Here is a 72089-nt window from a genome sequence, read left to right as displayed (position 1 = left end):
TCATTATTCAACCCATGTAACATATGGCTTAGAAGTATGGGGGAATACATTTTCATCGTATCTAAATCCAATTCATATCGCTCAGAAAATGTGTATGCGCAGTATAATATTCTCTGAATTTAGAGAGCAATCTTCACCTTTGTTCTAAAATCTACGTATTCAGGATGTTCATAAGCTCTGCAAGTTGCTAAAACTGTACTTTATGTTTGATTTGCTCCATCAAAATGTTCCTTACTACTTATCATATTATTTTCATATTATCAAGAGTGACCGCGTTTACACGCACAAAAAATGCGTATTCACGCATTGGAATTGACTCTCTCTCTCTACGCATTTCTTTCATTGTTATGCGTTTTCTATTCGCATAGGAAAACAGTAAAATGTTTCCGAAAGCACTCCCCGTGACTGAGCTCTTGTGAGAACCAGAGGATATTAGTGCCCGCTTGTCATTAAATTTGTCGCAACGTTTCTGTCAATCACTCATTTGTGTGGAAAGTTTCCGAGTCGGATTCTCTGGGCATTGTCTGAAACATTGGCATCGTAGTTAAAAGGCACGTTATCATATCAACTGTGTCTATGAACTACGTATACGTTGATAATTTTCAGGCGAGCGATAGTTTCTGAAACTTATGACGCAAAGTGAGTGACTGACAGAAATGTTGCAACAAATTAAATGCCAACCGTTCATGATGATCGCATCTAGCTGTCCCCAAATTTGATCAAAGAGTCCGTGAAAAAATGATTCAGAGGATCAATCGAAAGACACTTCTGGGCAACCCAACATGGAGAACACGGAGAAGAGCAGTGAAATTGAACCCATGTCGGAATCCACGACATATTGTCCTGTTGTCGCCGATACAACAACAGGGGATCAGCGCCAAAGTGAAGCCGTGAGCCGTGATGATAATGCACCGGTTACCAAAAAAATTCCATCCACAACCACACCCAGGCTACCAAGAGCAGTGCAAGACTGAATATCCATAGCAGGGCTCGAAATTAGCGGTAGTCCCGCGTCCATATACTACCAACTTTTCCCTGGGCTACCAAAGTCCATGAAATGGTAGTCCACACGGACTACCAAAGCCTGGGAGATGAAATACTTGACGTGCGATGTCCGTCACTTTGGGACGAGCTAAATGCAAATGTTTCATACAAACTAATGAAACTGCATGTTGATCCACGGTCCCGTCACAATTTTGTGGAGGGACCGTGAATCAACATGCAGTTTCATTTGTTTGAAGCAATTATCCTTTCATCTGTGAAGAGTTTTTTCTGGTGACTATTACAATTTTCACTGCTATGTTGTTGTTTTCACAAGATGCAGAGCGTTTGATACTAGACTATTGAGTTGATTTTCCGTGTGCAGTCTTTGCTTGCCACTTCACACTATGCTGTTTATAGGCAGCATACAAGACGTACTTGTGTCAAGTTTTGGGTTTTGATGCTGAAATTTCACAAAACTGTCACTTCTGTATCCAGAGATTGTGTAATCAGTTTAATTTGAAACAGCGATATAAAACACATGTGTCAGTTAAGCTTGGAAATCGTGGCTGAGTTTCGCTGTCTTTTATCTATGGTTGTCGATCAGTATCAATGTATTACGTTCTGTATAGAGATACTCAGTTGTAACAAGGCATGCCAGTTCATAAAGATCATGAGAATATTTTTTTTCTGTTTTCCTTTACTCAAGTTACAATTTCTTTGGATGTGTGAGCCGATTTTGAAAGTGATAGAAAGTGTTCAAAATGTACATAAATTAGCATAAATTAAGCGTTCGTGACACATAACATGGGGTTTCTCGAGTGGAAGACCCTAGTTATATTGCTATTTTGTGTTGCTGAATTATTATTATTATTATTATTAAAAATTGTTTAAAATGCACTACACATACGTCTCAGCACATTGTACATAGCTGTATAAAATAATTTAAAAATACAACCACATTAAAAAATTAAAACAGAAAATTACACATAAAACTGAGTAAAAAGGTAGGTTTTCAAACTGCGCTTAAAACTATCTACACTTCTGGCGGTCTTAATTTCAAATGGCAAATCATTCCATAGTAAGGGTGCACATACTGAAAACGCTCTCTGTCCATATGTCTTGTTAAAGTTGCCACGGGGCTGGGTTAAACATAATTTGTCACTCGATCGCAGGTCTCTGGCAGGTACATATAAATCTAATAAATCTCTCAGATAAATAGTGCATTTCCATGGATAATTTTGAATGTAAGCAACAGAATTTTAAATCTGATGCGGGGCTCTACAGGTAACCAATGTAAATCTTTGAGAACGGGTGTGACATGATCGAATTTTGCGCGTATGAGAAACTAACCTCGCCGCAGCATTCTGTAAAGACTGTAGTCGAGCAAGTTGTCCTTTAGGGGTACCAAACAAAAGACTGTTACAGTAGTCTAAGTGAGACGTCACAAATGCTGGACTAGTTTTTCAGTTGTAGATCTGTCAAGAAGTTCACGAATCTTACTTATTCTATGCAAAGAGAAGAAACCATTTCTGCACAACATATTGATATGGTCAGACATGCTCCCGTCCTTACTTAAAGTAATGCCAGGATTTCTGACTAAAACTGAAGGGATTATGTCCCATTGACCAATTCTCAGACTGTCTAGCTTTGTCACATCAGATTTTAAACTAGATGAGAAGTGAATAACTTCAGTTTTGTTGTCGTTCAATACAAGCATATTAGATTTCATCCAGTTGCGGACGTCGTCGACACAGAGTTCAATGTTATTACGAATATCGTCAGGTCTATTGCAGATGACATAAATTTGCGTATCGTCCGCGTATATCATGCAATCAATCAATCCGTGGCACAATTCGGCCAACCAATAAACCAATTTGCATTTTCAAAAAAGAAAATCGAAATGGAGCTAATTTTCAATTTTCAAATGGTTTTGTCATCTTGATTATTAACTTTTAGGCCTGTTTCTAAATTTAAAATCTTGGGCTGAGATTGAAATATAGGAAACAGGTGTATACTCCTGTGAGGATGGCACTTTACGGCCATTCAAATTTCCCTCTGACAAACTCTATTTCCCACAATTCGTATTTCCGTTTTTTCAATTTCCAATATACCAAATGTCCGATTTTCCCCTTTCATTTGGGGCGTGGCCCACTATCTGTTATACTATGGCGGAAATAATTGTATCGAATTGGAATTAAGGTGTAACATTTATCTCAGTGTGACCATATGTACTGGGCGGGGCTTGGTTACGATAATTGTCACAAGATAGCGGGAATGAGGGAGTGGTCTGCAGTTTCTTCGGCCTTAGGGGCCGATGGATTCATGGGGGTCACCCTGTTTTTCACTTTGGTGATGGGGTCACCTATTTTAAAATGCCCAATTAGGGGGTCAGTGTGTTTTTAAATTTCGACACGGGCTCATACTTGCCCAAAGTGCATCGTGCTAGCCAAAAGTGCGAAATGTTCATGTCTGCCTGAGGGTACAATGTTGCATTTTGCTATAGCTACTAAAGACGCATTCCCATGCCCCATTACAATTAAAGTAATCGATCAGATTTGACTACTAACAGGGCATTTTACCGCATAAAAGTTTCATTTTATTTTACTTTCCCTTTTTGCATCTGTTCTTTGTCTCTGCGAACACGCAATTTGTACTTGGTAGGGGCGGTAAATAAGCGAGAAACTTTGACAAGGGGGACCAGGCATGTTCAATCATATTAAAACGACTATGACCAGGTGCATAACATGTGAGAATAAAGACATCAAGTGGTTAGAGCATACGCTTATAAATAGCACATTTAAAAAAATGATACTTTTGTCTTTGTTGAATTTGATGAGTGAAAGGTTTAGGATACAATGTTACTATTGGTAAATTGTGTTTGGGGCACAAACGAGATGGAAACGGTTACAAATTTGTTGGCACAAGTGTGCAGTTTTTCTTTAATTTAAAATAAACACACGAAAACTTGTGATCACAAAATAAAAGTGCGAAAGTGAAGTTCACTAATTGAATGGAGGTCAAACCCCCCCCCTAAACGAATGAATTTCGCTTTTTGAACTTCTGCGACAATCTGAGACGGTGCCTTAGGCAGCAAAGCACATGTATAGTTAGGCTGTATTGAATAATTGCAACGCACATGTATCTGTGTATAGTTAGGCTGTGTTGAAATTTGCAGCGCATACTTTGTTCTTTTCTGCAAATAGTATCAACAACGACAACAACAATAACAACAACAATAACAACAAATTTACTGAGTCCAAATATATGTTTATTTATCTTCATTTTTAAATATTTAATCATCATCATCGTCATCATCGGAGATTGAATCCCCTGTGATATGAGGTTATTACTAAGGATGCACGAGGACATTGGCGCAGCGTATCGCTCGACGCGAAGCGGCGGGTGATGCACGGCGCCGATGTCATAATGCATCCTTTGCGGTATTTTCGTGATAATCTTATTATTATACATCTTACATTCTTCACTGGGACATCAAATTGTCTAGCTGTGCAGCTATCTGTTGGCGGGGTAGGGTGCGTGGCTATGCAGGTCATCAAAAGGTCAACCCTGCCTTTTGATGACCCGCATAGCGGCGCACGCTACCCCGCCAACAATAGCTGCGTTTCCACAGCTACAAATTGTCAGAGTAGTGACCGCTTTAGTGCAATGTCAACATTTTTTCTTCCGATTTATAGTGCAAATGTAGAACGCTATCTCAGACGGCTTCTGCAAACTCTGGAGTGTGTGTACTAGTACTACACACGTACGTACAGAGCGCGCGAGGCTGAACAACATCCCTAACATCGTCTCACATACTGGAAGACAAGAAAAAGCTTGTTTTGTTTCATCTCCGGGCTTTATATACCAACACACACACAACATTATTACAGTGTGTGGCTACGCTGCCAGCCAGGTCAACTTTATTCACAGTCATTTTTTTGTGTGGCTACGCTGCCAGCCAGGTCAACTTTATTCACAGTCATAGACTTACAGTACAATAGAAACTAGTTTAGGAAAAAATGAGTACTTGAACCTCTTGTGCAGGAACCTCGCACTAAAAACCAGAGGTTAAAAACCTTTCACTCATAGAAAGGAAAAAGTGCTCTGGAAAAGCGTTAGATTACCTGCTTCCAAAAATGTCTGTTATACTAAAATTATGTTGCAGTAAACTTACTAACAGTATACAAAATGGCTGAAAAATATCTACATGGCAGAATGATACATTAAATAAATATAAAGTGTAAAAAACTTCAGGTGCGTGTCTGACCCTGGCAGAGCGTAGACTGAACATAACCACACTTTTCCTATCAATCCAACACACGTGATATACCATCACAGCGCCCTCACAATACACCAAAACAACAATTTCTCCCTATACGATGTAACTTGAGAAATTACATGTTTTGTTTCATCTCCGGGCTTTATATACCAACACACACACAACATTATTACAGTGTGTGGCTACGCTGCCAGCCAGGTCAACTTTATTCACAGTCATAGACAGACAAACAGAAGGGGAAGTAAGAGTGAATGTAATCTAAGATTATACTCCTAAACACTTGCTTACAGATAAACACTCAGAAATGGTATCATGTATGTAGCCATCTTTGGCTGTAGCTGAACGCCACCTACCATGCTGCATCAGCTGCCGAGATGAAATTCCTGCCTGAGCAGCTGTAGTAGCACCCCCACTACGAAAGGAGTGAGTTCAAAAAGCTGAAACATCATCAACTACTAAACCCAATTTTTGTTTAACTATTTCTCTAACTCTAGTGTAGCTAAGATGCTTATTCATATGAATTAAAGAAAATGTGTGTTTTGAAACAAACAGTGGTCTAAAGATAAATTGATGTGAATCATTTGGAATGCCGGCCACTGCTAAATAACGCTCAAGGTAAGCTACAGGACATGTGACCTTGCTTGATCTAGAAATGTGTACCACATTCCCGTTACTATACTGGTCAGTTTTACTTTTCTGTATGAAAATGGTGACATGAGTGTCATAAAATGTAATATGAGATCTCTTAATATTAACAACATCACTAAATCTGAGAAAACCAGCATATGCTACTAACATCAAACAAATGTCTCTTACGTCCTTGAGTGAACCAGAGTCCTTAAAATATTCAACAAGTTCAGAAATAACTTCTGTGGTAACTGGCTGTTTTTTGATTACTGGTTTACCAAGTAAACGTTTGGCAGACTCCATCAAATTCTTAACAAAAGGATGTTCGGTAGGCGAAGGTAAACCTGCAATTTGATGAGCCCACTGAATGCTATAAAAAGCTGATTCGACTGTATGTTTGGTATATCCTGCTGTAAGAGACCTCTGAATCAGATGTGTCAGATAAAGAGAAATATGGGAGGGCTCTGCTGGGATACTGCCAAGTTATGATCTGAAGCAAACTGCGACCATTTCCTAAATGCATTTGAATAAGCCAGAGTTGTTGAGTCTGCTCGTGAGGCCATGGAAAAACTTGGTAGATACTTGGTTAACTGTAGCAGTGTTGGATCTTCAAACTTGTCAAACTCAGCCCAAATACCAGTGTGGAAAATATCAGTGCCTGTGAAAGAGAATTAATGCAAAAGACAAATTGCACTGGAATATCATTACAAGTAGTCATTACCAACTGGTTGTAAAAATTTTCTCAATTGGTTTTAGTTATAAACCAGTTTTCAATCGAACTGTCCTATGCCATAATTGGCTATGTTAATAGCTACTATGGACAACAACATAAACTTGTTGTCACTAGAGCCCGTATTAAGAAATGCACCTAGGGCACTCCCTAGCCTGTGATATACAAAATCCATTTCTTTCTGCTCTGGGTGCAGACCCAAAATCCAGCCACAAGGCTAACATCCTGAAATTTAGGATTCTACCTCCAAAAACAGAGTTTCTTGCCTTTCCTGGCAACAAGAGCATAGGGTCATCACATGGTAAGTCTACCCAGTCATGCACAAATTCTGCCAGATGTACCCCATCAGGGCAGATTAGTGGCCAAAAATAGGCAGATCTCCAAACAGGCAGTATTAGAGCACCTTTACCTGAACAGAGTTGTAGATGTCTAATTGTTCTCCCTATAAGATATGTCGGGGGTAATAACCAGTTCACATCAGAACCCCAATTCTGGGTGAATGCATCCATTGCTGAAGAATTAGGGCACCAAAAACGGGAGTTGAAAACTGTACATTTGGCATTGTAAGATGACGCAAATCTATCCACCGAAAATGGCCCCCAGTGTAAATTCAGGTAATTAAAATACACCATATTAAGTGACCAATCATCAGTGTCTACTATCTTACTGATATAGTCTGCTTTCTCGTTAGCTGACCTTGGAATCCATTCAGGATCTACCGATATTCCTGACTGCATGCAGATAGCAAATATGCTCAATGCAATGTCTTGCAATTTGGGTTTCCTACTACCCCGGTTAATTATGCTCACCACGTTTTGATTATCTGTAAACCACTTTACCGATTGGCCCTTTATAATTTCTGCAATACTATACAGTACTCTGTGTACTGCCTCTAATTCACGCCATGTGGAACTCTGGTTTGATTCATAGTGGTCCCAGTTACCATGTACAATATCGTTATCATGTTGAACGATGTATCCACCAAAAGCCTTACCTGAGGCATCAGAGTACACTACTTTATTGGCCTTTGAGCTATTCCATATTGGTCTGCCATTCAGCTTACCAATATTGTCTTTCCAAAAAACCAATTCGTTCAATGCCTGTTGTGTTAGCACAATGTGGCTATTCCAAGAAATTCTAGTATTTATAGCATTATATAAGTGTCGAGTCATAAGCATGGACACATTACCTATTCCTGATCTCATCGAGATGATCTGACCGACTATATGTGCTATTCTGCGTACAGAGACTGGCTTGGACTGTGTGTCAGTAGGTGATTTGCCCTTTTTATTACAGTCCAGCAAGTTCTGGATAGAAGCTAGTAAGCGAACCACTCTGTCAGTAGTGACTGATATCTCACCTTTGTTCATATCAATATCATTGCCGAGCCACGTTAGTCTAGGTACTGGCTCCCATTGACATTTTTCCTCACTGGTAACAAATCCAAACTTGGACAGATCAGATTTGACCTCTCTGGAAATTTGAGAGGCCTTGTCCAGTGATCCGCTGGCTCCTATGCCATCGTCAATATAGATTACTATCGGCTTACCTTCCCCTCGCCATTTCGCAACAACTGGTCGGAGCAATTTGGTGAAGATATATGGCCCTGTTGATAGCCCAAATGGTAACACACAAAAAATAAAATATCTCCTACCTTCAGGAAATTCCCATGAAAAACCTAGAAATTTCCTATGCAGTGGGAAGATCTCCACATGATGATATCCTGATTTCAAGTCGAAACTAAAAGAAACCTCCAGGTTTGATTAATTCTTTTGCCACCTTCAGATCTTCACACTTGAATTTATTTTTATACAAGTGTAAATTTACTTGCCGCAAGTCGAGTATTAGTCTGCACTTACCTTTTTTATTGATGGAGACAGACAGTGGGTTACAGACATATGGCTTGTCTTTCACTTCTTCAATTGCCCCCGTTTCCAATAAATCTTGTATAGCACCGCTTACAAAAACTTGATTTGTTAGTGCTGAAGTATTATTATTCATGAACATTGGAGGCGGCAATGAAATCAGCGGTAGCTTGTAGCCAAATTCGATCAACTCCACTATGGGTTTTGGCGCGTATTCTCTCCAGTAGTCGATACAACGTAACAAATTTCCCCTAACTCGAACTGGGTTTGAATTTACAGAAATAACGGGATTTGGCGCCATAAATGGAATTGAATCAATAACTAAAAAATCTGAATTCAAATCAGAAAAATTTTCTTCCCCTTCGGACGAAAATTCAACGTCCTCATTAGAAATTTCGAAAGCATGGGAAGGTAGTATACTTAACTTTTGTAGTCATGCGTTCCCGCCAACAGTTGGGTTAGCACCCAGACTAGCATTCGCTGTAAATCTGCACTCAGAGCGGTAGTGGCCAGCTTTTCCGCATGAAAAACAAACTCCCGGTCTTGGGCCGCCACCTGTGCGTTGTCCTCCAGTATTTTTGGATACACTATCTAGTCCGTGGGCTAGAGGGGGTCTACGTGCACCCCCCCCCCCACAGGATAACAAACCTGTATTTTTCAGAACCCTTGGGATCCCTAGAATACGAAATGGAATTTTAACAGAAAAAATATAGGGACGCAATAGCTGTTATGGTCATGTTTTGAAGGGTACCACAAAATCACGATTTTCCAAGCCAATGCATTTTCGTCAAATCTGTCTTCTTGTAAGTCATGTGCTGAGCTCATTTTTTAACATAACCTCACTTGTTTGGTATCATTAGAAAGGGAATTTATTCCTCTTTAAGATGACATATTGCATTATGCATATCTGCTACAGTTTTTGTTAAATATAACCAAAACTTACCCCTTACCCCAAAATTTAACATTACAAATTACAGAAAATCTCAAATTCTACCAATTTTTTAGCTAGGCATGATAAAAATGCAATGCTTTTTCTGAAATCTGTTTTATTTGATACAGGGACATATCAGAAATATGAAATAGACTTTTAACAGAAAAAATATTGGGAATCTACAGCTGTAACAGTCATATTTTGAAGGGTACCGCAAAATAATAGTGTTGCAGATTTGCATGCATTTTTGTTAAATTTGTCTTCCTATAAGTTATCTGCTGAGCTTGTTGTTGAATATAACCTGGCTTGTTAGGTATCATTAGAAAGATAATTTACTAATCTTTAGAATGACATATTGTAACATGCAATATCTTCTATAGTTTTCATGATATGTAACCCAAACTTACCCCTTACCCTAAAGTTTACATTGAAAATTTCAGTCATAGCTGAAACTAAATTCTACCATTTTTTACCTAGACATATAAAATCTGGCCGTTTTTGCTTTTAAATCTATTTTATTTGGTACAGAGACATGTCAGAATTATGAAATAGACTTTTAACAGAAAAAATATTAGGAATCTACAGCTGTAACAGTCATATTTTGAAGGGTACCGCAAAATCATAGTGTAGCAGATTTGCATGCATTTTTGTTAAATTTGTCTTCTTATAAGTTATCTGCTGAGCTTGTTATTGAATATAACCTGGCTTGTTAGGTATCATTAGAAAGATAATTCACTAATCTTTAGAATGACATATTGTAACATGCAATATCTTCTATAGTTTTCATGATATGTAACCCAAACTTACCCCATACCCCAAAGTTTACATTGAAAATTTCAGTCATAGCTAAAACTAAATTCTACCATTTTTTTACCTAGACATATAAAATCTGGCCGTTTTTGCTTTTAAATCTATTTTATTTGGTACAGGGACATGTCAGAATTATGAAATAGACTTTTAACAGAAAAAATATTAGGAATCTACAGCTGTAACAGTAATATTTTGAAGGGTACCGCAAAATCATAGTGTAGCAGATTTGCATGCATTTTTGTTAAATTTGTCTTCTTATAAGTTATCTACTGAGCTTGTTGTTGAATATAACCTGGCTTGTTAGGTATCATTAGAAAGATAATTTACTAATCTTTAGAATGACATATTGTAACATGCAATATCTTCTATAGTTTTCATGATATCTAACCAAAACTTACCCCATACCCCAAAGTTTACATTGAAAATTTCAGTCATAGCTAAAACCAAATTCTACCATTTTTTAGCTTGACACAAAAATCTGGCCGTTTTTGCTATGAAATCAGTTTTATTTGGTACAGAGACATGTCAAAATTATGAAATAGACTTTTAACAGAAAAATATTGGGACTCTACAGCTGTAACAGTCATATTTTGAAGGGTCTCGCAAAATCACAGTATTGCCAACTCGCTTGTTTTTTAGCTACTATAGACTATAGTCTATAGAAGCTATTGGGATGGGTATCCGTCCGGCGTCCGTCGTCAGTCTGTATGTATGTATGTATGTATGTATGTATGTATGTATGTATGTATGTATGTCCGTTTGTGAGGCGTCCGTCCACTCAAATATCTTGAGAACCGCAGTACTTACTGATTTGATATTTGTTGTGCAGATGAAAAATATGATTTTGAGAAACTGTTTTTTTTAATTTTTTGATATTGTTGAAAATAGGCAAATTAATGCCAAAAAAGGTGTTTTTGGTAAAAAATCTTCTTCTTCATAACCGCTGGTCAGACAGCTTTGTTATTTGGTATACAGGTCCCTAGGGATAAACCAACTTAGATTTGTTCAAATTGTGATGAAATATGCAAATGTGTATTTTTAAGGAATTTTTTTGTCATTTTTGGTCAAAATTTGACTTATATTGTATGTAATTCTTGTACTGTATAAACCCTATCAATTCACTCAGAAAAAAATAATTAATATGATTTTAAATAATTGAATTAATTAGGAAATCATCAAAGCCAAAATAATTTTAGTGTGGAATTATCAGAAAGTTCAACTTTTTTTGACAGTTCATAGTGAAATGTTTACCATCTTGGAGGATTAAAACATGTAAAGGCAACTTTCCTGAATCCCAACTTTGATATATTCTGAACCACCATTTATGTTATCTAAAAGAAATTGCTCATAATAGTTTGTCATGATAGGGTGGTCAAATAAAGAGATAGAGAAAGTTCTAATTTCCATTTATGGTTGACTTGGTAAGGATAAAATAAGATTACTTTTTGAGGAAAAAAATAGAGTGGTCAATTAAAAGAGTGGTCAAAGTGATAGGGTTTTTATGGTAAAGCTGGGCTGTAAGACCCCTCATGTGCTATTTATAGCAATTATGCAATCTGTGTAAACAGTACAATGAGAGTGTAACATGATTCCTTATAATGCTTTTGATGACCTTGAACTTCTTAAATTACAAACATTTGTCTCTTCAGTGTGCTTTCTCTGAGTACTACAGTCTCAACTTATTCAACAGAACTTACCTACAATGTTAATTTGAAAGTTAAAATGTGCTTGGTTAATAGGATGAAATACTGATATTAAAAGATAACCAGCTCAAGATTCTTTATAACCTGACAGATATGCTGTTTTATTATGACGTAAATCTTGATTTAAGCAAGTCTTGTTTACTTTAATTAGAATGTAATTAACTCTCGTTTAATATAGTCTGATGAAATATGCAAATCTGTATTTTTACGGAATTTTTTTCCATTTTTGGTCAGGCCATCCTGAAATGAGCTATCAAAGATATCCACCTTCTTCATCAATACATGTGTCACAAAAGGTTATTCTCTACATAACACAGCAGAGCTCTGTCAACTGTTGAGTCGCTTGCTTTTTCAAAACCGCTGGTCAGACAGCTTTAATATTTGGTTTACATGTCCCTAGGATGACCTTAGTGAGATAATTTCATACAGTCAGGAAATACTTAATTTTGTATCCATGTCTATAGTAGCTTCAGGGACTTTGGCCCTATGTTTTGTAAATCTTTCTTCTTAAAAGTCATCTGCTGAGCTTTATTTTTGACATAACCTGGCTTGTTAGGTATCAATAGAAAGGTAATTTACTAGTTTTTTAAAATGACATATTGTAATATGCAATGTCTTGTTTAGGTTTTCATGAAATAAGACAAAGCTTACCCCATACCCAAGGTTTACACAGCAAATTACTGCAATCTGAAACTCTACCATTTTTTACTATTAACTTATATACCAAAGGCAATGCTTGTATGCAATCTATGAAATATGTGTTTTTGTTAAAAAAGTATGTTACAAATATGAAATTAACTTTTAACAGGAACATAATATGATTTTGTAGCCTTTTGGATCATATTTGGAAGGGTACCCAGGTATCAGGGCAAATTTGCCGAAACACATACATTTGCAATTTATGGGTTCCCCCTCCAAAATGATCCAAATGGCTACTAAATTGTATCATCTTAAAAGTTAAAAGTTAATTTTATACTTGTGACATACTTTTGTAACAAATAAATCAGATTTTAAACAAGAATTGCCTTTTGTATTATGTGCAACAAAAATGGTAGAATTTAAGATACGCTGTAATTTGCGATTTGAACTTTTTGGGTATGGGGTAAAGTTTGACCATATTCCAGGAAAACTATGAATGACATTGTATATTACAATATGTCATCTTAAAGAAGAATAAATTTCCTACTAATGATACCTCTAAAGCCAGGTTGTGTCACAAAATAAGTTCAGCAGATGACTTACAAGAAGAAGAATTTAACAAAAAAGGTGCCAATTTGCGGTACTGCGATTTTGCATTTCCCTTCACAATATGGCTGTTACAACTATACAGTCCAAATATTTTTTCTGTTAAAAGTCTATTTCACATTTCTGACATGACCCAGTACCATATACAACAGATTTAATACCGAAACAGAGCTATTTTATCATGTCTAGCTAAAATTCACGGAATTTGATCACGTTATCTATGACAGTACTTTCAATATAACCTTGGGGTATGGGGTTCGTATTGGTCATATTCCATGAAAACTATACAAGATATTACCTGTTACAATATGTCATTGTAAAGACTATTTAATTACCTTTTTCAATGATACTAAACAAAGTCGGTTATAATCAATAACAAGCTCATTAGACGACTTATAAGGTGACAGATTTAACAAAAACGCATGCGAATCAGGAATACTGAGATTTTGCTGTACCCTTCAAAATACAGCTGTAGCTATAGAATCTTTTTTCTGTTAAAAGTTCATTTCATATTTCTGATATGGCAAAGTACAAAATAAAACAGATTTCATACAAAAAATTGCCTAATTTTTTATGTCTGCGTAAAAAATTGCTTGAATTTGACATTAGCTATGACAGTAGTTTTCGATGTAAATTTTGGGGTATAGGGTAAGTTTTGGTCATATTTCATAAAAATCTGTACAAGATATTGCATGTTACAATATGTCATTTTAAAGACTAGTAAATAATCTTACTAATGATACCTAACAACTTACATTATATTCTATAAGAAGCTCAGCAGATGACTTATAAGAAGATAGATTCAACAAAAATGCACGCAAGTCAGGAACACTGAGATTTTGCTGTACCCTTCAAAATCTGACTGTTACAACTACAGAATTCCAATCTTTTTTTCTGTTAAAAGTCTATTTTATATTTCTGACATGACCCATTACCGAATGAAATAGATTTCATACAAATAAATGCCGGAATTTACATGTCTAGGAAAAGAAAATGGTAGAATTTGATTTTAGCTATGACTGCAATTCTCAATGTAAATTTTGGGGTATGGGGTAAGTTTTGGTCATATTTCATGAAAACTATAGAAAATATGGCATGTTACGATATGTCATTCTAAAGATTAGTGAATTATCTTTCTAATGATACCTAACAAGCCAGGTTATATTTAAAAACTAAGCTCAGCAGATAACTTATAAGAAGACAATTTTGACAAAAATGCATGCAAATCTGCTACACTATGATTTTGCGGTACCCTTCAAAATATGACTGTTACAGATGTACATTCCTAATATTTTTTCTGTTAAAAGTCTATTTCATATTTCTCAAATGTCCCTGTACCAAATAAACAGATTTAATAGCAAAAACGGCCAGATTTTTTGTGTCAAGCTAAAAAAATGGTAGAATTTGGTTTTAGCTATGACTGAAATTTTCAATGTAAACTTTGGGTAAGGGGTAAGTTTGGGTTACATATCATGAGAACTATAGAAGATATTGCATGTTACAATATGTCATTCTAAAGATTAGTAAATTATCTTTCTAATGATACCTAACAAGCCAGATTATATTCAACAACAAGCTCAGCAGATAACTTATAAGAAGACAGTTTTGACAAAAATGCATGCAAATCTGCTACACTATGATTTTGCGGTACCCTTCAAAATATGACTGTTACAGATGTACATTCCTAATATTTTTTCTGTTAAAAGTCTATTTCATATTTCTCAAATGTCCCTGTACCAAATAAAACAGATTTAATAGCAAAAACGGCCAGATTTTTTGTGTCAAGCTAAAAAATGGTAGAATTTGGTTTTAGCTATGACTGAAATTTTCAATGTAAACTTTGGGGTATGGGGTAAGTTTGGGTTACATATCATGAAAACTATAGAAGATATTGCATGTTACAATATGTCATTCTAAAGATTAGTGAATTATCTTTCTAATGATACCTAACAAGCCAGATTATATTCAACAACAAGCTCAGCAGATAACTTATAAGAAGACAAATTTAACAAAAATGCATACAAATCTGCTACACTATGATTTTGCGGTACCCTTCAAAATATGACTGTTACAGATGTAGATTCACAATATTTTTTCTGTTAAAAGTCTATTTCATAATTCTGACATGTCCATGTACCAAATAAAATAGATTTAATAGCAAAAACGGCCAGATTTTTTGTGTCAAGCTAAAAAAATGGTAGACTTTGGTTTTAGCTATGACTGAAATTTTCAATGTAAACTTTGGGGTATGGGGTAAGTTTGGGTTACATATCATGAAAACTATAGAAGATATTGCATGTTACAATATGTCATTCTAAAGATTAGTAAATTATCTTTCTAATGATACCTAACAAGCCAGGTTATATTCAAAAACAAGCTCAGCAGATAACTTATAGGAAGACAAATTTAACAAAAATGCATGCAAATCTGCAACACTATTATTTTGCGGTACCCTTCAAAATATGACTGTTACAGCTGTAGATTCCCAATATTTTTTCTGTTAAAAGTCTATTTCATATTTCTGATATGTCCCTGTACCAAATAAAACAGATTTTAGACAAAGCATTGCATTTTTATTATGCCTAGCTAAAAAATTGGTAGAATTTAAGATTTTCTGTAATTTGTAATGTTAAATTTTGGGGTAAGGGTAAGTTTTGGTTATATTTGACAAAAACTGTAGCAGATATTGCATAATGCAATATGTCATCTTAAAGAGGAATAAATTCCCTTTCTAATGATACCAAACAAGTGAGGTTATGTTAAAAAATGAGCTCAGCACATGACTTACAAGAAGACAGATTTGACAAAAATTCATGTGGCTCGTAAAATCGTGATTTTGCGGTACCTTCAAAACATGACCGTAACAGCTATTGCGTCCCTATATTTTTCTGTTAAAATTCTATTTCGTATTCTAGGGATCCCAAGGGTTCTGAAAAATACAGGTTTGTTATCCTGTGGGGGGGTGCACGTAGACCCCCTCTAGCCCACGGACTAATCCTGCTGGGTATTTCCGGCTATGGGCTTTGGGGCTGCCCGAAATTGTATTTTCTTCTTCTTTTCTTTCTGTTTTCTACTGGCTCTCATCTCCGCCTTCCAAAGACGTTTCTCGTCGTCGCTATCGTCGGCAAGCTCATGGCCTGGTATTCTAAAGCCGTGCCCCATCCAATTCAGAACCATCCGCCAGAAGAATTAGTTTTTGACGTTGATCAATGGTTTCAATACCTTCGTCTAGCTTCCGTTTGGCGTCATCGTGTTTCTTCAAATCGATATTGGATTTGGCATCTTCTAGACAGTCTCTTACTTTCATGTTGTGCTTATTAAATTGGTCTTCGTTAGCTTTTCTTTTAAACCTTGGCGCTTCTGAGTATTTAACTCTCTTGATTTCGGTCATCTGTTCCCTGTTCGCGGCCTCCTGAGATTCTTGTATTTCCCGCTTCATCAACTGCATCTTGTCCGTCACTAGTTGATTGATGGAGGTCAGCAAATGGTTGTTGTTTGCCTGGATTATTTGATGGAAATCCAGTGAAGAGTTGTTAGTAGCATCAGCAGGCGGTCTGGTTTCCGATTCAGTCATGTTTAAGTCACAAATAGGGGAATGAGCCAGCGAAGGTGAAAGTTATGTCGTACAAAAAACTTCAGGTGCGTGTCTGACCCTGGCAGAGCGTAGACTGAACATAACCACACTTTTCCTATCAATCCAACACACGTGATATACCATCACAGCGCCCTCACAATACACCAAAACAACAATTTCTCCCTATACGATGTAACTTGAGAAATTACATTTCTTTGGTTGGTAGAGTGCGGGTGCGCGCTCAGCCGCAGGAAATTCAAGAAATGGGTGACATGGAAGTCACCGCGAAATAGGTGTTCATCTCCAAAATGTTTTGCCCAGGGCAAGTGGTATCTCTGAACGAACTGTTAGACGATGGTGTCTCAAACATGATATCAAACGCCTTTAAGGTCAAGATTTGGATCGGTTGGAACGGGTGCAATTTATAAAGTGAGCCGGCATGCGGATTAAAACTATGATATGAGGAGACATCATTGCGTACAAAGATTGACAGCTGAATAAATTGATCAGATAAAATTAAATGTGGATGCCGCGCTCTGATTGGGCTGATGACTGTCACAATTTTACACAATGTTCCAGTTTGCGACGTTGACGGGAAGCGCGCAAAACTTCAGCAGGTCAAGTCAAACTGATTATATCGGACTTTCCTTTCCGGCGGCCGCAACACTATTGTTCCTTGTATGTTCGTTACTCGATCCATTGAACGAGTTACCCGCGCAAATAATGTCACAATTTGATGCATTCCTAGGCCAAAGATAGATACTATCAGCTGCCACGCCCCAAATGAAATGGGAAAATCGGACATTTGGTATATTGGAAATTGAAAAAACGGAAATACGAATTGTGGGAAATAGAGTTTGTCAGAGGGAAATTTGAATGACCGTAAAGTGCCATCCTCACAGGAATATACACCTGTTTTCCTATATTTCAATCTCAGCCCAAAGATTTTAAATTTAGAAATAGGCCTAAAAGTTAATAATCAAGATGACAAAACCATTTGAAAATTGAAAATTAGCTCCATTTCGATTTTCTTTTTTGAAAATGCAAATTGGTGTATTGGTTGGCCGAATTGTGCCACGGATTTCAATCCCATGGTGTACGAAGATGTCTTCAAGAGGTGCAGCGTAGAGTGTAAATAAGAGAGGGCCGAGAACAGAAATCCGTGGCACAATTCGGCCAACCAATAAACCAATTTGCATTTTCAAAAAAGAAAATCGAAATGGAACTAATTTTCAATTTTCAAATGGTTTTATCATCTTGATTATTAACTTTTAGGCCTATTTCTAAATTTAATATCTTTGGGCTGAGATTGAAATATAGGAAACAGGTGTATACTGCTGTGAGGATGGCACTTTACGGCCATTCAAATTTCCCTCTGACAAACTCTATTTCCCACAATTCGTATTTCCGTTTTTTCAATTTTCAATATACCAAATGTCCGATTTTCCCATTTCATTTGGGGCGTGGCCCAGTATCTTTTCATTCTATGGCGGAAATAACTGTATCGAATTGGAATTAAGGTGTAACATTTATCTCAGTGTGACCAAATGTTCAAGGGCGGGGCTTGGTTACGATGATTGGCACAAGATACTTTTAAAAATTAGCGGGAATGAGGGACTGGTCAGTTTCTTCGGCCTTGGAGGCCGGTGGATTCATGGGGGTCACCCTGTTTTTCACTTTGGTGATGGGGTCACCTATTTTGAAATGCCCAATTGGGGGGCAGTGTGTTTTTAAATTTCGACACGGGCTCATACTTGCCTAGTATGCATCGTGCTAGCCATGAATTTCATCATTCAGTTTCATTTTTCGGCGCGCCTTTCGGGCGCGTAACTTTACTAATATGAGGTTATTACGAAAATACCGCAAAGGATTCACAAGGACATTGGCGCGCGCAGTGTATCGCTCCACGCGAAGCGGAGGGTGATGCACGGCGCCGATGTCATAGTGCATCCTTTGCGGTATTTTCGTGATAATCTTATTATTATACATCTTACATTCTTCACTGGGACATCAAATTGTCTAGCTGTGCAGCTATATCTGTTGGCGGGGATAGGGTGCGTGGCTATGCAGGTCACCAAAAGGTCATCAAATGTCAACCCCGCCTTTTGATGACCAACATAGCGGCGCACGCTATCCCCGCCAACAATAGCTGCGTTTCCACAGCTACAAATTGTCAGAGTAGTGACCGCTTTAGTCCAACGTCAACATTTTTTCTTCCGATTTATAGTGCAAATGTAGAACGCTATCTCAGACGGCTTTTGCAAACTCTGGAGTGTGTGTACTAGTATTACACACGTATACATACAGAGCGCGCGAGGCTGAACAAACTAGCCAATCCCTAACATCGTCTCACATACTGGAAGACATGAAAAAAATCTGTTCTTTGGTTGGTAGAGTGCGGGTGCGAGTTCAGCCGCAGAAATTCAAGAAATGGGTGATAAAGGAAGAAGTCACCGCGAAATAGGTGTTCATCTCCAAAATGTTTTGCCCAGGGCAAGTGGTATCTCTTAACGAACTGCCATGATGTCTCAAGATTTGGATCAGGGTGGAACGGGTGCAATTTATACAGTGAGGCATACGGATTAAAACTATGATATGAGGAGAACATCATTGCATACAAAGATTGACAGCTGAATAAATTGATCAGATAAAATTAAATGTGTATGCCGCGGTCTGATTGGGCTGATGACTGTCACAATTTTACACAATGTTCCAGTTTGCGACGTTGACGGGAAGCGCGCAAAACTTCAGGGCAAACTGATTATATCGGACTTTCCTTTCCAGCGGCCGCAACACTATTCCTTAATTGTATGTTCGTTACTCGATCCATTGAACGAGTTACCCGCGCAAATAACTGTCACAATTTGATGCATTCCTAGGCCAAAGATAGATACTATCAGCTGCCACGCCCCAAATTAAATGGGAAAATCGGACATTTGGTATATTGAAATTGAAAAAACGGAAATACGAATTGTGGGAAATAGAGTTTGTCAGAGGGAAATTTGAATGGCCGTAAAGTGCCATCCTCACAGCAGTATACACCTGTTTCCTATATTTCAATCTCAGCCAAAGATTTTAAATTTAGAAATAGGCCTAAAAGTTAATAATCAAGATGGGAAAACCATTTGAAAATGAAAATTAGCTCCATTTCGATTTTCTTTTTTGAAAATGCAAATTGGTTTATTGGTTGGCCGAATTGTGCCACGGAACACCGTATTTCATGCGAGAAAAATGGGGATGATGCAGATCCAACCTTGACGCATTGCTGGCGATCAACGAGGTACGGACGAAACCAAGATAGACATTTGCCCGTTATACCGAAACGAAATTGTAGTCTCTGAAGCATAATTTCCTGATCAATTGTGTCGAACGCCGCTGATAGATCTAACATGATGAGAATCACATCATGTTTATTATTCAAGGCAAGCATTATGTCATTGTGAACACGGAGGAGAGCAGTTTCTGTGCTATGGTTAGCACGGTAAGCGCTTTGAAACTTTGTGAAAAGACTAAATCAAGTGAGGTGCTGGTTCAATTGCTGAACAACAGCCCGCTCGAGGACTTTCGATAAGAAAGGGAGGTTTGAAACCGGCCTGTACTTCTTCAGAATGTTCTGATCAAGATCCACTTTCTTTAACAATGGACGAATTATCGCTGACGTAAAATGACTCTGAACGATGCCAGTTGTGAACGAATTGTTGAATAGATCCGCAAGGAAAGGTGCCAAGATGTGTACACATTTATTCAACACTCCATGCGGCAGAATGTCGAGTTCACAAGATTTGGGCCGACTCGCAGCGATTTCGAAGCTGTTATCCAATTGGTTGGCAGAATCGTACCGTTATAATGAAATAATACAAATAAACTCCCTAAGTTGCTGTGAATAGTGACAATCGACCAATCAGATATAACCTTGCAAACACGCTGCGAGTCAGCCGCAAGATTTCGGTGATGACTGTTTCACTAACGCAATTATATCCCCAGGTGACACCGGGTCAAATTTAGCTAAAGTATGGGTCGGTATTACATTGTGTACATCAATCTCACAGCTGTGCGGTTGTAGACCAATCCTGTCACGAAGTTGCGACACCTTGTTTTCAAAATAATTCATGAATGCTGATGGAATCTCTTTCATTGCTGAACCGGGGGCTTATACACGGACGAGTACAGTATCCCTAAACTAAAATATTCATGGACTACCAGTTATTGTCACTGGGCTACCAACTTCAAAAAATGGTAGCCCAAGTGGACTACCAGGGTAAAAAGTTAATTTCGAGCCCTGCATAGTTACGTTTTGATGTGTAAATATAAATGTTTAAATTTCGAACACTGCTAGTGCTGAATAAGCTGCAATACCTCTAACCTTTGGGTTGCCCGATGTGTTTTGACGGCCGCATGTATACCCTTCGCTGTTACGTCTCAGCATGTTTGAAACACAGCCCAGTTGTTCAAGTTGTTCGTCGAACTTGTTTACATTAAAATAATGTTACATGTACATCGTACAATCCGAATTGGTAGTGTAGATTTATTGAACGGCTCATCGTATTTTGTAGTCAGTTTTTATTCCATCCATCGAGTGCGGAAGTGAAATTACGCATGCATACAGCCATTACGCAATTTTAGCACACTATTAAATGCGTATGCCGCACATGTATACATCTGCAGGTCAATCTTCAATATCTTACACAGGTGCAAAAATATAGAACATATTGTTGATTTTTGTTAAAAATCAAACTTCTAGGTGTAAGTTCACAAAATCCATCTTTTATGAGAATGTCTTGCTCTATGTTAATGTGCTTAAGTACGAAGGTATAACGAATTCTAGCTGTAATCATCTAACTTTGTGGGATTTTTTACTGTCACAGTTACCATCTTCTCTTCACAAAATTACATGTATATACATCAATACATGTTTCAATACAATGTACATATAAGTTAACAGGCTAGGCTCGACTAGCACAAGACTATATTCGTAGCTTCTTATTGTCAATGTATTCTGCGGAATTTGAATTGTATTATATTTCTTGAATATTAAATAATGCAATAAAATAATGATGAAGATGATGACGATGATGATGATGATAAGGATGATGATGATGATAATTGACTTGTCGCCTGAAAAACCAACGTGTCGGTTTTCCACGCGGCGTCGCCTGACCTCATCGGACGACGCGACGATATCATACAAACGAGGCAACTCCACGGGCAACTCGAATTGCCTACCGCGTTGCTCGTCGCGTTGCCTAACGAGGTGCCTCGTGTAACTCGACCATGCGACTGTTAGGTAGCCGTCATTATTTACGGTCTGGCGGTGGTGGGGGGGTGGGTTGGGGTAATTTCATCGGAAACTCCGAAATTTCGAGTACCCCTTGCAAACCATGATGAATTTGAGTAACCCCCCTCTCTAACCCAGAAATTTTGACTGACCCCCCCCCCCTCATAGAAGAGCTAAATACCAATACACGTACTTGTAAAATTTACAAAAATACAGCGATAGTAAAGACCTTTCAAATCCTGATGTACCTGCTTTATTATTATCGGTTATCTAATGACGGTTGAAAAAGGTGAAACAAACTAAATGAAATTCAAAGTGACAACAAATTATAGATATTAAAGCTCACGCTATAACCAGTATCTAACCACATAGTACTGTTTAATTTGGATGAGTATCATGACTGGGTTTTCACTAGGATATATGACTGGGCAGAGTTTGAAAGTAAAAGGGCGAATAACATGTGCGAGGCTGAGGGGAAGTGTCAGAGGGGATATTCACGATCTTGCGTGGAAATTTTGAGAAATTGATTTGTTTAATGGTGCAGCCTGGTGCAATCTGAAAGCCTCAAAGGTGTTTTTTAATTTGTTTTGAACTAGTAAAACTGTTAGAACGCCCTAAGGGAGAGCACGGGAGGGGTGCCCCTCTCGCGTCGAAATTTGAGAAATTGATGGGTGCAACCATGGTGCAATTTGAGAGGTGTTTCAATTTATTTTGCTTAAAAAATTAGGTAACCCCCTTCTTCCTCTCCACATTTTGAGCAACCCCCTTGAAGTTTTCAATTTTTGAGTTACTCCCTCACATGCTTACGATCCCCAGGCCGTAAATAATGACGGCTCCCTTAGGTGTACTAGTCCCAGATCGGCCTGAAAGTTCTTATAAGGTTCCGTGGTGCATTGCGCACAGTGAACGTTCATAATTACAATAAAGTCAATTAAAGGTTTCACCCTGACAGATATTTTCGTTGCCGAATTATGAAATACAACATTCATTTTGAGTTTCATTGATATATGCCAGTCTTGTACGCCAATACGTTGTACAACATAAAATCTCACAATTTGGTTGTTCACTGTACATATACCTACAGAGTTTGACACGACCAAGGAAATGCTCTATGGGATGACCGGGAATAGGCGTAGATCTCTTGCGTGGATCGCTCCGGATCACTGTTGTTTCTACCAAGAGTATAATCAATATTTTGGTCAAGAGCACCAGCCTGAGGGCATGTGTTGTTATCTTTATTGCACCGAAAATTTGAAATCATCACAAAATACAGTATTTGTACTGTGTGTATGTGCGCTACCAATGGCGTTCGGACGGCTTGCCGGCAAGAGGGCAATAGCAATTCAAACCACGTTATATCACAGTTTTTTGGAATGTCACGTTGCAGAGTTGCATCCAATCACGAGATCAGTACTGTAGTTGAGGTGTAATATTATTATAGCTTTGTCAATACCAGTGAATTTTGTGACCTCATACCCTCAGATACATACTGATAATGTATCCAATCATCCATCATTGCTATCAAAGATGTTTTGTACATCTTCAAAGTCAGTGACATCTCAAAACTATAAAATAACAGCATTAATATATCCCCGTCCTCCCACAATTGACTCATCAAGCAAACTTTGCGCTCCATCATGTACTCGGCCCCGCCTTGTTGTGCAAATTTTGCTTTCGTCCATTATAAGCTGGAGGGGTACATTATTGCTTGATAAATAGACGATCTGCTATATTGTTTTAAAAAAATTAATAAATGACAATACAAACCACCCATTCACATTTAGCTTATCTTTTCAATCTTTAGCCACAAAGTGGACACTGTAAAGAAAAATTCTGTAAGTTTACGTTGCCTCAAGAAGGACAATTCAAAACTGGTGTCACACTTTTATTTAAAACAGCTCTGAAATGTAATACATGCGTAATAAATTCTATAGGAGTCGGCATGCCGTCGCAATGAACGGAATGTAAAGTGTTGTGTCTATTATGGGTTACCATTTGTGATAAGTCTTAAGCTATGTAGGAACTAATGTCGGCTCCCAGCCCGCACCATGTGTTGTAAAGGATACCGCTTATATAGTCACATTCATGATGGAAAATATGTTGGCCAAATGCGCTCTACCCTTACTCTATCCTAGACTACCTTGGATCCTTAGGGCTACTGTTTCACACAAAATTTGCACGGACAAAATGTCGGCTACACGTCGGCTACCCTCCACTACCTTGTGTCTTGTGGGCTATCGATTTTGAGCATATTCTGGATGGGAAAATATGTCCGCTACCCTCCGCTACCTTGTGTCCTATGGGCTACCGATTTTGACTCCTCCAAACAATCTTTTAGAGAAAATAAAGTCTGAAACTTGTCCGCTACCCGTCGCTACCCTCCGCTACCTTGTGTTCTATGGGCTACCGATTTTGAGCATATTCTGGATGGGGAAAAATGTCCGCTACCCTCCGCTACCTTGTCTCCTATGGGCTACCGATTTTGAGCATATTGTGGATGGGAAAAATGTCCGCTACCCTCCGCTACCTTGTGTCCTATGGGCTACCGATTTTGACTCCTCCAAACAATCTTTTAGAGAAAATAAAGTCTGAAACTTGTCCGCTACCCGTCGCTACCCTCCGCTACCTTGTGTTCTATGGGCTACCGATTTTGAGCATATTCTGGATGGGAAAAAATGTCCGCTACCTCATAATGCTCAATAAATCTGTAAATGTAATTATATTATTTTAAAAATTTTGGGCAAAGTTGCGATCGTTTAGGAAAAATCAAAAAAAACGATTTAAGATTTCTTACTTGTACTAATTTGAATCTCCGGTCAACCAAAAGCATCCTTTTATTTCATGCATCGTAACCGACACCAATTTATTTGATTACGAATGCTTCACATTTAATTTTACAGTTTTATAGACACTTTGAACGTAGGTGCTCATTTTAAAAAAAGTTCCGGCTGTCATTAATGTCAAGTGTAAGATAGAGAAAAAAGTCCGGCTTTTCTATTATGTAATACAATCGTTAAAACTTGTACCAGCGTACTAATACATCATTACGGCTAGAAATCTATTTATTTCAAGATTATTTGGTTTCCGCTACCCCCGATACCGATCGATACGTAGCGAAGACCTCGGCGAAAAAAATTGTGCCCGAATCCTGCATTGTATACACAAGCATGTTTGTTTTTTCCCAGCACTTAAGATATAAGCATGCACTACATAGGTCTACTTACACCTCAGTGCACTCAATGTTTTCCTTCCCTTTCCTGACCCAAGAAATCATATTTCAGGATTTCTGTTGCAATATCTCAATGGCATCGGCACTATCTAAAGGGGACTTTTTGACTTCTGTAAATTGTGAAAATTTTAAAACACAAGACAGGAGTCAATAAACTAGTGTTAAAATCAATATAGTATTCTCTCAATATAAATATATTAGGAAGATGTACAAGTTGACAATGAAAAATTGAGGAACAACAAATGTAATGAAATACAAGGGAGAGGGTCACTAAAAAATTGAAAACTTCAGGGGGCGTTACTCAAAATGTGGAGAGGAAGAAAGGGGACGGGTTACTCAATTTATTTTGGCGAAATAAATTGAAACACATCTCAGATTGCACCATTGCACACATCCATTTCTCAAAATTTTCAATGCAAGAGGGGGCACCCCCTCTCGTGCTCTCCCCCCCTTGGCTCTTCTAACAGTGTTACTGGTAAAAGACAAATTTAAAATACCTATCGGATTGCACTACACTGCACCGTGGCGCACATCAATTTCTCAAAATTTTCACAGGATCTAGGACAAAACTGAACTGTTGTGAATTCATCCTTTATTATCACAGAGACATGTTTTCATTTACCTCAGTTCAATGACCATTTTGACAGTTAAACATACCATATTCATGCTTTTCATTAGAAGCTGGCAGCTGGAGAAATGACACAAGAAGGTCACAAATTTTCCGTTCCTGTATATTTATTTATCTTCAGTCTCTGGCAAACAGAACTCTTTTTCACAAATTGTATTGTCATTGTTTGGTAGTTGAATATTGTGACACAAACACTGATCATGCATAAAATGTAAAAATATTGCAGTGTTCAATGTCATTTTCAAACAGTTTTACCAAATGCAAATAACCTAAAACTCCTCTCAGATTGCACCATTAAACACATCAATTTCCCAAAATTTCCAATACGAGAGGGGAAACCCCCTCTCGTGCTCTCCCCCCCCTTGGGGTGTTATAACAGTTTCACTTAGTAAAAAAAAATTAAAAAACACCTCTCAGATCGCACCAACTGCACCATTGCACACATCAATATCTTAAACTTTCCATGAAAGATAGGGAGAAGCCCTGTGACACTTTCCCCCTAAGCCTCTCACGTGTTCTCCCCCTGTACTTTCAAATTCTGCTGCCCGTCAAATATCCTAGTGAAAACCTTGTCATAATACCCATCCAAATTAAACAATATACTATATGGTTAGATACTGCGTGAGCTTTTATATCTTTATTTTATTGTGACTTGCAATTTCATTTTGATGGGTTCACCTTTTTTGAACCATCATGAGATAACTGATGATAGTCTAACAGAGTACATCAGGATTTCAAAGGTCTTTACTGTTAATTGCTGTATTTTGTAAATTTTACAAATACATGTATTTGTATTTAACTTTTCTAAGTGGGGGGATCAGTCAAAATTTCAGAGTTAGAGAGGGGAGTTACTCAAATTCATCATGGTTGACGGGGGGGGTGTCACTTGAAATTTCTGAGTTTCAGGCCGTAAATAATGACGGCTCCCTTATATACAACGCATCACAAACTTGATGACAAAGAAAAAAAATTTGCATTGCTACTCCATTTGAAAAAAAAAATTGATGCAGCTCTGACAGTAGAAAAAAAAAATTGCTGTCACTGTGACAGGAAAAAAAAATTTGCTCCCATACCCATTTCCTCCATACCCCCCCCCCCCCAAAATCAAATGGTTCTCCCCTTATTACGCTGAAATAGCTGCCTGGCATCATGTACGTAGTCGTAAGCTTTCAATCTACTCTGTGATCGGACTCGTAGTTCATGTTTGAAAGGGCCCGGTAAGAAAACACAAAAGAACCAGATATACGTTATTTTTGAGTTGCAGTTCTTTGAAAGACTAGGCTTTTAAAGGGAGATATGCACGTGAAATAAGTTCAACCATATTTTACGTCGAGCTCAACGTTCATTTTTCGCAAAGCGTTTTTGGCAGATCGTCCATGTAGCGACACGGACACGAACTGTCTGATCGTTTTTTCAATTTTTGTTCTTTTTTCTGTAGAAACAGTTACGCTTTCAATGAGAACTGATCATTCGCAAAACGTACATAAAAAGTCAGTGATTGATTTTCTGTACCGATCAAAGTCAAATAGTAGTTTTTTCACACAATTTGTTGAACATAAGTTGTTATGCTCTCCGGACGTAAAACATTAGGTATGTACGATCACAAAATAAGTATGTATGAAGTTCCAACCACTTATTTTCCCAAAAATAGGTCGTTTTGGGTCGGTACAGACCTAATCACTACACAGTAACTACTTGATAAGTCGTTCAGTTTTCTACGGGTGACAATAAATGTTACAGATCAGCTCTCTCAAAATATGTGTCTGTAACTTTGTCTTGAAAATGTTGAATAGATATTTACTGGGATGTACAGATATCAGCTGGCAGTTGATTCCACAGGAGTGAAGAGTAACTAAAATATCTAAAATGCAGCATCTGTATGCGTAAAATGCATTGTTGTTTACATTTGAATTCATGTCCGGACCAGGATTCACTTGTCAACAAAAACAGTGCAGTTTAAACATGTACAGGCTGACTTGACAAGCTGAATACTGTGGATCTCAACATGCCATAAATGCTGTTGAAATTTAAAAAGCAAAAATAGTGGATAAAATCCTATAAAATTACATCCACCAGACCCTTCAACATACTGTTAAAAGTCTTGTGGAGGTCTTTAAAACCTTTCATTCTCATTTTTTTTTCACCCAGACTGACAAGAAATTGATGAGGTTACACTACATGACTACACGGCAATTTAAGGTGAGTATTAAAAGATGTTTAATTTTGGATATATACTCTGCACTAAAATGTCTTCAGTGGCACTGTGCCAATGTTGTATCATAAGAACATTTAATCAAGGAGTTGTTTGAAGTAATTTGTAGCCTATACTTAAGTTCTGGCAGGTTCATTCTGATCGACTAATTTTTCAGCTAACATAAATACTCAAGTTAGTTTTCCCTGATGATTACTAGTGTCACATCAGGGTCATTGAACAGTACCATTGTCACATCAGGGTCACTGAACAGTCCCAGTGTGACATCAGGGTCACTGAACAGTGCCAGTGTCACATCAGGGTCACTGAACAGTCCCAGTGTCACATCAGGGTCACTGAACAGTCCCAGTGTCACATCAGGGTCACTGAACAGTCCCAGTGTCACATCAGGGTCACTGAACAGTCCCAGTGTGACATCAGGGTCACTGAACAGTCCCAGTGTCACATCAGGGTCACTGAACAGTCCCAGTGTCACATCAGGGTCACTGAACAGTCCCAGTGTGACATCAGGGTCACTGAACAGTCCCAGTGTGACATCAGGGTCACTGAACAGTCCCAGTGTGACATCAGGGTCACTGAATAGTCCCAGTGTCACATCAGGGTCACTGAACAGTCCCAGTGTCGCATCAGGGTCACTCAACAGTCCCTGGCGCAGTGTAACGTCATCATCACTGAACAGTTCCACTGTTTGCTGCAAAAGTAAAGCTCATAATACCTTGGTGAACAAAGAGATTCTTTTTACATCTGATCATGGCAACAACAGTAAATATTTGCGTCACATCTGATACTTTTAATTTTTTTTAAATTTTATTCAGTCCATCATCCAACAGGCGTTAGCCCAATTACAGGATGAGGTAAATAACCCATTAACTCCCCCATTGGAGCACTGAGGAGTAAAGTGCCTTGCTCAAGGGCACAACACCGTGCTGGAGTCTCGAACTCACCATCCTCCGATACTTACTTGACAAGCTTTGTAATCTTTTTATTGTATAAAATGCACTGTTTCCTGTACAGTGCATATTGCTGGGAAACCACTTCTTGGAAAACAAGATCACAATAATCATTGCATTGTGAATGGAGATGTACGGTAGTATTTGGGTTGATTGATTGATTAAGTTTCAAAGAATGATGAAAGCAAAGGAATGCACCTCCATATGCCTGACTCTTTATTTCAACACAGATGGACTTGTTCTGTCTCCTCCCATTGGATTTACTCTATCTGAAAGTTGGTTGCTATGGTGCAAGCACATTTTTAAGACTACCTAGGCTGTTCAAGTCACCAGAATTTAATACACAGTTTCAACTGATAGTGAACAGTCAGACCTTAAGGGAAATGGACTCGCTGAACTCAGCTAGTTTATATTCCTTGTAAAACAAGTACCTGCAGGCCAGTGAAGAAAACACATTACATGTTCTAGAGATTAAACTCAAATTTTCAGCATTAATTTGTTTATCATTTTACTAGTCACACTGTGCCCTGACTGTCAATCAGGTTAAGGTTTATTTTAGATGGCTAACTTTGCATAAAATGTTGTTTTCTACCTTCAGGTACAGGCATACTTTGAGTTTGCAGAAAGGTTTGAAAATAAATCAAAGTCAGCTTGGTTGTTCAGGTAAGACAGTAAATTAGTTAAATGTTTGATTTGCTGTGCCTTCATAAAGGTACACAGAGATAAAATATCCAACTAAATGCTGCTGCTAAAGTCAATAAGTTAAACACATTTTTTCGAAGAAATCAATTTAGAAGATGATAATTATATTTTAATAAAACAAAAATTAACACTACCGTTACGAGTGGTATTAATGGATGTGATATTAATATATTCTGTTGACTGTCTATTTCATAGTTTTAATGAGCCATTTTTAAGGCGAACATAATGCTGTTCAAGTTTGCACATTGGTATTCTAAATCTACATAATTTGTACATTCTCATTCTAAATCTACATAAAACACGATTGGAACTAAATTGGGATAATTGGATTGGCAACATTTCTTAAGAATTTTAGAAATTTGTCTAATATTACACCATATTTCCTTACCATTTTAAAATTTTATTCAAAATTTACGATTCTGTTGAAATGTTATGAGTAAGAATCAGTGCATGATAGTATCTAATGCAATATTGTTTAAAACATTTGAACAATATCCATATTTGAATGAAAATATTAGAGTTTGGTCTGTAGTTGCTTCATTACTGAAACACTAGTAATAATCTCAGTTTGTCACTTTTCCTCGACCACAAAGAATCTTTTCGATTGATTTACAGTTAAGTCAGTCAGGGTCATTTAAAATGTGCCCTGACTCAATTTAATGTTTGTGAAGCCTTAAATTCACGAAAAAGTCAGGGGCATTTCAAAAGTGCCCTGACTCAAAAGTCGTTAAGTAGAGAAATTTTAAGCATTTTGTCTCATTTCTTTAGTACATTTACACAAAAATGAACATTTTTCCATGAAAATGAATCCGATAAAAGAGGGATGCAATAATCATTATGTTTTCGTTGTTTTGTTCGATGGGAACAATATTTTAAATTTTATACTATTCTATCATTTTGTAAAATTTCAGCTGTAAAAATTTCGATTTCGTTACATTTTCCTAATAATTACTCTCATCCAATTTTCCCAAATTAGTTCCAATCGTGTTATAATTTGTTCATTCTCATTCTAAATCTACATCTACCGTAAATGTGCTGCTTAAATGACAATAAAATCCTTCGATAGATGGAACCACCTTTAGCAATGAATCTGAATGAGAAATGATGTAGGGCTTGCAATGTTTTACAGAGATTTTTTTTCAAAATGCTTGTTTGTCATGGTAACAGTGATTTCTATGTATGAATTATCCTACAATTAGTTGTAACATTGAAGTATTAGAAGGTGAATAATAACATTATCATCTACAGCAATCTGTGCTCACGAAGGGTTGCACCCGAAACGTCCATGTTTTTGTCCTCTCCAATTTTACAGGCTTTTTATCTCCCGCTAGTCAGTCAGTATTTCACTGAATCACATATTTTTTGTCCACAGAGTCATCAAAACCATCGGATACATGTTGTATATGATTCATTTGAATACATGTTGCTACTATGCTATTTCTGTCTGGGGAGGTATTAACTCCAATGGATAGGTCTGGGATGGCAATGGTAGCAGGTATGTTAAGTCATTCTCATCTCAAGTCACAAATGACATAAAAATAAAATGACATGAAATGACATAAAATCCATGTCCTTCAATGATTCATTTGATGATATACATATATTGCCTCTGTATGGGAAGGTTTCTGTTAAGTTGATAGGTTTGGACAGTTATGGTGGCATTTCCATTTATCTTGATCAGCAAGTCATCAAGACCATTGCATGTATGCTGATGTTTCCATATACCCCTCGTATTATACTAGAATGCCATATCTCTGTGGAAAGCATTGTTTCCTATCAATGGTATTCTGCTGTGAGAAAGATTATGAACCATTTTTGTCAAGTTATCCAAACCATGCAGCTGTGTCATTTATGATGTGAACATGTCACTGTCACAATTCTCATATTTTACATATTTCACCTCTCTGTGGGAATGCTATATTAGCAATGAATAACCTCCCGCTGCCAAATGGTATGGGGTAAAAAGCATCGGCAAATCATCAAAAATAATATCTATGCACTTCTCATAATTCATTTGATTATACGCAACTGATGTATGTTCTACTCTAAGTATTCATACATTATTTTCGATAAAAGGGTTCTGGACATACAATAAAGGGTATCAGGTACTAAAATGTTTCTGAATGTAGCTCTGTATGCGGAATACCAGGTACACTTGGTAACTATTTCTTGATAGTAAAATGCAGCTTTGTGTGTTCTATGAATTAGGTATCTCTCTTACGGATATGACCATTGTAAATTTTCTTCCCTTAGTCATCAAAACCATCAAATATATACGGATCTCTAATTTATCTAAATAAGTAGGCTATACTTGCTTTGAAGAGGAAAGCATTAAAATCTAGTTGATGGTCACTTTATATTCATGTAATCAGTTTAGTCTTCAGTGTTTTCAAAGTTGTAATTGAAGAGACTACTAAAAAGTAAAGCAGAGTTTGTTTCAAGGTAGAATGGGCCTCGGGGATAGATGTTTGGACTCTCAAACTCTTACAATTCTTTTCTGATCTACCACTTGTGGGAGTTCATTTCGAAGCTCTCTGAGTAAGAAAAACTTTTCTCTGTCTTAAATTGTTTTTGAAAATTGGAAACATTTTTTCCATCCAGTTAACACAGGGATATGGCAGCCATTTTGAATTTAAAATATTGTAAATCTTTGGTTATTTGATTTTCTAATGCCAAAATTTGCACAGTGACCTGATATTTACTCTTCATTTTGAATGTGGGTGGCTGAAAGATTGCTTGTGGAAAATTTGAGCAAAAGATTAATTATTTTTATTTTTGAAGCACATATCACCTTAAGTATTGGGTATCGGAGTATCAAAGTATTTAATATCAAAAGTAATAACCACTTCAAGTCTTCATTGTTAATACATGATTTTTTATTGACGATTAAAAACTCTCATAGTTACTCTGTCAGTGCTTCATGCTTCATCATACTGGAAAAAATTAAGTACTTTGTAATCTCAGATTTTGTATTCTCTCACACTCCCATATTAGTGACAAGACCATCAGCTGAGCATAAACTGTTGATGCATTGTAAAGTGTGATGCTCTTAACATTACGCAGTCAACAGTTTAAGAAATATGTAAAAATAAGTTCTGTTCTTTGATTTCATCTTGACTGATATTTCTATGAAAGGATGTCAATAATTGTTAAGAATAAATTTTCTCACTTGCAGCTGTGAGTTCACATCTCTATGTTTTCAAATACTGTGCATGTTCAATTACATATAAAAGACGTTTATCAGTAGCTGATAAGAAATGTACAGACAGCGTGTATCTGACATGTAACTCCCCAAGGTGTCTGCAGCATATCATTGACATGCAACTCTTGACAGTACTTAAGATTATCCAAATTACACTTCTTTTAAAAGAGCACTTATCAGCCAGGGTTTTCAACTAAATTCTCACAATGTGGATGCACTTTCACTGTTGTACAAGTATCATTCCCTATCAGAAGTACAAGATCTTGCAAACTGTCAGAAACGCAGCCATTAAAGCTCAGGGGAAATTGGCTGAGAGTTGTGAAAATTGAACACGATATGTCAATGTTTCATTTGTATTCACAATGTGATCCTAAAGGACCTCGTGTGTGACATCTTTGACAAGAATCAGTTCAGTGAAATCATGAATAATGCATGACCAGAATATTCACAATACATACATACACTCCTATCAACCTTATTTTTGTGCATCAGTAAATCTTTCCATCACCAAAAGTCCATTACATCTGTTATAATTTGGGGAAAAAATCAATGCTTTTACAATTTCTGCTGAAATTGACACTTAATTGTTGTCATTGTTTAATCTCTTCAGATATCCTTGAATCAAAATATTATCAGCTTGAGTCTGATTAGTATGTCTCTTTCCTGACAAATTCATTTAGTGTTCTCTCGAAAATACTGTAAATAATCGAGAGCTTTTAATGTTGCCATGGTAATAAGCAAATTATCTTCTTTTAAATAAAAGCCAGAGAAACTATCATATAGTAACACAATATTTTTAAGAATATTCATTTTTCAATCGATCCGATCATTCTCATGTTGAACTCTTATAGTTACATCCGCTGTTGTTACCGGGCAACGAAGACCTTGATCACTATCGGCAACCTACCAGATCCAGAGACAACTTTTGAAATTTTCTTCATGAACGTAGATTTCATCATCGGCATTTTTGTCTTTGCCACAATCATCGGTCAGGTATTTGATTTCTTCACCTTTTACTTGTCTCACACTTATTGTGGTTCTGTAGGAACAATGTAAACATACAACTTTTGATATATCACTGCCATACAGTTCATGCAGTATTTTATTAAGACAATATCACGTGGTAACAGTTGTGTCTTCACTTGAAGATGAGAACACGTGGAAAACACAACAAAAATGGTAGAGGATGAAAGTGTGCTCGACCAGAGTTCCCATTATTAAGAAAATCATCTTTATTTATTATTATTATAATACTAAAATTTCAGCAATGCACAAACTCCCTCCTACAGGGTTAAACTAATAGACAAGACAAATAAAAAAACCAATGAAAATGATAAAGTAGCGATGGGTGTTTGATAGAACACAGTGAAAGGTATTGGAGAGTAAGTTAACAGTAAAAAAGTGTAGAAACTTGAAAAATAGCACAGTAAACTGTTGGGCTAAAATGAAATGAGAAATGCATAAATGATGCAAGGATACAATTATAAAGTAAAACAGTTTTAGAAAGAAGATGCATGCTACATGCTGAACTTGTTACCAGAATTTCCCAGGTGTCATAGCATTTTCATCAAGGGCAATACATGCATGTAAGTTATCAGTCACCCTGGGAATATCAAAGCATTAATAATATATCATTTTCCGGGTTTCCAAACCTTGGCAAAAATATATACTGTTATGTATTTGCACATTGTAAGTGGCATAACTGTCTGTGATGTCAAAGTATCTGCACCAGACTTCTAGTGAAACTGATGTGAATGTCCTGTCCCATGCAGTTAGCTTTTCGCATCGCCAAACCTTCCTGAGATTTGTTTGTTGCTTTTAGCAAATAGAATTGCATTGAGATTTGAGTCAGCCTTGAAATATGATCATTTACATCTTTAGGATTTGGAATCAGAAATGAATGCAAAAAAGGCAATTTTGTTTTTTTAATTTTCATGCTTCGTGTTTGATTGTTTACATTCAAGAATTAGTTTGTAAATAAAGTCTATTTTGATCGTGAATTTTCAATTCAATGCTGCATCCTTAATTGTGACACTGAAACTGTACAATGCTTTAACAGATATTTATGGCTTCCTTTTACGACCAAAGTCATTTGTGACAATTCGAGACTGATAGTATGAACAGTTCCCAAATACAAACCTAAATTGATACAGGGTTTTGATGGATATTACCAGATCCATGAAAAATTGTGGACAAGGATAGAATGTGAAATTGAAAAATTTCAAGGTTTTCCTAGATGTGCACTGAACTGTGGTGAACTATCAGTTTTGGTGTGTACAGAAAAAACATCGCTAACATATACATCTATGTTGACATACTGAACTTAGTCCATCAAAATATTATCATTGATAGTTATTTTAATCATCAATGCTGATTGCAAGTTCATTCGTGTACACAGAGATTGTACTATTTTTATGGCAAAATGATGATTGTAAGTATATGAAACATTTGTCAGTCAGTATTGGCTGTGCCATATCCTAGCTTGGTTAATGTTTAATGTTTAACACAGTTTTCTGTGATACTTTTCAGCTTTTAACATATGTTACCTGAAAGAGTGTTGATAATGTGTTTCAAGGGGATAGCATTTACGATGTGTGATTATTTTTTCCAGCGTTTCTGTGTTTGCATTGTGACACACTGTAAAAACCCTCTAACCTTATTTTAAACCTCAATACATTATTGGTATTGAAAAAATATTGAATGCATATCTTAATTTTTCACTAACCTTGAAAACAATTCATACCTGCCTGTTTTGTGTACTCTACTAAAATAATGCATGATTTGACCTCTTTCTCAGAGCAGAACATAACAGATATTTTACAATCACTGAAAATTTCAAAAATCTACTGAGCCTCAAATGTAGTGTTTCACACCCATGTTAGTTTGTACTGAAAGCAAAATAATATTAATGGTGTCAGGTCACATCAAACAGTTGTTACAATAATCATTATCCTTAGGTGCCTGAGAACACACATGAAATTGATCAATGTGGTCACCAAGGGCAACAATCGTCTTCAAACGACCTGTAAATGATTCCATAATCAATCATTGCGGCAGTTGTTGCAGTCAGGCAGCAATGCCGTGTGTTTCAGTGACATCATGTAATTCATATGTCAGAATTCAAGACACACACAGTTTGTTAAAGATCAGCAGGTATCATCGTAAACTTTCTTGAGTACAAGTGATCTGTTCAGATCCTATCTGTTCTCTTGCAATGGAAGCTCATCATTTTACAAAATAAAAAAAAACAGTAAAATTTAATTACCCGGTACTAATTCACCTGACTGACTCAAAAGAATTTGAATGCACCATGTAGGATGATGGGATATTATATCCTTGTACAACTGTCTTTCCAGATGAGGGATATTCTGGGAGCAGCTAGAGCCACCAAGGACGCATTCCGGAGAAGAATGGACAACACTATGAGACTGTTGAATAACTGGAAAATACCGGAAAAGGCACAGAAAAGAGTCCGCATGTGGTATCTTTACAATTGGGAAAGGGGAGCATTATTAGGTATGCTGCAAACACTGAACCTATAGAAAAACATTCAGCCATTATTACTGTGAATTGTGAAATACTTTGTACTGTAAAATTCCAGCAGAATTGGCTTATGTTGCTTATCCTATTGGCAATACAGTAAAGTGGACATTATTTTTGGTTGTGTAAAATTGTTGCAAGTCCATAAATTACACCCATGAACTGATAACAAAAAATCACAATTCTGTCAACAGTTGAACTTGATAGTGCACATAATACATCATAGGTATTTGCTGTCCACACAGTAATTTGTGGATTATTTTGAAATACTTGTCAGACGTAAAATAAACTGAAAAAATGACATCATCAGGACTTCAGAAAATATCATTCAAGTTGTAGAATGTGTCATTGATTAGAAAGGCATTTCATCAGGTGTTTCTGTCTTTTGTGAATTCAGATGAGAAAGAAGTAATGGAAGCTGTTCCTATTAAAATGCAGACTGACTTGGCCATCCATGTACACATGGGAACTCTCAGCAAAGTCTCTCTCTTTCAGGTGAGTTCATCACAGTAATTCTTACAGAAGCATTCAGGCCTTAAAAGGTACTTGAAGTAGCAGATGAAAGAACCAAGGGACACTTTGAACAGAAACTGTGATATATGAGTAACTACCAGTTTGAAATTGTTTATGAGGAATTACAATAACAGAAATGATAAATTCTGAAGACCTTTAGTCAACACTTAACAAAATCTACAATTATTCCTAGTGTTCACCTCAAGTGTTGAAAGCTGTATGCTTTGAAAAGAAAACATTTTATGAAAAAGATAGTCATCAATGTACATTCTTATTGAGTTTAATTGACTGTTATTTGAACACAAGACTCTGTACTCTTGACAAAAGGAACATGTTGTAACTGTCAGATTTCTCAGTGTTAACAATTCACAGTTGTCATCTCTGAATTAAGAAAAAAAAATTGTTGAACACAGGCATTGGCATTACCATCAATCTTGTTCTTCAACAATGCAAAATCAAAGATTGTACAAGACATTGAAAAATGAGGCCATCAATGAATCCCATTACACTGTGTGTTTTTAATGCTCTCAATTTAGTTCGTAAAGTCTGATAAAGCAAACCATGTATTACCAGTTAACCATGGTCAATTTTAACATCAGAGTAAATGTTTTTATTCTACAACAATTTAATAGTCTTTTTTGCAAAGAAATAAATCTTAATTATCTATTTATTTAAAGTTGTTTATTCATTTATCTGTTTACTTATTTATTTATATAGCAAAGGTAGCCTGGTGAACTCTAAGATTTTATCTCCTCACGGCCCTCAAGATTCAGAAATCTGAAATAGAATATCCATCTTAAACATCTTAAAAGGACAAATACAAGATCTGAAAATCTACACAAAAGACGTTTAAATTCTTCCAAATAATGTTTCACATGATTGCTGTTGAAAGAGACAGTCTTGGAATCAAACCATTATTGTTTGGTACTGCTATGCTGACTTGGAATAGACCAATATTGTTTGGTACTGCTGTGCTGTCTTGAAATAGACCGATATTGTATGGTTACATACCTCTATGATGTTAACTCTTCCAGTTCATCATTTCAACAAATAATTTCCCCAGGCACTGTCAATGTTAACAAGCAATTGTTTGCTAAAAAAGAAAAAAACTCTTTTCTAAAGCCAGAAGTTAGCCACACAGATAATGAACTTCTGGAATGGAATAAAACATTTGGTATTATTAACTTAGTATGACCAGTTCCATATTAGTTTTACCATTCCAATATATCAGTATTACCAGTCCCATATCAGTATTAACAGTCCCACATCAGTATTACCAGTCCCACATCAGTATTACCAGTCCCATATCAGTATTACCAGTCCCACATCAGTTACCAGTCCCATATCAGTATGACCAGTCCCACATCAGTATTACCAGTCCCATATCAGTATTACCAGTCCCATATCAGTATTACAGTTACAGTACCAATGATTTTGACGATGAGATACAGCTGGATATTGATACACTACCTAATTAGGTTTGTCAGTTTGCTCTCAAATTTACCCTTTTTGTGGTCAACTTTTACAACTTTGCGCCAACATCAGACAGACTAAAAGAGCAGGTGACGCAGCAAGATGTCTGTAAACTAATTTACTGTGTAGTATGTTTATATCTTTACAGCAGCTATCAGTTTCAATGGTGACACACACAGAGACTGGTTGCCAAGTTTTACATACAGTTCAAATTCACGGAGAGGTGGTAAAAGAACGACGTTACTGCAAATTTAGACTCAGAGGACAGTGTTCTTTGTAGTTGAATATCAATAAAGTTCATGACTTCAAAAATAAGAGTGATGTGTAAAATGAACAAACTTTACTTTGGTTATCAACAAATGAATGACACCACATTTCTCAATGAGCTGACATCGGGCCTACTTCAGTACGAAGTCAGGTGTTTGTTAAGCGCCTTTGAAATTGAGGAGAGGGAGGGAAGGGTTTCTTCGGTACATACCCCATGAACCAGTAAATTCTGCCGTATCTCACGCCCATAAATGCTTGGGTTTTACACTTTTGTAGTATTCAATATGCTCCAGAACATTTGCAGTCAGTTTTTTTACCGATGTTCCAGATGATTTGCCTGGCGAGAAACTGCCAGTTTTCAATTAAGTACTGCAAAACAATGTTGTTGGCCGTTTGCTTTGAAATACCACCACAACGTTTACCAATTTCTGAAAATGACAGACCGTTTAAATACAACTGAACAATCTTCTCTCTCACTTCAGCTGGTGTCGTCCGGGAGCCATCCATGTTGCGTTTTTTGTCTGGTTCAACGTCTGTTTGTACAAATGTACAGATCATTACGCCAGTGAAACTGATAGCTGCTAATTACATGTCAGCGTATGTATACAAAGCCCCACCATGGCTGGCAATACCAGAACATCTCGTTGTCTGAGTTTTATTAGACTAGAAAGTTGCTGACTCAAAGCCCTGACTTCCAGACATTGCTATCGCTACTCAAACATTCTGATTCTTTCAGATCGATTTGTGTTGTTAGTTTTAGATTTTGTTTGAAGTCATGAACTTTATTGATATTCAACTACAAAGAACACTGTCCTCCGAGTCTAAATTTGCAGTAACGTAGTTCTTTTACCACCTCTCCGTGAATTTGAACTGCTTGTAAAACTTGGCAACCAGTCTCTGTGTGTGTCACCATTGAAACTGATAGCTGCTGTAAAGATATAAACATACTACATAGTAAATTAGTTTACAGACATCTTGCTGCGTCACCTGCTGTTTTAGTCTGTCTGATGTTGGCGCAAAGTTGTAAAAGTTGACCACTAAAAGGGTAAATTTGAGAGCAAACTGACAAACCTAATTAGGTAGTGTATCAATATCCAGCTGTATCTCATCGTCAAAATCATTAGTACTGTAACTGTAACAGTCCCACATCAGTATTACCAGTCCCACATCAGTATTACCAGTCCCACATCAGTATTACCAGTCCCATATCAGTATTACCAGTCCCATATCAGTATTAACAGTCACATATCAGTATTAACAGTCACATATCAGTATTACCAGTCCCATATCAGTATTAACAGTCACATATCAGTATTACCAGTCCCACATCAGTATTACCAGTCCCATATCAGTATGACCAGTATGTTGGCACTTTATAATGAAAGTCTAAACGGTGATGTCATGCCATAGAGTGGAATAAGTGGCGCTGGTGGAATCAGCAGCTGAATAACATAAGGGCATTGTTTAAGATCTGGTGTGTCTTGTTACTTTTCAAATATTTATCTGTTGCAACACAGCGACCTTTTTATCTTGTGAATATCCTCAAACACCTTCCTCCTTTGCTGTTTTTAACAGTTTTGGCAAAATATGAAGTTACATAAAACATGAAGGTCACAACTTACTCATTATTGTCAAAAAACTTCACTCCCTGATTTCTGTCATTTTAAGGCAGAGACGCTATTGTTCAATAATGTATGACTCTTTGAATGTATTGGTTTCAGGACTGTGACAAAATGTTACTGAGGGATCTGGTATTAAAGCTAAGACCTGTCTTATATCTTCCTGGTGATTACATTTGTACCAAGGTAAGTCCATCATTTGTCTTGCTACACATCCAATACACTTGTCACTTATAAAACATTGACTGGATTACCTTCAAATTCATGACAACACCAATGGCAGGCTGAATAACTCTAGGATCAGAAACTGAAGCTGAAGAACCAATCTCAAGAGGGCGCTGTCCACACTACATTTTATATTGTGTGGGCAATATGAATATTATCCCTCTGATCAAAGCAATGCTTTACATAAAAAATCGTAATATTAGCCTGTGAGAGGTCAGAGGTCAGTTGAGCTTTTTTTACAACTCATACCCTTAATTGCTCTGAGTTTCTTGTTCATTAAATACATCTAGAATTTCAAATTAAGAATTCGTACTTGCATATTTTCATGTTGCAGTTGAGGTTGGCAAGGAAATGTACATTGTAAACAGCGGTATAGTTCAAGTCATGGGTGGACCAGATGGAACTAAAGTGTTAGCAACACTACATCCAGGAAGTGTCTTTGGTGAAATCAGGTTGGAATTACTATTTTTAAGTCTGTATTTTTGTTATTGGTATTGAGTTATAAAATGTGTGTCTTCTCAATGAGATATTGTCATGAAGGCTCTTTTTATCACTGCAAACAGAAATTCTGTGAAAGTGCTGTTATAAATGTTCATGAAGTAGTATGCACTACCTCAAAATTAAAAGGCTTAAACTTTTGCTCAAACTTTCCTCAACGAAACCTTCAACCAGTGCTTTGACAAATCAGGGCCACTGTGCAAGTTTCGTACTGGCGAAAAACTTGCCTACTTATTTAAGTAATATTTGCCAATATTTGAAATTCCAAATGGCAGCTATGCCTGTGTTTACTCAGTTTGGAAAAATTAAATTAAATTAAAATTTTTCATTTTCACAAAACTGAGATGGTAAAAACTTTACTTACTACAAGAGTCTAAATAAACCAAAACAAGCAGTAGAGCAGGGATGTATTGTAAAAACTGGAGAATCTGAATATCTATCCACTTGGCAAATTCTACCCTAATTGAACACAAGACAAAACTTATCCAGGTAAAATGTAAAATGAGATGAATGGACAAAACAAGTAGTATTATTTTTGATGGGCATTATAAAAAATTATTAATCTACCTTATGCAGTTATTCAGAAAGTAAAAATAATTACAATCTTTTGTTATAGAAGTAACCAACATTATGAACAATACCTGGAAGTGCTTTAACATTCATTGAAAACCATTTGACAGCCTCGTAAAAGATGGAGGGCAGTGGAAGTTTTGAACTCTGAAGTGATACTGCCCTTTATGTTTATAGCGAATTTGATTTCGTTTTTTAATTGTTTCTGGCAGTCTCCTTGCAATGGGAGGTGGAAATCGCCGAACAGCTGATGTCATCTCTCCAGGTTTTGCTAATTTGTTTGTGCTGAACAAACAGGATCTGCAAGAAGCCATTGTCAACTACCCTGAAGCTCAGGAAAGCTTGAAAAGGAAGGCCAAGTAAGATGAACATCTTTGTTCACTCTGTATGCTGTTTATTCACCGTCAGATTTTCTACAGATCAACTGTCACTTTTGTAATGAAGTCTGATCCATATTGACTCTCCATACTAATCCATCTAAGAGTGAAGTTGAATGTTTGTTGAAGGCTGTAGGCAATAGTATTAAATACACTAACCAAGTCAAAGAACAATTTATTATTTGCTTAGTTTTAATTGCAATACTTTGAAGTAAGGTATCATACAAGATGACTGCAACTATTGAATGTTTTCAAATTTTAATTAAAGGCATATGACCATTATTGAAAATCATTTTTTTTGCAGTGTTAAAGTGTTGTTGATTGGTCTTCAAGTGTTGTTGATGTTGATACTGTACATATGTGTGAACAAAGTAGGGGGTCAATGAACTTTTCAAAACGTAGTCAGTGTTAGAGTTGACAGTTGGAATGTTTGTATCTTTGCAACAGAGAAATAATGAAACAAAATGATGCCAACAAAACTGACAAGAAGAAGAAACGTGGCAAGTCACTCATTGCTGAGAGCATCCTGACAAAACGACGGGAGAACACGCCAAGAATGTTTGATGCTGTCTTGCAAGTTGCCAGAAGTAGTCGATTGTCTCACAGCATCTTGAAGGGAGCAGCTAAGAGGAAGGATAGTGAGTTTGCGGAATATTCATATCATTCCTCCACTGACTCTGAAGCCTCATTCAATGAATATGATGAACAGTCTATCATCAGTGAGAGATCAGGTTAGTTTTCTTCATTTCTGAAGTCTGAATATTGAGTCAGTGCCAGTAACTGTAACTTTTGATCTTTTCCAGCTGTTGATTGTTAAATTCAACCATAGCTTCTTCTTATATGCCCCAAAGCATGTTGAGATACTCAGTATTCAGCTTGTTGACTCAGCATGTCATGTGTAAAGTAAATTGTTGTTGTTGACAAGTGAATTCTGGTATGGACTATAGAATTCAAATGTAAACAATAATACTGTATTAACATGTTGACAAGGTGTTGACAAGAAAAGTAGGTGGTATTTCAGCATGCTTTTATATGGAGTATAACCATAGGGGGTCGCCTACATGTCTGTCCCCAGGGGTGGGTAGGTGTTTTGTTGTATTTCTAATAAAGGTTTATTTTACCAACCTTTGGTGTTTTAGTCTTAACTTAGCACTGGCCTTGACAATCTTGGGTAAACTTTTTATCCCCATGCTGCATCTATTATCTAAAGAGGTTGATTGCCTAATGTGCCAAAGCAAGCAAGTGTAAGTTACTAATCTTTGAACACTGTCACCAGATTACTGCTGGATTAACTTTGACAAAGTCAAAATGAAAGCACCAGCAAGGTATATAATAAGAACTTGAAATTGACATTCATAAATAGTGAAATAAATCATCAAAAGTGACAGATACTGGCATTTTCAACTCTCTTTCATTTACAATTCTTTGTGAACACAGTTCACTGGTAGATATCTGTGAAACGTCAGAGTTCATTTTGTACAAATCATTTGATATGATATCACCACAGAAATGTGACAGGTGTCTTATCAAGTTGAGCAAAATGATCTGTTCATTAGAAATTCTCTATTAATGTATTATTCTAATTGAGTATCTTGTTATTACTCATATCAAACCCAGTAACAAGAGCAGTCAAGCCACAGAGTATTTTCACATTAAGGTAGATGCTCCTTGGGGACAGATATTCAGACTCTCAATTTTTACATTTCTTTTCTGGTCTACAACTTGTAGGGGCTCATTTTAAAGTCCTTGGTGTAAGAAAACTTTTCACTTTCTGAGTTTTTGGAATATTCGAATTTTTATATTTCACTGTACAGTTAACAAAGGGATGCATGGTGGCCATTTTGACTTTCAAATATCGGTAAATCTTGGGCAAGTTGTTTCTCTGGTACCAAAATTTGTACCAATTTTTATTCTTGATTTTGAAAGAAAAAAGTTGAAAGCTGTGTTGACGAAAGTTTGAGTAAAAGTTTAAGTCTTTCACTTTCGAGGCGCATACTACCTTAACCTCTGTGACCATGGTAGTTCAAGGTAACTGGACATTGGCTGTTTTCTGTAAATAACAGCACTGCCAATGTATCAAACATTTGTTATCATGGAGATATATTTTATTTCAGTTACAAGATACAGAAGGAAGAAGAGATCTCCCAACAAGAAGAAATCTGAGAAATGCTCAGGGCATGAAAACAAACCATCATCGTTTGATTCTGCTGTCATTGTCCACTCCTCACCAAAGAGTGATACAGAAGCTGAAGTAGAGAGCATTGTGTCTTCAGCGACAAGAAAACGGAGTAAGAAATCTGCAAGTGGAAAGAAGAAGAAATCGCAGTGCAGTCTGGATGACTTGGACTGTGATTCCTTGCTGAATGACAACAAAGCTGAGATTGTGAATGAAGAAAAACCAAAGTTGAGAAAGAAGAAGTCCAGGGATTCAGTACAGAATGCTATCAGTGATATCATGAAAAACACTGCAGACAGTGATTCAATTGAACAACTGTTGGAACCACGATCTGCCAGTGCTGCTCTGGACAGGAAATTTCAAGATACCGTCCAAGGAACCCCAGAGCAAAGACTGAAGTCTGCTTCTAAATCAAAACAAGAAAAAGATGCAGATTTGGATGGACTTTCTGATATCTTAAATGATAACTATCTGTTCGATAAATCGAAGGAAGACACCGCACTGCTTCCAAAAGCAGCAAAAAAGCCCAGCTCACCTGACAAAACTGACAAACCCAAGGCTCCATCTGCTGGAGGTAGTGCCAGTGATGGACGTGTCGTGATGGAGAAAATGCCCCAGAAATTACCACCATTGAAGTCCTCACAAGGTGTGAAAAATCTACCAAGTGTCACGGCGAGCAAACCAAAACAAACAAGTGCTAAGAAAAAGTCATCTGCCACTCCACCAGCAAGAAAGGTGTCAAGCCGTGCAGATTCTACAATCACTCCGCCTGCAAGGAAGGTCTCAAGCCGGGCAGAATCAACTGCCATCACTCCACCAGCAAGAAAGATGTCAAGCCGTACAGAGTTTGCTGCTACCAAGAACAAAGAAACAACAGCAAAGGAAGGACAGAAAACAACACAGAGTGGTAAGAAGACACCTCAGAGTGCAGCAAAGCAGCCACTCAGTAGAAAGTCATCCGTCATAGGTCAATCAGCAGGCAGGAAAACTAGTCACACAGCAAAACCAACTGGGAAAGAAACCACACAAAAACTACAACCATCACAACAGCAGCAGCAGCAAGGAGGGCAGCAAGTAACAAACAAAAACGATGAAAGCCAGCCCAAATCACCAACATCAACTCCTGAAACAAAACAAGACAATAAAAATGAAGAAAATGAAGAGAAGTGATCTATGTTTTTAAACATGCAGTCTATAATCAGATCTGAGAAGTCCTAAAACGCATCATAGCAGTCCTGTAACAGATCATAGCAGTCCTGAAACAGATCATAGCAGTCCCGAAACAGATCATAGCAGTCCTGAAACAGATCATAGCAGTCCCAAAACAGATCATAGCAGTCCTAAAACGCATCATAGCAGTCCTGTAACAGATCATAGCAGTCCTGAAACAGATCATAGCAGTCCTGAAACAGATCATAGCAGTCCCAAAACAGATCATAGCAGTCCCAAAACAGATCATAGCAGTCCTGTAACAGATCATAGCAGTCCTGTAACAGATCATAGCAGTCCTGTAACAGATCATAGCAGTCCTGTAACAGATCATAGCAGTCCTGTAACAGATCATAGCAGTCCTGTAACAGATCATAGCAGTCCTGTAACAGATCATAGCAGTCCTGTAACAGATCATAGCAGTCCTGAAACAGATCATAGCAGTCCCAAAACAGATCATAGCAGTCCTGTAACAGATCATAGCAGTCCTGAAACAGATCATAGCAGTCCCAAAACAGATCATAGCAGTCCTGAAACAGATCATAGCAGTCCAAAACAGATCAAGATATAAAAATAAAGGAAAATTGTATACAGTATTGACAAAGAATCCACATTACTTTACATATATTGTATGACCACAGTTAGTGTCACTTAAATGAAGTAAGCTACATGGTAACTTACCAATTCAACAAAGAAAAAACGTCAGCCTAGCCATACATTTACATATTCAAACATCTATTAAAGGGACATTATTTGTATCTTTTGACTTTTTTTTCATTTTTTCGATGACTGGAATCCCCGGTCAAATCAATAGGAGACCTAAATTGTGACTATGGATGGCTTCAAGGATATGGAAAACCACCTTCTTGCTCTTTACGGCAAGGTTCAATTTTGGTAAGGGCGTCCGCGCGATTTGAACCAACCGCCATGATTGAACCCCAGCACATGACCAATATTACTATGCATACGTCAACTATCAAAGTACAGCTAGAACGCTGAGCGGCCGTCACCTACACACTAACTTCAGCACAATGCATATCGATGAGCTCACGGCGCATAAACAAATACACATCTCACAAACTACTGTCAAATAGTGAAAAAAACAGGGCATTTGCTTGTCAGTTTCATTTTTGTATCGATGACACGGACTATAGAACAGAAATAAAACCATAAACACAATTGGGTCAATGGTAAAACTAAAACGATGTCAGATTGCTGTGGTGATACTGAAACAGGTACAGAGTAGTGCATTTTCTGTGCATTTGATCGTTAGCAAATCTTCGTCAACTTTTAAGATTTTTAGGGCATTTTCTTGCCATTACGTTGGTTTGTTTACAAACACGACATGATCACTTGTTGAACTTGGAAACATCGCACTCGGACTGAACAGTGCACGGTGTAGCATCTGTGACATCGTGACACCGCGCCGAGCGGGTACTGTACTGTCGATTGATACTGCTTGCGATTGGAGTCACCTCTCGATACACAAGATCTGTTCGAATGTTGTTATTCTCTATGCATCGTGTAATTATTTGTATCAGTTGCATCGCATTTCGAACCAAAAGTGAGTACATCGCAATGACAGTTGCCTAGACCCTATACGTCGCTAATACGGCCTCTGTGCCTCCGACCCACTCCCAAAAGTGGGTTTTGCGTAAGTTTAGAAGTGCAGCTGAGCACATTGTGTACCTGGCCCTGCATACAGGTCTGTGTGTTCCCCGCGTCATATGGCCTCCCTCGCCGTATTACGCCGGGAACACAAAGACCTGTACGCAGGGCTAATCGTGTACCCAGGCGAGGCGGGTGTGCTCAAAACGAAACTCAGTGCGAGTTTGGGATAAAAATGGGTTGTTTCTGGTGGAGAAACTGCACGCCGCAACCGAGGTGCTGCCAGCGATTTGGCACAACCCTGCCACGCAGAGCTAGCTTTCACCCAACAATGTACATGATGTACGTGTCAGTCGCCAAAGCAGCTTCAATCATAGACAGTAGAGGCCCCTCTGTTGTATATGCTTCAATTTCGCGATCACCTCGACAATAACGTGACTGTCTACTGAAGTTTATCCCTTCATTGTACTCTGTTTTGACATTTCTATGCCCACAGGCTTTGGGCAAGTCTACATATGAAGGTACAAACGAGACGAAAAAATAGGCCTTGTCCGAGTCGTCGGCTTCTTGCAGCTTGTAGGCATTTGAAATGCCCATTACAAAAATGTGCTCTGTAGCAGCAAAGAATGGTGTATCTAAGAGCAGGATTGGCCGTCAAGATCTCCATGAAAAACTGACCGTCAAAATGTAACTGAGCAAACGGCATCGGTAATAGGGAATCCTAAACTGCTACACTGCGCTCTCGACTTTCACTTCGTATGGTTTATTTTTTTTACACGCGGATGCTTACATGTAAAGCGGCCTAGATAGCAGTTGGCAGTGTGGTCTTATCGCAGGTCAACGGTAGCCCACCATTAACCCTGACCCAAGGTTTTTCTATACAGTGTACGCAAACGGGATGGAAGTTGTCTATGGTCGACCGTTCTATAGACATCTTTCAGTAAGTCGAACAACATTATCATTTGCAACAATATAAGGTCAAAAGATACAAATAATGTCCCTTTAACATAGACAGTAGATAAACCAAGCACAAGATGACACGATCAAATCCATGAAAACAGTTACTTTTCATAGTTCTCAGAAATGATGTCAGGTATTTCAAAAGACCAGTCACATCTTGCATATGTACAGCCTGGACACCTAACACAAATCTATTGATGAGCCAAAGTAAGAAATGGTCACATATTTGTACCCCCATTCAGACTTTTTCCCAAAATTTGATGACATATTTTTAAATAAAGATTGCAATTTCAAAGGAAATCACAACAGATTCACCTCATAATGTTCTTAACACCTTAGTTTACCCCATTCCTGGCCTTTTAGAGCCGGGCTTTAAGACTAATGTCCTTGATGCGATCTGATTTCATTTGTCTGAGATAATCAAACTTGTATTGCCAATTGTGATATATGTATGGGTGGCAAAAAAGTGTCTGGATGACAAGACAAACTGTTATCTAAAGTGAGGTTGTAACTTGGAAGGTTGTTACATGAATGACAGTGCAGTCAGCATGACATAGTGGATGAGTTTTGAAATGTACACATGATGGACACAGTGGATGAGTTTTCAAACGTACACATGATGATGATGATGATGATGATGATAAACTTAAAAATGGTCTCTTTTAAGGTACCAGCTGTCAGAAAGGTTACAATCTGTGTCATAATCAACCTTGAAAGTTAAATATGTTAAAAGCCTTGACAGATATGATACTGTCAATGTATGTCAATGTCAAAGATAAAAATTGCAAGCTTCTTGTATATTGTGAAAGCTGTATTAGAAGTACTTTTGAAATTGTTAACTACTTTTGAAATATTTTTTTTTCAGTTTTTCCTGTTTGGTTATTGCACATTTTGTCTTAGTCATATCAAATCGAAATGCCATTAAAACTGCACATTGATGTAGTCTTAAAATGGCAACTATTCTATGGTATCACAAAAACAATAAAATTACCAAAAATTGCCATTTATTCAACCTGTCTACACACCCTGTGTACGCACGCCTATCAAAATGTTATTTATCCAACCTGTCCACACAACCTATAGACAGTTGTGTATGTAATATGTATCAAAGGTGCAAAACTTTAATCAAAATGTACAGCTATTAACTTTTCACATTCTGAAGAAATTTTTCTTCAAATAAGAGTATAACAAACAAGTGTAAGTGACCCAGCAAACCTTTCATTGCTGTTTTTCATTCCCTATTATTTATCTATTTATTTATTTATTAATTCTTGATTCATTCATTCGTTTATTCAATTATTTATTTTCAATTTAATTGTGTTAACATGTGAATTAGGAACACATGCAAACCATTTGTAATTGATACTGTTCATTGACACAATTTATGTATTCAGCAGAACTATTTTGATTTTTAAAGTTTCATTTCAATGTCATTGTTGTCAAGGATTGAATATTCATGGCTGCGATTAGTTGGATCTTTTTCTTCATTCTTTAAGTTAATATTTTAATAACAACAAGAAATCAAAACAGTGTTAACAATGGTGAATTGTTCATTATTTTTGCTGGTCAAAAGAAGCAATGAACCTGACACTGGTGATGACAGCATCACAACATTTCTTGCACCAATATTTATCATAAAAACGTGCAGAGAACCTTGACTTTGATAGTTAGAAGGAGGTTTGTGCATTGTGTAAACATATCATCATTGAATGTTGTACATAGGAGGATTATTTTTCTACAAGCTTGCAATGTTTTATTCAGCTTTCTCTTCTTACAGAATAATGTAAATCCCCAATATGTTTCAATTGACGCTGGTTGGCCGTTGACCTTTCCATAAACAATGTTACCATGGTTATCACATCGAATGGTCCAAAGTCTTAGGCCAGTAATGTTTTGGTATGGACCAGAGATCTGCATTAATTTCACTTGTCAGGCAGATTCTGGAAGAATGAAAGGAAATATAACTGACATGACTGTAGCAATGTGTTGACTATGATAGTGGGTGCAGCTCGGAGTTTACTTTGATACTGGATGTGTTTGCCCATCCACGGTCTTGGTTTCATGTGATGCACATAACAGTGTTGCTAGCAATTTTGTCACCTGCATAAACGTTGCAAGATTATGAGATAATCACAGCTATGTGGTCTGAAGTTGAATTTGTGAAAATGTATGATCAAAGTCAGCTACAATCATCAACATTTAACTACACCTTTCTGTTTCATAAAAAAAGTTGACTGTTAAATATTTTTCATCTTCCATATCCTTTGAGTCGCTATGTGCTTTGTGGCATCTGACATCCAGACTATATAGTCCTCACCTGAATTCATAGTAGTGAGTTTATTGCAAAGTAGATAGTTTTGTAACACTGCAATCATTGAAAATTACATCCAATAATCTTACAGGAAGGATACTTAATATCTACAAGTTCACTGATATGTTTCAACAATGATACACTATAGAAATAACGGGCGACACGCTGACCATTAACGTTTATTTGTGGGCAAAGGCGAGAGGAAAGCCAAAAATTAACGGGCGAGGCTTGCCGAGCCCGTTAATTTGGCTTTCCTCGAGCCCGCGCCCACAAATAAACGTTAATGGTCAGAGCGGAGTCTGTTATTTCCATTATATTAACAGTAAACCCAAGAAAACCGTCAAAATTTCCGAAAATTTCAGGAGCGAACGACAACTGGGCCCCAGAAACTGAGCAATATGCGACGCACTGTCACGCGCGCTGTTAAAAATTGGCAAATCCGGAGATGTTTTCAGAAAAAAGCATCTCAACTTGACCTACAATAGCTCCATTTTATTTTGTGATTGATTATGATTTACGTTTAAGCTGTAAAGTTACGATACTTTGAGTTGTGTATCTTATTATTCATATTCACGGGCATGTAAACAAACCATTACTGTGTATTTGTGGTCAGTCACGTGGTTCAGCTCGACCAATCAAAATGCAACGGGCAGGGCATGGTAATATTATGCTGGATAACAGTTTACTGGAAACAGTTTTTAAGTAAACTATTGCACCAATACTTTTATAAACAGCCCAAGAAATGAGTGTAATATATTGTAATGTTGGATATGATATAAATTTATATTATTTTATTGTGTCTGTATAGAAAAGAATGTATATCTACCAGATATCGCACCTTGGTCATTATTTATGTGCAGCAAAATCTTTAAGAATGATCTATAATTAAAATTTAACAATTAACAAATATCGTTGTATTGATTTTTGTAGAGGCAGAGAGTCGGCGACGTTTTGCAGCTGTATCAAAACTTTTGCCAACTGGGAGATACAGCATAGAATGAAACTTGATCACAACTTTACACAGTGCATGTGAATATACACTGCAAATATTTATGACAGATGACATAACAATCTTTTGTTGAGGTGCCTCTCCATGGCAAGTTAGTTGTACTGCTCAAGCATTGTACTGTACAGTGTAGCAGATGCTGAATGTAATTTCTTCAACTGTCAATAAATGATAGTACCTAGTGCCATTGTACAAATGGAAAGTAGACAACTGATCTTATTTACAACAGTTTATTTCCTTTTTGGAAAGAACGGGAAAATGAACAAGTTCAGCGTGTGCACAGTATGTACAGTACAAAGTTCAATTTTTGAAAGTGTCTATTGAAAGTGTAAATCAATGAATTCTTTATCATGTGGTGTGGAAAGTCATGCCTAGATTTATTACAATTACACAGATGTCGATTTATTAGATGTATGCAGAGTTTCAACCTTGATTTTGAACACTGAAGAAGAAAGACAGGTGGAAAATGTCTCATCTAACATTATCAGTGTTCTCTACACTTTCAAGATTTTTTTTCTATTTTCAATGCATATAGACAAAGGGATGTCACAAAACACTATTTCGACGCTTTATCACAGTCTTTTCATTTTGAATCAAACTTAACGTAGAGTTTCCATATCATCATTTTAATAGAGAGGGGCAATGAAAAGTAGTTGTGCGATAGTCAGGAGTAACCCAGACACTATCAGAATATCACGCTAGGGGTTACAGGCTGTTCACTTGGTGTAGGAGTATGAATGCGTGTAGCCAACGTCCGTCCTTTAAATAACCTTCAAAATTATACTCATGTTTCACAGAAAAAAGAGCAAATCTTTATTTTTCATTTTTTCGGACAAATCTTGAAATCTTGTTTTTTTTGTTGAGTTTATTTCAAATGTTAAAAGCTTTTTGATAGGTGTGTTAACAAAAAATGGTGAGGGAGCTGAAGGAATTCAGGAGGATTCAAAATTGTTAGGATGGTAGAAGGGGGGACACTTGAAAGTTTTGTTCTGCCTATAGGGGAACCTGAAAATATTTTGATTCCCTTTTACTTTTTACTATTCCTAGTTTTGGTAGGTAATTCAATGAAAATTAAATTACATTTTAATGTAATCCAATTGTTACAATGTTAGTGATAATTAAAATCTGAAACCATTTTGTAACATTTCATGACTTATCTCGAAAAAATCGAAAGATGTATGATTTTTCATAAATAACACCCAAACAAGTGGGCCCAGTAACAGGGCAGAAGATGCAAACTGTTGGTGATTTTATCACAACTGGAAGTTGTGATATAGAGGTGGTTTCAACTGGTGTTTTGATGTCGTCCATTTCCGTAAACGACAAAAAGTCAAAAACTGCTGAACAGACTGCGTTGATATTTGGTACCGATATTCAGACTGGTTCCAAGGTTCCAATTCCGAAAAATGGAGCCAAACGGAGCGGCGGTTATATAGTTTTGGGAAATTTCAACCCCCCTTTTTAACTAATTGATTTTAGGGGTCTTTCATATATGTAGTTTTGGAATGTACACCAATCCTGCATTGTGGACTGTTTTATGAGTTGTGGAACAGAAATGAGGTTTTGATGAATGTTAAAAATAGCAGGATGGCTGATTCAAAGTATAAGAGATTTCTATGCTCTTTTGGGTATCAAAAGCAATAAAAAAAAACATATTTCATAGTTTAGATTCTCACTTTTGAGATGACCCTAAGCATTTGTTATGTAAACATCCTTGAGTCAATATACAGACTTTGACATTCCTGAGATTAAGTATCCACGACCTCACATGTTACAGTCTTTCACTACAATGGTATGGCCCAAACCCATTGTTATCAATGGTGAGTGTGGACCTGTCTACAGGAAATTGGGGTGAACAGGTTAGACAATGCCGTTACAATTGTAGGTTAGTTATCAAGGTAGCACCAGCATAGAGTCCTGAGCATCTGTCCATGTGTTCTCACAGCAAATTACAGGGAAAAAAATTATTTGAGATGTTTCTCTCCTTTAAATAGAAGTATATTACAATTTAAACCTGTCATGGATGGATTGCTCTCAAATGATCTGAAACACAGTTATTGCCCATTAGCAACAAATCTATAAGCAAGATTTATGTAAAGTTCATGAACTTACACAAGGTATTAGACAAAAGATGACCATGACTTTGCTGCTTTTCAACATTTATTTCATTCAGATTTCCTCAGCTTAGTGTATAATTTTGTAATCTTAATTATTGTCAACTTAGCTTTACTAATTCTAACCTCATTATTCTTACACTACTGTTATACCTTATAACCACAAAATTTCAAGAGATGCATATATGATTGTCACTTAACAAACAATTTACAAATATGTCTTCTGCTTTTTTCTCCATATACATATACATGTCCCTTTTCTCATAAAAATGGGCTTAAAATCGCAATGTGAAAAATAGTCTTTCAGCTATATGTTGCTCATGACTTCGTGGTCTGTCTAATTAGTCCCCACGGACATCGTCCGGGGGGGGGGACTTATAGGTTTGGTCATGTCCGTGCGTACGTGCGTGTGTGCGTCCGTGTGTGCATCTGTCCGTCTGTTCACGCAGATATCTCAGACATGCCCTGGTCAATTTCTTTCAAACTTTGCACAAGGATAGTACCCTACCCCATACAGATGCACGTCGATTTGTTTCACAATGCGATCAAATTTGGCCATGTTAGAGGACTTTTTAGTTTACACCACCATAGACTACCATGTATAAGTCAGCTGTCTATAGAATCCCATGTATAAGGCCAAGTAAAATAAAAATTTAGTTTCTCATCATATTCATATTGCAAAAAGGATTCAGTGACACAGTTTTTAGTCCCCATGGATGAAGTCCAGGGCCTTATAGATTGGGTCATGTCCCTCCGTTCACGCAGATATATCAAATATTTTGACAAAATGTCCCATGACCTCAGTGACCTTTGACCTCAAATATACATATTTGTCCATAACTCAGTAACCACAAGTGCTACACCCTTCATATATGGTATGATGGGACACTGCATGACGCCACATATTGTACCTCATTAATTATGTGCATATCTAATTTTGAGCGAGCCAATAGAGCTAGGTCTGATTTTTGGTATATAGGGATGACTTAGCAATTCAATTTTTTTGACAAAATGTCACATGACCTCAGTGACATTTGACCTGAAATATACATATTTGTCCATAACTCAGTAACCACAAGTGCTACACCCTTCATATATGTATGATGGGACACCGCATGACGCCACATATTGTACCTCATTAATTATGAGTAGTTTCACAATGTACCAGTTGTGATCAAGTGCCATTGGCGCTATTTTTCAATATTACTATGCAATATATCAAATACAGTTTCTTGCTGTCTCCCTACAGTATGCTGTAACACACAATATTCAGTTTGCCAACAAAGCCTGTACATGTAATATGTATTTGATGATGTTTGTGTACAGACTGAAAGCCTGGTCAATCATACAAATGCACAGCCCGCTACATACCGGTATACAGGCTGTGTTGGCAAACAGAACACTGGACAGTTCATGCTGCTATAGGAAGTGAACAAGAACACAGTACCAGTAGTATAAACTGAACAAAAATACTGTTAAAATTATCAAAGTGAATACAACTATACTGCTCTGCTACCGCAGTACTAGTGTCACTGTCACTGTATACTGGCAGAGATAGCTCTGACTCAGATGTAGTTGAAGACAAGTTTGGTCAAATGACGCTCATGACAGTGAAATATACTTGTACACAAGATCAGGCCAGAGAGCAACACATGATATGGAAGACCAGGAGACTTGAAAAAGTATCAGGAATTTTTGAAATCTGGCCTATGAGAATAATCAAATATTAACCCTTTTCTTGCCAAGTCCAAAGGCAGGTAAACATTAAGGCTGTATATGCCTCAATGAAAGGCTCAGACTTTCGTTCAAGCTTTTCTTCAGCAATATTTCCACCCCACTATTTGAAAATCAAGAATAAAAATTGGGACTCACCGTGCAAAGTTTTGTGCTAGAGAATTTACAAATTGCCCAAGATTTGCCGATATTTGCTATTCAAACTACAGCTCCAGAGGCAGGTAAAGTTTTAGGTAGTATGCGCCTTAAAAGTCTTAAATTTTTGCTCAAACTTTCCTGAAGCAATATCTCAACCCTACTCTTTAAAATCAAGAATAAAAATTGGGGGTCACCGTGCTATTTATTTTACTGTAGAAATTAGAAATTACCCACGTTATGCGTTATTTTCAATTCAAAGCACAGCTCCAAAGGCAGGGAAACATTAAAGTTGTATGCGCCTCAATGAAAGGCTTACACTTTCGTTCAAGCTTTTCTCCAGCAATATTTGCACCCAACTCTTTGAAAATCAAGAATAAAAATTGGGGCTCACCGTGCAAATTTTTGTGGTAGAGAAATTACAAATTGCCCAACATTTGCAGATAGTTTCAATTCAAAGTGCAGCTCTAGAGGTAAGTATAGCTTTGAAGTAGCATGCGTCTGAAAGAAAGACTGCAAATTTTGTCGAGCAATATACTTGGTTGAACTCGTTTTGAAGTTCAAGCTGTAGCCCAAGCATCTGAACCAAGTAATACGGATTCTACTACACCAACTGCGACCACACAGTGCAGCCTGCACCACAGCATAAATTTCTCCGCTTGTATTATCAGACTCCAAATTCTTGTAGGGGATTGTGCCCGAATTAATCTATACACCCTTGGGCATCTGCTCAAATCTATCCGTCATATGTACGTCACCACGACTTGAACTGATTGTACAAATTTGTGGTGTGACTCCGATACGTTAAAGTTAAAAGTGACCCGCTATGACAGTGAGGTAAATCCGCAAGATATGAGTTAGAAAGGCGCTAAATGACAGGAGATAGTCTTGAAAAAACTATGATATATTTTCTGCCGTTAAGATTGATTTTGATGTGATTTGCATCTTAGCAATTTTACAATACATTGAGGAGCGGTATTTAAGTGAATGGAAAGCCCGAAGTAGTGACCACTGCAATTTATCCCTGCTCTTCATAACTTCGTTTAGGGTTTTGCCGCGCCTAGATGCTGTCTTACGCTTTGGCTTATAATCACAGTTACGAGTGGAGTGATACGTACCGGCCGCCGCGTACTATGCATATAAGAAGGGGTCCCCTCTTATATGCATAGTACGCGGCGGCCGGTACGTATCACTCCACTCGTAACTGTGCTTATAATGCTAAAACTGAAGCATTTACGATCGCTAAAATACACACGTGAATTGGTCCATTTAGAAAAGACGTTCGATATTATCACTTGTCATTTTGTGCACAGTCCCTCGTGGCTATTCAGCTCTGGGACTATTCGCCCCATAGACGAGTGTCTCGCTTCTGTACACTCGTCTATGGGGCGAATAGTCCCAGAGCTGAATAGCCCACCAAGGGACTGTGTTTTGTGTCACAAAGCTATGCTGCTAATTGCTTATTCACTGGTATTTTACTATAACGGTTCTACTATCATAGTAGACAGTCGCAGCTGAAGTTCTCCATTTACACACGCCTGGATGTAACGGATTGATGTTGGCACTTTTTAGTAGGTGCAGTAGGTGTTCGATATATAAAAGTGGGGTCGATGTAGCAAGAGTTACCTGGTCATGCAGGTACACTTTAAGGTAGTATGCGCCTTAATAAAAGACGTCACGAGCTGAAATTATTAGCTGGCCGAAATCAAACCAGTTGTGTTTTGCAGAAAACCTACCATCTACCGTCCGCGTTGTCCTACAAAAATACTGATTTTTATTACCGTTATATTTGTATTGCATCCATGGTGTACTCAGAGCTTTGTATTTGAGGGCAGCAGACGGTGTTACGTCACAGAGTTCAACCAGCTCTAGTAACCGTTGCTATATCGACCCCAATTTTAGTAATCGAACACCTGCAAAAAGTGTCAATATCCATCCGCTAAATCCAGGCGCGTGTTATATTAAAACGTGAGTGAATAAGATATTAGCAGCATAGTTTAGAAGGTCTTAACCTAAAATTGACACAAAATGATAAGCGATAGTATCCAACGTCTTTTCTAAATGAAGCAATTCATGTGTATGTTTTAGCGATGGTGAATGCTCCAATTTGAGCATTATAAGCCAAAGCGTAAGACAGCATCTTGGTGCGGCAAAGCAGGGATAAATTGCAGTGGTCACGTGATCTCGGGCTTTCCATTTACTTACCGCTCCTCAATGTATTGCAAAATTGCTAAGATGCAATCACATCAAAATCAATCTTAACGGCAGAAAATACATAGTTTTTTCAAGACTATCTCCTGTCATTTAGCGCCTCTCTAACTCATTGCGGATTGACCTCGCTGTCACACGGCGTCACTTTTAACTTGAAAGTACCGGAGTCACACCACAAAATTGTACAATCAGTTCAAGTTGTGGTGCCGTACGTATGACGGGTCGATTTGAGCAGATACCCAAGAGTGTATAGATTAATTAAGGAACAATCCCGTACAGGAATTTGAAGTCCCATGATACAAGTGGAGAAATTTATGCTGTGGTGCAGGCTTACTGTGTGGCCGTAGTTTGCTGTAGTAGAATCCGCATGACGTGGTTCAGATAAACAAAGTTTCCCATACGTTCAACTCTTCAAACTAGGCCATGATCCAATTTCAAAGTCTCCGATAATTTCTCCCTTAATTCAAAAACCAGAAAGACTGAATTTCTGACCACTGTAAGTTTACCGATAGTTTTAATTCAAACTGGCGGCCAACTCTGTGTTAACTCTATGGAGAAAAACAAAATTTCTGATTTTCGAAAGAAAGATTAAGTACACCAAGAGCTTTAAAATTAAGCCCCACAAGGGGTAGATAAAGAAAAGATTAAAAAAGGTTTGAGAGTCCTAATATCTGTCCCCGAGGCGAATTTTACTTTTACTATAGAAAGTACAAGTTACCCACGTTTTCCCGTTATTTTCAATAATTCAAAGTGCAGCTCCACAGGCAGGCAAATTTTAAGGTTGTATGAGCCACAAAGAAAGGCTCATACTTTCGCTAAGCTTTTCTCGAGCAATATTTCAAACACACTCTTCTAAAATCAAGAATAAAAATTGGGGGTCACTGTGCATTTTTTTTTTTTTTTTTTGCTAGAAAAATTATAAATTACCCAACATTAGCCGTTATTTGCTATTCAAACTACAGCTCGAGAGGCAGGTAAACTTTAAGGTAGTATGCGCATAAATCAAAGGCTTAAGCTTTTGCTCAAACTTTTTATCAATGATATCTCAACCATGCTCTTTCAAAATCAAGAAAAAAAATTGGGGGTCACCATGCAAATTTTTGTGCTAGAGAAATTGTAAATTGCACAAGATTTGCCGGTATTTCCACTGAATTCAAAGCGAGGCTCCAGATGCAGGTAAATCTTTAACGTAGTATGCGCCTCAATCAAAGGCTTAAATTTTTGCTCACACGATTTATCAACAATATTTCTAACATTCTCTTTCAAAATCAATAATAAATATTTCGGGCACCGTTCATTTTTCCTGCTAGAGAAATTACATATTGCCCAAGATTAGCCGTTATTTGCTAATCAAACTACAGCTGAAGAGGTAGGTATACTTTAAGGCTGTATGCGCATCAATCATGCAGGGCTTAAATTTTTCCTCAACCGTTTCGTCAACAATGTTTCAACCATGCTCTTTCAATCAAGAATAAAAATTTGGGGCCACAGTGCAAATGTTTGTGCTAGAGAAATTACAAATTGCCCAAGATTTACAGGTATTTTCAATTCAAAGTGCCACTCCACAGGCAGGAAAACTTTAAGGTTGTATGCGCCTAAAAGAAAGGCTTATACTTTCACTAAAGCTATTCTCGAGCAATATTTTAAACGCACTCTTCCAAAATCAAGAATATATAATAATATAAATAGGGGGGTAACCGTGCGTTTTTTTCTGCTAGAGAAAATTACAAATTGCCCAAGATTAGCCGTTATTTGCTATTCAAACTACATGTGCAGAGGCAGGTATACTTTAAGGTTGTATGCGCCTTAATCAAAGGCTTAAATTTTTGCTAAAACTTTTCGTCAACAATGTTTCAACCATATCCTTTCAAAATCAAGAATAAAAATTTGGGGTCACATTGCAAATTTTTGTGTTAGAGAAATTACAAATTGCCCAAGATTTACAGGTATTTTCAATTCAAAGTGAACCTCAACAGGCAGGTAACTTTAAGGTTGTATGCGCCTCAATGAAAGGCTTAAACTTTCGCTAAAGCTTTTCTCAAGCAATATTTCAACCATACTCTTTCAAAATCAAGAATAAAAATTGGGGGTCACTGTGCATTTTTTTCTACCACAGAAATTACAAATTGCCCAAGATTAGCCTTTATTTGCTATTCAAACAACAGCTCGAGAGGCAGGTAAACTTTAAGGTAGTATGCGCCTCAATCAAAGGTTATATAAGCTTTTACTCAAATTTTTTGTCAATGATATCTCAATCACACTCTTTCAAAATCAAGAATAAAAATTTGGGGTCACCGTTCAATATTTTGTGTTATAGAAATCACAATTTACCCAACTTTTACTAATATTTTCAATTCAAAGTGCACCTCCAGGGGCAGGTCAACTTTGAGGTAGTATGCGCCTCGATGAAAGACTAAAGCTTTCGCTTAAGCTTTCCTCAAGCAATATTTCAACCATACTTTTCAAAATCAAGAATAAAAATTTGAAGTCACAGTGCAATATCTTTTACTTTAGAAATTACAAGTTACCCACGTTTTACCGTTATTTTAATTTCAAAGTGCAACGCCATAGGCAGGTAAACTTTTAGGTTGTATGCGCCTCAATCAAAGGCTTAAATTTTTGCTTAAACGTTTCATCAACAATATTTCTAACATGCTATATCAAAATCAAGATAAAAGTTGGATGTCACTGTGCAAATTTTTGTGCTAGAGAAATTACAAATTTCCCAAGATTTAGAGGTATTTTCAATTCAAAGTGCACCTCTAAAGGCAGGGAAACTTTAAGGTTGTATGCGCCTCAAAGAAAGGCTTATGCTTTCGCTATATCTTTTCTGGAGTAATATTTAAACCACACTCTTCCAAAATCAAGAATAAAAATTGAGGGTCACCGTTCATTTTTTTTCTGCTAGAGAAATTTCAAATCGCCCAAGATTTGCCGCTATTTGCTATTCAAATAACAGCTCCAAAGGAAGGTATACTGTAAGGTAGTATGCGCCTCAATCAAAGCCATAACTTTTTGCTCAAACTCTTGGTCAACAATGTTTCAAACCACGGGGCCATGCTCTTTCAAAATCAAGAATAAAATTGGTAGTCACCGTAATTTTTTACTGTAGAAATTGCAAATTTTCCAGGTTTTAAGTTTATTTTCAATCAAAAGTGCGGATCCAGAGGCAGGCAAATTTTAGAGTTTTATAAGAACAATAAAGGGCTTAGACTTTCTCTCAAGCGTTTTTCCTGCAATATTTCAACCATACCCTTTCAAAGTCAAGAATAAAAATTGGGTGTTACCGTGCTAAGTTTTGTGCTAGAGAAATTATAAATTGCCCGGGATTTGCCAATATTTGCAATTCAAAGTGCAGCTCCAGATGCAGGTAAACTTTAAAGTGGCACTCCCACTTGGTAACATTTTTAAAACACATTTTTTTAGTGCCAACGGTCGATATTTGACGTGGCGACTGCGCGCGGATCGCGAGATATCGATAAAAGCGTGTCTTCAAAAAAGTAAAAGTTTGAATTCCGGTGGCCCACCTAAATTCAGCTTCCGAACATCGAACGTTCGGCACTGGGGCCATTGTCAACTAAGCTATGGAGTACGAGTCTACACTGACGCTGCTGTACGCCACAGTACCACTTGCGTCGGTGATCGGTCATGCCCCATGGGAGAAAGCTGAGCCTTACTGACTTGGTGAAAAAACGAAAAACAATTTTTGCTGATTCCACCAGAATTCGCATAGGTGACTAGCCCAGTTACGTGCGGTTGATACATAGCGGCCACCGCGTGGTATGCATAGACGCATGTATACACGCGCGCGGCGAACCACACGTTCTGTGTGGCAGACGACAAAATGTAGTCATCAGAGGCGGCTTATATTTGACACGTAAAAACTGATGTTTATGTGGTATTGGTTAAAAATATAATACAACTGATTAAGAATAATGAAAACGACAAAAGCTAAGAAGAAGTTTTCAAAAACTGACCTGTGGTAAAGGCATAATGCTGTATATAAAGTCTTCGCAGTGGGAGGTAAAATTGCGTCGTTCGAACTTATTATGGACTCCCAAGAATATCGTCAATCAGCACAACAACAAACCTTCGGGGATTTCGCGTCATAATCAGAAACGATCGTAAAACTTCGGGATGTGAAAAATACGCGCGGGAAATGACATATTTTTATCGATATCTCGCGATCCGCGCGCAGTCGCCACGTCAAATATCGACCGTTGGCATTAAAAAAATGTGTTTTAAAAATGTTACCAAATGGGAGTGCCTCTTTAAGGTAGTATGGCGCCTCAATCAAAGGCTTCACACAGCTGAAATTATTAGCTTGCCGAAATTAAACCTGTTGTGCATTGTGATGCAGAAAAGCTACCATCTACCGAGTGAATAAGTAATTAGCAGCATAGCTTTAGAAGGTTTTATTCCCTGAAATTGACACAAAATGACAAGCGATAATATTCAACGTCTTTTCTAAATGAAGCAATTCATGTGCCTGTTTTATGGACTCCCAAGAATATCGTCAAACACAACAACAAACCTTCGGGGGATTTCGCGTCATAATCAGAAACGATCGTAAAACTTCGGGATGTGAAAAATACGCGCGGGAAATGACATGTTTTTATCGATATCTCGCGATCCGCGCGCAGTCGCCACGTCAAATATCGACCGTTGTGTTTTAAAAATGTTACCAAATGGGAGTGCCTCTTTAAGGTAGTATGCGCCTCAATCAAAGGCTTCACACAGCTGAAATTATTAGCTTGCCGAAATTAACCTGTTGTGTATTGTGATGCAGAAAAGCTACCATCTACCGTCCGCGTTGTCCAACAAAAATACTGATTTTTATACCGTTATATTTGTATTGCATTCATGGTTTACTCAGAGCTTTGTATTTGACGGCAGCAGACCGTGTTACGTCATAGAATTCAACCAGCTAACCGTTGCTATATCGACCCCAATTTTAGTAATCGAACACCTGCAAAAAGTGCCAATATTCATCCGCTAAATCCAGGCGAGTGTTAATGGGAACTTCAGCTGCGACTGTCGACCGTGATAGTAGCACCGTTATAGTAAAATGGCAGTGAATAAGTAATTAGCAGCATAGCTTTGGAAGGATTTAATACCCTAAAATTGACACAAAATGACAAGCGATAATATCCAACGTCTTTTCTAAATGAAACAATTCATGTGCGTGTTTTAGCGGTGGTGAATGCTCCAATTTGAGCATTATAAGCCAAAGCGTAAGACAGCATCTTGGTGCGGCAAAACCCTAAACTAAGTTATGAAGAGCAGGGATAAATTACAGTGGTCAATTATGGGCTTTCCATCAACTTACCGCTCCTCAATTCATCGCAAAATTGCGAAGGTGCAAATTACATCAAAATCAATCTTAACGGCAGAAAATACATATTTTTTTTTTCAAGACTATCTCCTGTCATTCAGTGCCTCTCTAACTCATATCTTGCGGATTTACCTTGCTGTCACACTGGGTCACTTTTAACTTGAACGTACCGGAGTCACACTACAAAATTGTGCAATCAGTTCAAGTCGTAGTGACATACGTGCGACCGATCGATTTGAGCAGATGCCCAAGGGTGTATAGATTAATTAAGGAACAATCCCCTACAAGACCTTGGTGTCCGATAATACAAGTGGAGAAATCTATGCTGTGGCGCAGGCTGTACTGTGTGGCCGCTAAGTTTGCTGTAGTAGAATCCGTATTACTTGGTTCAGATAAGGGATGGACCATTAGACCTTGGGAGGAGGGTGGTCACAATGAAATTGTGAAATTTTTTTTACTATTGTAAATTTCTGAAATTTTTTTTCCCATTGAGATTAGCTGTGCAAATTTTTTTTTCGGAGTAAATTTTCACATTTATAATTTTTTTTTAGTTCGTCGCTGTCTGAAGATAAAGAGGGCAAAGATGTGGTGCCAAGCACCACAAGCGGCCACGCAAGCGGTCACTGGGAAGAGGTCAGGAGAGAGGTGTCCCCCTGCTGCTGTTGGAGCTTTTGAAAAATAGAGATTAAAATGGTGTTATTTGGTGGCACTTGGGAAGTATTTTTGCGGGGGGAGGTCAGGAGGGGGTGTCTCCCTCCTGCTGTTGGAGCTTTTGAAAAATAGAGATTAAAATGGTGTTATTTGGTGGCACTTGGGAGTATTTTTGCAGGGGTGGTCAGGAGGGGGTGTCTCCCTCCTGCTGTTGGAGGTTTTGAAAAATAGAGATTAAAATGGTGTTACACTTGGGGAGTATTTTTGCGGGGGGAGGTCAGGAGGGGGTGTCCCCCTCCTGCCGTTGGAGCTTTTGAAAAATAGAGATAAAAATGGTGTTATTTGGTGGCACTTTGGGAGCATCTTTTTCGGATTACACATCTTCCTCTGAAACATGGTCTTCTTGCTCCTCAGTAGCTTCCTATAGTTTTGAAAATTGACTATTTTGGTTTCCTGGCTTCCCTTTCTACTGCGTGGTGAAATGCCTACATTCACCCCACCAAACATCATGCATATCTCATGATTTACAATTGATTTTGACAAGCTGAGAAGCTAAAATAAGCTAAATAATATAGTTAAATTTGCATATTTGTGTTTTTAGAGCAATTGTTGCCCTTTTTTGATCAAAACATCTATTTCTCTGTAGCAGCATGTCAAATTGATTGGGTGTGTATAGATGTGTTGAAATTTCAACATTTGTCTTTTTAGGGCAATTTATGCCATTCATGGTCAAAAAATCTGTATTCTCTGAAAGGGCTTGTCCAATTTCTTTGAAATTTGCTACACAAAAACGATTATTCATGCAGATTTATTCAGTATTTGCTATCGAGAAACTTTCAAAGTTCAACCCTTTTGTGTGTTTTGTGTTGGGATTTGTTGGATAGATGGCATTCTACGTAGTGTATTGTTGAATGTTAAAACATGTGTTGCTGTTGTTTTTTTAGGCTGTTTTTTGAGAAAATGCCTTTTTAAAAGCAAAATAATACATAATGACTTGATATGTTGTTTTATCATTATTGACGTGTTTCTACTTGTTCACCCATTCTTGCATTCATCATTGCAATAAAATGCTGTGAAAAAAATGAAACTGATGTGGCCTGCATCTGTTTACCTTGATCTTAAAAGGCAAATACAACTTTCTGTCTTGTACAACCATACCATAGTTTCAATGTTTTACCTAGTGTACCTGCTTGGTTTGTACGCAGGATACAAGTAGAAAACAGGCTCTATAATTTCATAATTTTCAAGTGATCAGAATACAAAAGTCCTGAAAAGATAAGATAATCACAACTTCCAGTATAAGGGATACAGTCACTCTAAATGTATAAATTAAAATTAAAAATGTGCCTGGAGGATGTACTAAAAAATACAGAAAGTTGCTTTCTGTCGGTAAAATCTAAAAAAAATTCAAAATTTTAAAGACTTTTGCAGATTTTTTTTTACGCCTTTGTCTTCTTATTTATTTTTTTTTATTTTGCAAACTAGTTTGAAGATTTTTTTTCCCTAACTTTCTGCTCTGAAAATTTTTTTTTCTGTTTTTGACCACCCCCCTCCCAAGATCTAATGGTCCGTCCCTAGACAAACTAAGTTTCGCATACGTTCAACTCTTCAAACTAGGCCATCATCCAATTTCAAAGTCTCCGATAATTTCTCCCTAAGTTCAAAAACCCTGAACTAAACTCCTTTGAAGTTCAATTTGAAAATTAAGCATGTAATTTACCTTTTCTCAGCATACAGCAGCCCAGCAGGTCAATTATTGGGTAGAATGCCTCCACAGGCAGATAATCTTTAAGGTAGTATGCGTCTCAAAGAAAGATTAAAACTTTTGCTTAAGCTTTTCGCAAGCAATATTTCAACCATACTCTTTCAAATCATGAAGAAAAATTAGGGGTCACAGTGCAATATCTTTTACTTTAGAAATTACAAGTTACCCACGTTTTACCGTTATTTTAATTTCAAAGTGCAACGCCATAGGCAGGTAAACTTTTAGGTTGTATGCGCCTCAATCAAAGGCTTAAATTTTTGCTTAAACGTTTCATCAACAATATTTCTAACATGCTATATCAAAATCAAGAATGAATGTCTGGGGTCACCGTGCTATTTATTTTACTGTAGAAATTACACATTGCCCAAGATTTACAGATATTTTCAATTCAAAGTGCACCTCCAAAGGCAGGGAAACTTTAAGGTAGTATGCGTCTCAATCAAAGGCTTAAGCTTTTGCTCAAACTTTTTGTCAATGATATGTCAACAATGCTCTTTCAAATTTAAGAATAAAAATTAGGGGTCATCTTGCAAATTTTAGTGCTAGGGAAGTTACAAAATGCCAAAGATTTGCCGACATTTTCAATTCAAAGCGTAGCTCCAGATGCAGGTAAACTTTTAGGTAGTATGCCCTTCAATCGAATCAAGACAATCTCCTGTCATTTAGTGCCTTTCTAACTCATATCTTGCGGACTTATCTCGCTGTCTCACCGAATCACTTTTAACTTGAACGTACCGGAGTCACACCGTGCATTTTTTAGCTCACATTTGGTATACCAATGTGAGGTAATCGTATAAGCTGAATCAGTTCATTTGCATGCCATTTGCATGTCTGTATGTATGTATGTATGTATGTATGTATGTATGTATGTATGTACTTATGTATATAAGTATGTTTGTCCGTCCACGTCAAAAACAGCTAAACCGCAGCACCTACTGTCTTAGTATTTGGTGTACAGGTGCACCTAGGGGTGGAGATGTGAATTTGTTCAAATGAACATGTCAGTGCCAAAAATATGCAAATGAGGGGAAAAAGGAAAAACCCTGCAAATTGCTAAAACTCTGTAACCGTTGGTCAGATTGGGTTGAAACTTGGTGTGCAGGTTCCTTCAGGCATTCTAAAGTAGGTGTTTAAAATTTGGGATGAAATTTGCATGTTTCTATTTTTAAGGTAATTTTTCAGTTTTTAGTCAAAAAATGTTTTTCTCTGAAACCACTCATCTGATTGCTTTGAAAGTTGGTATACATGTTCCTCAGGATGACCTCAGTCAAGTGTATACAAATTGAATTGAAATTTTCATATTTGTGATTTTTGGGCAATTTTCCAAATTTTTGGTCAAAATTTTTTTTATTGAAAAATTACTAATCTGATAGCTTTGATATTTGGTATACAGGTTCCTAAGGTTGATCAAAATCAGTTTAATGAATATCGTGAAGATATCTTGAATTTTGTGTTTTTGCTGAATTTTTTGGTTATTTTTCTCAATTTAAGTAAAATTTACTTCTCTGAAACCGCTAGCCCAATTGCTCTCAAATTTGGATTGGATGTTTGCAAGGGTGTTACCCTTCTAATTGTTGAAATTACGACAAAATTGGAAATATTACTGTTTTGGGGCAATTTTTGTCAATTTTGGTCAAAAAATCTTTAAAAATATATTCTTTTTAAAGCCCCTGGATAGACAGCTTTTATATTTGGTGTACAGATGTCCAGAGATGACAATAGTTAGATATGTGGAAATTGTCCTGAAATATACAAATTTGTATTTTGAAGACTATTTTGTCATTTTTCGTCAAGAAAACTTGTTCTTAAAATTACTTGTCTGATAGCTTTGTAATTTGGTACAAAAGTCCCGAGGGATGTTATTAGATAAATTTTCCGCTCAAAGTGTTGGGAAACCCCAAATTTTTATATTTTAGGTAATTTTGTTTTGTGACCTTAAATGACCTACACCAACCCAGGATATGTTGTGAGAGAGTTTTGAAGGCTGTGAACATAATTTTGTCATATTTAATATCAATTTGTAGTAAAATTTGATCCAGAAAACAAAGCTGAGGTAAATTTTTCATTGCGAACCAATTTTTGCAACTTTTGCATGTAAGACACACAAGAACTGATGAGAAATTTGGATCCAGGATAATTCCAGATGTAGTAATCCCCCCCCCCCCCCCACAGTGGAAGGAATTTCACTATCTGTAACTGATTTAAGTGCTGTTTACATTCGAATGATAGCACTCATAGCAGTAATTAAACATCCCTAAAGTTGTAAATACATTTCCTACCAGCTGGTCTTATGTAAACATTGTCAACCAAGGGGTGGAACATTTGATATTCAGGAGGGGATAGGGGATAGAAGATTGATGAGGTAGCGTTACTTTTTACCAGATCCCTTGTACATTTTTTCCCACTCTTTATTTTTTCGGCACTCTCCCTACCTTTTCTTTTTGTCAAGCTTCTCTGGCTAATTTTTTTGTTGACATTTGCTTATGTATGTAGGATCTGCTTGTCCCATTGCTATAGAAGTTGATATGCATGTTCCTAAAGATGACCTCCAGTACCTAAGTTTCAGACCTTATTTGCTTTTGTGGTTCTTGTTTTTCTGGTTTAAATATTTCTTGAATTTACCAATTCAAACCGAATGTGAGCACACTGTCCTTTTTTTTAATGTAGAAATCACAAATTACCCACGCTCTACCGTCATTTTCAATTCAAAATCCAGATCCACAGGCAGAAAAATTTAAAAGCTGTATGCGCCTCAATGAAAGGCTTAGTCTTTCGCTCTAGCTTTTCTCGAGCAATATTTCAAGGTTACTCTACTTTTTGCAAAATCAAGAAAAAAATTGGATGTCACGGTGCAAATTTTTGCGCTAGAGAAATTATAAATTGCACAAGATTTGCCGATATTTTCAATTCAAAGCTAGGCTCCAGATGTAGGTAAACTTTAAGTTAGTATGCGCCTCAGTCCGATAAAGGCTTTAATTTTTGCTCAAACGTTTCATCAACAATGTTTCCAACATGATCTATCAAAATCGATGATTAAAAGTGGGGCTCACCGCAAATTTTTGTGCTAGAGAATTTATAAATTACACAAGATTTGCCGAGACGCAGGTATACTTTGCTCAAAGTTTTTATCAATAATATTTCAACCATGCTCTTTCAAAATCAAGAATAAAAATTGGGGGTCAGCGTTAAAATTGTAATGCTAGAGAAATTACAAAGTGCATAAGATTCGCTGTTATTTGCTATTAAAACTGCAGCTCCAGATGCAGCTAAAGTTTAAGGTAGTATGCGCCTCAATCAAAGGCTTAAATTTTGCTCAAACCTTTCATTAACAATATTTCTAACTTGCTCTATCAAAATCAAGAATAAAAATTGGGGGTCACCGTGCATATTTTTGAGCAAAAGAAATTATAAATTGAACAAGATTTGCCGTTATTTGCAATTCAAAGTGTAGCCCAAGATGCAGTTAAACTTTCAGGTAGTATGTACCCCAATCAAAGGCTTAAGCTTTTGGTCAAACTTTTTGTCAATGATATTTCAAGCATGCTCTTTCAAAATAACAATAAAAATTGGGGCTCACCTGCAAATTTTTGTGCTAGAAGTTATAAATTGCACAAGATTTGCCGACATTTCAATTAAAATTATAGCCCAAGATGCAGCTAAAGTTTAAGGTAGTATGCGCCTCAATCAAAGGCTTAAATTTTGCTCAAACCTTTCATTAACAATATTTCTAACTTGCTCTATCAAAATCAAGAATAAAAATTGGGGGTCACCGTGCATATTTTTGAGCAAAAGAAATTATAAATTGAACAAGATTTGCCGTTATTTGCTATTCAAACTACAGCTCCAGAGGTAGGTAAACTTTAAGGTAGTATGCGCCTCAATCAAAGGATTTATCAAAATTAGTTTTGGAAAATATTTGAATAGTAAATCAATAAAAAAGACAATCATCAACAGTCTATTTACTATAAGGATAAAAATATATTCGATTTTCGAAAAACTAAGTCGGTAAAAAAGTTTTCTTACACCAAGAACTTAAAATTCAACCCCCACAACCACTTAGTGGTAGATCAGAAAAGAATTGAAAAACTGTGAGAGTCCGGATATCTGTCCCCGAGGCTTATTCTACCTTAAGGTAGAATGTTCCTACAAAGCGCGGTGACCCCCGATTTTTATTCTTGATTTTCAAAGAGAATGATTGAACTATTCCTTAAGGAAAGTCTGAGCATACTACCTTAATCCAATCAAAAATGCCAATCCATAGAGATAGCACAGAGTTGGCGGCAATTTTGAATTTTAAATATCGGTAAACTCAGAGTCAGACATTCAGTATTTCTGGTTGTAGAACTTACGAAGCAATTATCAGAGAATTTTAAATTGGATGATGAACTAGTTCGAAGATTTGAAGCATGGGGAAACCTTGTTGATCTGAACGGGGTAATACGGACTATCCTACAGCAAACTACGGCCAATACAGAACAGGGTACAGGGCAGTGTAAATGTCTGTACTTCTATTATCGGAATCCAAATTCTTGTGCGGGATTGTTCCTGAATTAACCTATACACCCTTTGGCATCTGTTCAAATGTATCCGTCACATTTACGTTACCACGACTTGTACTGATTGTATAATTCTGTGGTGTGATTCCAGTACGTTACAAGTGACCCGGTGTGACAATCAGGTAAATCCGCAGAATGACAGGAGACAGTCTTGAAAAAACGATGTATTTTCTTCTGTTAAGTTTGATTACATGTGATTTGCATCTTGGTAATTTTCCGATACATTGTGTAGTGGTAGTAAGTGAATGGAAAGCCCGAGGTCACGTGACCACTGCAATTTATCTCTGCTCGCTCTTCATAACTTTGGGTTTTGCCGCACCTAGACGCTGTCTTGAGGTTTGCTTTATAATGCTCAAATTGGATCATCACCACAGCTAAAACGCATACATGAGTTACTCCATTTAGACAAGACGTTCGACATTATCGCTTGCCATTTTTCGTTTAATTTAGGGTATTAAATCTTTCCAATGCTAAGCTGCTAATTACTTATTCACTGCATTTTACTATAACGGTGCTACTCTCGTTGGCGACAGTCGCCCCTGAAGTTCTCCATTCACACGCGCGTGGATATAAGGGATGATGTTGGCACGATTTCCAGGTGTTGGATTATTAAAATTGGGGTCGAAATAGTAACGTACGGTTACCTGGTTGAACTCTATGACGTAAAACGGCCTGCTTCCGCCTACACTCTCTGAATATACCGTGAATTCAATACACGATAATATTTATTTTTGTTGGACAATGGCAATGCAGATGGTAGATGGTAGCTTTTCGGCCAAAGAAAACAGGTTTGATGTCGGCAAACTAATAATTTTAGCTTTGTGAAGTTAGACAATTTACAACCACTTAAATCGGGTCTGTGCTCTCAGAGTATGTCATTTATCCATACACAACTAAGTGCTATGAAAGTCAGCATTTTGTATCCATACACAACTTGAGTGCTATGAAAGTCAGCATTTTGTGGGATAATAGAGATGGTTTATTGCATATTTCCTGTAGTGTGCGATGCCTAATTGCCAGTGGTCAAATCATAATCAAGCTTAATGTCGTAGCAGGATATTGCTACGCGTTCATTATATCGTGCGTCTGTTGAGACTATCTTGGGTAATTTGTTATTCTTGTACCAAAATTTGCACGGTAAGTCCGAGTTTTTATTCTTGACTTTCAAAGCGAATGGTTGAAATATTTCTTGGGGAAAGTTTGAGCAAAAGTTTAAGTCTTTCATTAAGGCGCATACTACCTTCAACTACCTCTGGAGCTCGCAGTTTACATTGAAATATCGGTAAATCATGGGTAATTTGTAATTTCTCTAGTACAATAATTTCCACGGTGGCCTCCAAATTTTATTCTTGATTTTGAAAGAGTATAGTTGAAATATTGCTCGACAAAAGCTTGAGCAAAGTTATTAAGTCTTCATTGAGACGCGTACTAACTTAAAGGTTTACCTGCCTCTCTCTGGGGGCTTTTTACTCAATAATCGACCTGTTGAGTGGCAGTATGTGGAGTGAAGGTCAATTACATGCTTGACTGACAGCTTTAACTTCAAAGCGAGTTTATTGTTTTGAATTTCAGGAGGGGGGGGGGGGGAATTCGAAAGATTGTGGAAACTTGACCGCTCCGGCGGACCTTGTTTTTGGTTGGGGTTGCCTCAAAACGCCCCCACATGGCCGAGTACTCGACTCTACTTCCATGAGAGGACAGCATGCATTCCTGAAGCAATCTCCTCACCTGAATTTTCACCTGCCTAGGAGTAAAAAAAAACGTTTTTCATCACGTTTCTTTCACATCTTAATCTAAAGTTTTTAAGCATGGGTGAATGTAGGACAAATCATACTCGGGTACTACTTTTTTACGAACTATCTTCGTGGGTAATCAAAGCACTCTGCATGACAGTGTACTCACTCATCTGTAGCCTACAAAGGATTCACCCATACTGGAAAAAGTTCAGAAAGGGAACAAAAACAAAGTAACAGAACAATACTGCACTTTATTAGATTGACATGGGGTCACTCAGGGTCATTGACCTTACAAGCACACTTGAGTAAAAGAGTTTAGGCAATGTAATTCTTTACTGTTTTTGATCCCGATTGGTTTAGTGAAGATACCCGATAGTTTCTTGGATAAATGTCTTCTAGAAAGAATGCAACACTCTCAGTGTTTCGACTGGATTAAAGCTTACCTGCCTGTGGAGGCCTTTTATCCAAGCCTTGACCCGCTATAGGTGTCTGTATGTCGAAAAAAGGTCAATTACATGCTTGAATATAAGCTAAATCTGCAAAAGTTAATTAAT

General features: G+C 37.2%; 2 protein-coding genes and 1 long non-coding RNA gene across 3 annotated transcripts; all 3 read left to right on the top strand.

The window, feature by feature from the left end:
• The first annotated feature begins 28280 nt into the window (after positions 1-28280).
• On the top strand, positions 28281-28877 carry LOC139148602 (uncharacterized). Its single transcript, XM_070720087.1, has one exon. The coding sequence runs from the start codon at positions 28281-28283 to the stop codon at positions 28875-28877; it is 597 nt and encodes a 198-aa protein (XP_070576188.1).
• A 761-nt stretch (positions 28878-29638) lies between these two features.
• LOC139148780 (uncharacterized) lies at positions 29639-36455 on the top strand. The gene is made up of 4 exons (XR_011556010.1): positions 29639-29705; positions 31117-31239; positions 33798-33939; positions 36303-36455. It is a non-coding gene; the product is annotated as an uncharacterized lncRNA (long non-coding RNA).
• Positions 36456-40924: 4469 nt separating this feature from the next.
• LOC139148418 (uncharacterized) lies at positions 40925-45532 on the top strand. Its single transcript, XM_070719868.1, has 4 exons — positions 40925-41035; positions 41864-42010; positions 42476-42759; positions 44143-45532. The coding sequence occupies exons 1-4, from the start codon at positions 40935-40937 to the stop codon at positions 45372-45374; spliced, it is 1764 nt and encodes a 587-aa protein (XP_070575969.1). The 5' UTR covers positions 40925-40934; the 3' UTR covers positions 45375-45532.
• Positions 45533-72089: the final 26557 nt, after the last annotated feature.

Source organism: Ptychodera flava, chromosome 13, assembly GCF_041260155.1.
Source record: "Ptychodera flava strain L36383 chromosome 13, AS_Pfla_20210202, whole genome shotgun sequence".
NCBI lineage: Eukaryota > Metazoa > Hemichordata > Enteropneusta > Ptychoderidae > Ptychodera > Ptychodera flava.
Note: the sequence above shows the minus strand (reverse complement) of the source record. Positions and strands in the feature narration are given on the sequence as shown.

Excerpts from the sequence above, each read along its gene's own strand:
- LOC139148602 (XM_070720087.1), top strand. The coding sequence starts at position 28,281 with ATGATTACTAGTGTCACATCAGGGTCATTGAACAGTACCATTGTCACA.
- LOC139148418 (XM_070719868.1), top strand. The coding sequence starts at position 40,935 with ATGTACATTGTAAACAGCGGTATAGTTCAAGTCATGGGTGGACCAGAT. Across the intron at positions 41,036-41,863 it reads AGTGTCTTTGGTGAAATCAG|TCTCCTTGCAATGGGAGGTG; the intron begins GTTGGAATTACT and ends TGTTTCTGGCAG. Across the intron at positions 42,011-42,475 it reads AGCTTGAAAAGGAAGGCCAA|AGAAATAATGAAACAAAATG; the intron begins GTAAGATGAACA and ends TCTTTGCAACAG.